Genomic DNA, 53,859 nt, shown 5'->3' on the forward strand with positions numbered 1-53,859 from the left:
CAGGCAATGCTCTTAACCACTGAGCCATCTCTCCAGCCCTCTCAATGACTTTTTAAAACTGAAATTAGAATATTAGCCAGGAACAACAGACTCCATTTCCTCCTCCTCCTCCTCTTTTCATTACAGTGGTAGGCTTTATTTATTTATTTTTTATATATATTTTTTCTGTTTTTTTCAAGACAAAGTTTCTCTGTATAGCCCTGGCTGTCCTGGAATTCACTCTTCGACCAGGCTGGCTTCAAACTCAAAGCTGTGCCTGCCTCTGCCTCCTGAGTGCTGGAATTAAAGGCATGCACCATCACCGTCTAGCTTATAACTTTTTTAAATTCTGGATTTAATTTCTTTTCCTTTTTTTAAAAAAAATTTCTTTTTTATTTATCCACAGGAATACCAGTAAAAGTATTTATTTTTATTTTATGTGCATTGGTGTTTTGTCTGCATGCATATCTGTGTGAGGCCATTGGACCACCTACCACTGGAGTTACAGACAGTTGTGAGCTGCCATATGGGTGCTGGCAATTGAACCTATGCCCTCTGGAAGAGCAATCAGTGCTCTTAACCTCTGAGCCATTTCTCCAGCCCTAATTTTTATATTTTTAAGTTTTAAAATTTAATTATATCTGTTGTACGATTAATAAAAACCTGATGGATTCAACCTGAAGGCCAAAAATGCAAAACAGCCAGCCACTGGCTCTTACCTCTACCTCAGTCCAAAATGGTGATCCTGCCTCCAGGAATATCAGAATGAGACTGTGTGTGAGAACTGTCCCCTCATGTTTTATATTCCTCTCTAGGGCTAGATTGAAGGTATGCACCCCTACCTCCCAGTTTCTATGGGAAACTACAGTGGCTACTGGGATTAAATGTGTGAGTCACCACTGCCTGGGCTGCCCAACTGATCAGTGCAGCTGTTTTACTCTCTGATCTTCAGGCAAGCTTTATTTATTAGAATACAAATGAGATATCACCACATACATCATTTTCTCTATTTCTCCCCTCCAGCCCCTCCTGTGTACTCTGCTTGCTTCCTCTCAAATTCATGGTCTCTTTTTTTAAATTTCTGTTCTATCTATCTATCTATCTATCTATCTATCTATCTATCTATCTATCTATCTACCCTTCTATTCTAAATACATAAATACAACCTGATTGGTCCATATAATGCTACTTGCATATTTTCAGAGCTGACCATCTGGTATTAGGAGCTCTTCCCTGGGGGAAGACTATTTCTCCTGTTCTTAGCATTCCTTGGTTGCCCGTAGTTCTTGTCTAGGGTTGGGGCTTTGTGATCTTTCCCCTTTCATTCCTGCATGTCTGTTGGTGCTGTCTTTGTTCAGGTCTTGTTTAGGCATGACTGTTTGTGAGACTTCATGGTGTAGTTTCTCTGAAATCCTTGGTCTCTTGCGATCTTCCACCCTCTTTTCTGCTGTGATCTCTAGCCCTAGGTGCAGGAGTGGGCTGTAGGTGGATCACCTGGCATACACAGTACTTGTTCTCTGCATTGGATGGGTGGCTTTCTCTCTGATGGTTCCCATCTGTTGCTGAGAGGCATTTTTTGGATGAGGGGTTCTCTGTGCTTGAAGGTTTTTTTTCCTTATAGGAAAAAACCCCATAGGAATGTTACAAAGATTAAATGAGAATATATACATAGAACTTCTGTATTATGCCTAGTATATAGAAAAAGACTAAGAAATGCTGAAAAAGCTGTTATCTAGGAGTCTAAAACTGAATGGAGGGAAAAGACCTATAGATAAAAGGACACTTGATTTGGAAACATAAAGGCAATTTATTATAGATGTGGTATAAATTAAAAATTGTGTGTATGTGTGTGTGTGCCTGAGTATATTAACGTATTCCTCATGTGTGCAGGAGCCTGCAGAGGTCAGAAGAGAGGATCAGCTGTCCTGGAACTGGAATTATAAGTAGTTGTGAGCCATCCAATGAGGATTCTGGGAACTGAACCTGGGTCTTCTGTAAGAGCCATCAGTGTTTTTAATCCTGGAGTCATCTCTCCAGCCTGCATCTTACAGTCTCGTGTTTCTGTTTGTGGGATGAAGTAGATTTTCTCGTTAGTATTCTGGGTTACTAACTATGTGTTGGCTGTGTTTGTTGGTTTGTTTGCTCATCTCCACAGTTACACACGGACTGCTGTGTACCAGACCCTATGGCTTTTACAGGACAGAGATGAAATGAAAGGCCTGAGACTTCAAAAAGCTGTTATTGTCATTGAAAAGGGATCAGTAAACAGATTGCTTAATGTTCTAGCCAGGGAGCAGGAAATTGGGAGGCTCTCTGTGTGCTTTGGACTGTTGGCCCCTCTCTGACAATTCCTGTAAGAAATACTGTTTTTGAACCTGAATCCCTGGGCATAGTTTGAGAAATCGTGCTTCAGGGTCTAGTTCTTTGGAAGGAGCGGATAGTGCTGCCGTTTTATCCACAGACATTCTAGGTGGCTAGTCTCCTTCTGCTGGCTTTGTTTTTAAGATGTTGGGACAGCTGGAGGGATGGGAGGGAGATGAGCAGAGGCTGTGAAATAAACAGGTTCCCGTGTCACTGCCTCCAGCCAGAGAGTGTCATGTTGTACAGGGACAAATCCACTTTCATGAGCCTTTCTCCCAGTTGCTGAGCAGAGCAAGAAGTGGCTTTGTCTAATGAAAGGTCTTTGCCTGGACGCGGGGGTCTGTCCAACTGGTGTATTATTCTGATCAGTGGCCGTGAGATCCTTCCTCAGGCCCTGTAGCAGGAAGGTGTATTCTCATCCAGTGGATTGTGCTTTCTGATTCTGCCCCTTCACTGCCAGCAAAACGTGCTCTAGGCCCAGACTTAAATGAGCACTCATGAACTGAGTGAGCTGCTTGAACCCCCCAGACCTCCCATGGACTCCCTAGACCTCCCATGGCCCCCCAGACCTCCAGACCTCCCATGGACCCCCCAGACCTCCCACGACCCCCCAGACCTCCCATGGTCCCCCAGACCTCCCATGGACCCCCCAGACCTCCCATGGCCCTGGCCTGTAAAGGGGCTTTGTCTTCATTCTTGATGCTGCTCCCTTCTGCAGGTACAAAGTATCAGACACCCTGATTGTGCATACTGTACTGGGCTCTTGTGCCAATGTTATCTGTTCTAAGTTTAACAGTTTGTAAGGTAAAGAAACTGCAGACTAACGATTATGTATTTTCCTCTGTTGAGACAGATTGAGGGACAGCTCAGGCTGTCCTTGAACTATATAGCTAAGGATGACCTTGAACCTCTAATGTGCCTGTTTTTACCTTCTTGAGTGTTGGAGATCCCTGCTAGACAAGGTATTTAAAGGCTGTTAATGGAGACCAGGACAAAGGCAGGAGTGTGATGCGTGTAATAGCTTGGCCGTCCAGTGAGGTGACTGATGCTGTAGACTCTTAGAAAGACTGGATTCTGGGAAGGTATCTACTCAGACAGTGAGAACACAGTCTAGGGGTCAAAGAGAGATCTTTATCTAGGCATGCTTCAGCTTTGTGGTTGTGCAAAATACCCACAGACCACTCTGCCTCTTCCTTTCAGCACGTGCTCAGTGAGGTACACGAGACATGGGAAAGACTGTTAGTGTGAGGTGATGTGCCCAACCAGAGGCTGACAGAGTATCCCAAGCATGTCTGAGGTGGGCTGAGCAAAGCCCACCATGACGGTCAGTAGACTAAGAGAACAGGACGTATTTTCCGCTTATGATATGTTCCATTTACAGTGAGTTATTGGTCTGTAACGGGAAGAGCATCCATGATTTCTTTTAAGTCTCTCATTGGAGGGGTTGGAGAGATGGCTCAGTGGTTAAGAGCATTGCTTGCTCTTCCAAAGGTCCTGAGTTCAATTCCCAGCAACCACATGGTGGCTCACAACCATCTGTAATAAGGTCTGGTGCCCTCTTCTGGCCTGCAGGCATACACACAGATAGAATATTGTATACATAACAAATATTTAAAAAAAAAAAGTCTCTCATTGGAAATAGTCCAGGGTCAAACTGCACCTGGAAAGTTGTCTACTGAGTACTAAAACGATACTTTGAGTAAAATTAACGGGCTCTGCAGAAATATTGCCACAACTGACATTTACCAAGTGTGACTCTGTCTTCAAGATTCTGAAGGTTCTGTTTGGTTTAGTTTTCTCTCTAGGTCAGGGAGGGTAATTAACTGGATGTTTCCTCTCCCGTGTGAGTAAAAAGGACGTTACTTTTTCTCTTAAAAGAAACTAAGTAACTAAGTAACTTGTGACTGAGAGACTCTGTTTTTTACACTCAAGTTTTAGAATCCGCCTGTCTAGAATCTCCCTTTCGTGGTTTTCAGAACAGAAGACAACATCAAGGCGTAGGAAGAACCTGGTCTGGAATCCACATCTCTGAGGCTCGTCTGGACTCTAGCCTGATAGACTGAGCAGTCCCAGCTCCTCTCTGGCTTTCCAGGTTGAGCTTGATAAACTCTTAGAACACCGAATAACCACTGCAGATGGACCCACAGTTCCTGGGTACCAGGCTTTCTGGTTAAGGGGAGCAGCATATTCCTTGTATGCTGCTAATGCCGAAAGGGGGAGTAATCAATGTCCCTTGGTGGGCAGGCCTTGGGGGCTTTGGGAAGACTGAGAGAAAGGGAACTGATGCAAGATGCTACAACCTCAGAGTCAGAGAGGGAAATGACTGATATTAATGAGCAGCTCAGCTGGAGGGGCTCTAATGGCCTTGGTGAGAATCACAGACTGTGGAACTGGCTTCAGGAGTCTGGGAGGGAGATGACCCCTGTTTGCTTATTCAAGGCACTGAATAGCATGTCCAAACTGGTGGGGTCTAAGGCAGACAGTACCCCAGGTCTCCCAGGTGGAGGGTGGGCTGCTGACCTGAAAGGAGCCGGTGTGTGGCAGGTGCAGAAGCTGGAGCTCTGAAGCCCTGTCAACAGGGCGGCTTCTTAGTTCGAGAACAGTTTCCTCACCTTAATTGGCTCTCTAGGGCCCTGGGAGTAGCATTGGCACCTCTGAATATCCCCGTTACTGGGAGAGCAATTCCCCAGGTGGTTGGGAAGAGGTAGGCTGTGTTTGGTGGGGATGTGCTTGCTGCACCTGGAAAACTATGGCTAGAGAGATTTGCAGGGGAGGAAGTTGAAGGTAGCAGTGATTGACAGGCAGTTTTGGGGTGACTGCTCGTCACTGGATCTTTCATTGAGTGGGGAACTAGTCGTGCCAAGTGTCATGGAGGCCAGATAGCAGGAGAAGCCCTTGGAGCTCATCTCTACCTGTTTACTGCATGAACACAGCGTTGAGAGTGCAGGAAGGACCTAGAAGCCTGCAGAGGGTCACATGGTCCTATTTGCAGAGCCACTCCCTTGCCTGATAACGCTGGGCTTGTTTGGGCTTGCAGGCTGCAGAAGCTACAGATCTATAGTTGGTGCTGCCTTGGACTCCCTACGGAGCTCTGTCAGGCCCAGTCATAAGTGACTTTGCAGGTAGTGTTTCCGTATATCCTCCTTTGTATCACCTCCTGAGCATCTGTGTGAAAAGAGACCGGCACTACTGGGTCAGTGAGCCCAGGCTACATCGCATCTACGGTGGGTATTTCCCTGACACAGAAAGCTGGCATCACACCCAGGTGCTTCCTCAGGGAATGAGTCTGTGCAGGCCAAGGGCCAGACACTCCACACATTCGCTTCCAGCCTCAGCCGGCCCCTGGTTGTCAGACTCAGATTCCGGATCTTGCTTCAGATCAGCTGCTGGCCCTGCCTCCTAGTTCCTGGGTATCGTAGCTTACCTTATTTTTTTCTGTAATGATACTTATTCTGCTGTTAAGGGTTATGTTTCCGAATCCTCTACTCCAAACCTAATCACTCCTTCTAACTCTAGGCCTACATTATGGGCTACCTAAAGACTTGGCAGTGGTGGCACACACTTTTAATCCCAGCACTTGGAGGCAGAGGCAGGTGAATCTCTGTTAGTTCGAGGCCAGGCTGGTCTACAAAGCAAGTTCCAGGATAGTCAGAGCTATGCAAAGAACCCTGTCACCAAAAAACAAAAACAAAAAACAAAAAAAAAAAGGAAGTTGGGCCTAGTGGCACAGGCCTATACTCTCAGCTACTCTTGGTAGCGAGGGAATTCAAGGCAAGTGAAACCCCAATGCAAAATGAAAAGTAAAAAGAGAGCCAGGTATATAACCCAGGAAAAGGATTGTCTGGCATGAGGACCCTCGGTTCAATACCTAGTACCACAAAAAGAAATAAAAAGAGAAAGAAAAGGGGTGGGGTGGGAGGGTGTGTGGAAGGAATGGGAGGAGGTGAGAGAGTGGGAACTTGGATTGGTATTTTTTTTTTTAAGATTTATTTATTTTATGTATGAGTGCTCTATCGACTTTAGGCCAGAAGTGGGCATCAGATCCCTCTATAGATGGTTGTGAGCCATCATGTGGTTGCTGGGAATTGAACTCAGGACCTCTAGAAGAGGAGGCAATGCTCTTAATTGCTGAGCCATCTCTCCAGCCCCGATTGGTATTTTTTTTAAATCTAATAAGTTAAAGAGAGAGAGAGAGAGAGAGAGAGAGAGAGAGAGAAGAGAACTCGGGATTGGCTGGCATTCAGAGCAGAACTAGCTTGTCCCTCAGGGCTCTTCCTAGTTCCCCTAAATTAACCTTGTTGTCTCACGTCCTTCATACCCTACACGGCCTGGAGGCCCCCCACATTTTTACACTTATGATGCTCTTGTGTGTGACGCCCCCTCCCCTCGTCAGTGACAGCTCACTCACGTCTGAAGGCCCAGCACCTGTGTGAACCATTTGCACACCGAGAGCTCACAGGTGGAGGTGTGCTTAGCTCAAGCAGGGCTCCGTAGTCAGAATTTTATCCCAGTATGGAGATGGAACCGTGTAAGGAGCTGCTGTTTTGAGCTAAGGACAAGCTTTTTAAATCTAAAAAGTGCCAGATAGTAGTTTTGGTTTGCCAGTCATAAAGTTCCGGTCACAATTACTCAACTCTGCCACTGGAGGTCAAAATCAGCCATGATCAGTGTGGAAACCAATGACCCTGACTGTGTTCTAAGAAAGCCTGCCTTCCTTCCTTCCTTCCTTCCTTCCTTCCTTCCTTCCTTCCTTCCTTCCTTCCTTCCTTCCTTCTCCCCCACCCCTCTTTTTGAGACAGGGTTTCATGTAGCTCTGGCTGTCCTTAAACCTAGTAAGTAACTGAGGATGGCTGAACTTCTGATTTTCCGCCTCCACCTTCAGAGTGCTGGGGAACTGAACCCAGGGCCACTTGCATGCTAGGTAAGCACTGATCTACACGTCCCAGTCCAAGAAGCTGCTTTTTGACTGTATTCTTTATTGACAAAAACAGGCAGGCTGTAGTTCTGATCTCTGTTTTAAGCACTGGAAAAGTTGGTGGGTTTGAAACCTTTGGTGCCATCAAGTAGAAAAGACTATTTGGGAGTCACCCAGGATAGAAAAATATGGATGAGACGGGTGGTGGTGCACGCCATTAATCTCAGCACTTGGGAGGCAGAGGCAGGCAGATCTCTGTGGGTTCAAGGCCAGCCTGCTCTGCAGAGCGAGTTCCAGGACAACCAAGGCTGGTATGTGGATGAAACTCCAGGTAGGAAATAACATGAGAATGAGGCCCATGGAGGAGCAGGCAGGTAAGCAAGACAGAAGGGAGTTAACTTTGTCTAGAATGTAGAATGCTTAAAGGGGATTCCGAAAAAAAATTTTCTCAGGGGTCTTGACAAATATTCCTGCAGAGTGGGAGCCATTGTGCTCAGTGAGTATGATCAGATCTATATCTATCTATCTATCTATCTATCTATCTATCTATCTATCTATCTATCTATCTATCTGTCTATCTATATTTTGGTTTTTCAAGACAAGGTTTCTCTGTAGCTTTGGTGCCTGTCCCGGAACTAGCTCTTGAAGACCAGGCTGGCCTCGAACTCCCAGAGATCCACCTGCGTCTGCCTCCCGAGTGCTGGGATTAAAGGCTTGCACCACCACCGCCCGGCTGATCAGATCTATATTTTAAAGAGTCATTCTGAACTGGGTGTGGTGTGGATACAGTCCTTTAATTGCAACACTCATGAGGCAAAGGTAAGTGGGTCTCTGTGAGTCTGGGGCCAGCCTGGTCTATATTGCAAGCTCTAGGGCAACTAGGGCCACAGAGAGACCTTGTCTCAAAACAAACAGACAAACAAACAAACAGGCATTCTGGTAGGATGTGTTTGTTCTCACACCCTTTAATCTTGGCACTTGGGAAGTAGAAGCAGGAAGATCAGGAGTTCAAGGTCAACCTCAGGTACAATTGTGAACTTCAGTTTAGCCTGGGCCACGTGAGACCTTGTCTCAAAATACACACACACACACACACACACACACGCACACACGCACACGCACGCCAGTGAGAGCTGATTTGATAGCATGCAGGATGATTGCAGGAAGATTACCCGGAGGCCACTGTGGTTGTCTGAGCCATTGGTTCCAGACTGGATGTCTAGGAACAATTTGGAACCTTGCCGAAACTCCAGGCCCTGTGTCTGAACCTAGGAGATTTGGGTTTGACAGACTGAGGATTCTTAGAAAGCTCTTCAGATTTGGAACTCGCTAGTGCAGGAAGGGCAGGGTGCTGTCTGATTTAAGAGGTGTGGATGTCAGGAAACAGGATTTACAAAAGCGTTTGAAAGTGGCCCTCTCCCTCTTCCCATACCAGTATCTGTTCAGAACAGCCCAAAGACGACTCCTCCCCCACACCCATGTCGTGTTTTGGTGGTACACTAACACATTCTCTTCAGAACGACTCTTTTGACCCATTTTGACATGTCTGCCCCCTTTCAGGATCTTGTTAAAGTTCAACTGGATAAACTTGCTTTGTGTCTTCACTTGCTCAGCCAGGCTCCTAGAGCCTTTCTGGGTGGCCTTTCCTCAAGGTCAGGATCTTTTGTTTAGCAGTCAAGGCACCTGCTCCAGCTAGGCTCTCCTCACTGCCCACCTCTGATTGCTGTGCGGCTGTAATCATCCTGTAACTCGCAGTATTATCCTATCCTGAAGTCTTTCTCCCAATTCACCCGCTTTCCTCCCCTCTTCTGTTTGTGTGTGACTGTGTTTCCCTGGGGAATAGAGAGCTGCCGAGGGGCCCCTGCCCAGGACCTTTGTGCATCATAAAACAAGTGTCTGTTCCAGCTGAAGTCCTAATCCTCCGCTTGTGACGGACAGTTGGTCACTATGGCAACCGACTGTGACGTCACAGGATAAGGACTTCAGGTGAAGTAGCAGGAGCAGGTGAGTATCTAGGAGATAGATTTTAGTGTCTGTTGGGGAGTCCCCACCCCTTGCACTTTCCTGCGGTGCAGGGGGCTCGGAGGGATCTCTCCGGCTCCTGCTGTTTTTGAAAATGATGCGGTGAGAGTGTGTGCTTGGCATCTGCGTGCTGCAGCAGTGTGGGGCTGACAGAGTGTGTCAACTTGAGCTCTGGCTGTGCAGGCACCGCTGCTGCGGGAGCCTGTTATTCCATTCCGGATTGCTATTTTGATACCCAGATTGCATCATTCTTCCTACGTATAAACAGGGGGTCCCCAGGGCCCTGCAGCTACTCACTTCTCCACCAGCACTGTTATTGTGATGAGCTCTATTTAAATGAGCTGCCGGATCGGGGCAGGTTCCAGCCACACATGAGCACTGTCATTTTGGGGAACATGGAGGGCTGAAGGATTTCTGTGGATCGAGTCTTAAAAGCCTGAGAGTGATGGCCTCCCGAGCTGTGAGCTGTGCAGAGGGCGACAGAGCTAGTTCCTGAAAGTTGAAAATCTCGTTTTCTTCCTTCTGAGCTTCTATTCAGAGGCACCCAGAGGATTAGGAAGGAGATGCAGCTAGGAAGAGAGTCGCCTCTTTGAGGTCTCCCTCTTGCTGTTCAGTTTGGGAAAATTGCTGCAGAGACTTGGAGATAAACAGGAACAGGAGGAGTCAACCTTGCTCTTTCTTGCAGGAGCATCTCAGGTGAGCCAGAGAAACGCAGCCCTGGCTGAGGACGCATCACAACAGGGAGAGGCTCCAGGCTGCTCCCCAAACCCCACCCAGAACCCAGCTCTCCCAGGCTTAGGCCCTGTGGCCCAGCTGGCTTGCTGCATGCGGGGTGGGTGTTCCTGGGCTCCTGGGGAGCACCGTCCTCCAGGACTGGTGGTGGTCTCACCTGTCGCTCTTCCTCTGACTTCTCTCCTAGGTGTTGCTCTAATTACAAGGCAACAGGGTGACAGGTAAGCCTGCTGGCAGCCAGGGGCAAAATCGGCAGCCAATCTAGGTGTGTCTTGGATCAAAATCTGCCTTTCTAACTGGTACTGACATCTGAAGAGTGGGTGCAACCTGTTTCTTGAAGGCAGTGCTGCTCTGAGTTCAGGGCAGTGCAAGGCTTCAAGGGCTTCACTGGGGCCTTACTCAGTGCTCAGCATCCCGAGGTTGCTAAGGGTAGGAGGGTGCTATCGGCTAGTGAGCCTGGCCAGCTGGCCTGAGCACCGGTGCTGGGTTTCCTTGCTTAGTGTTTGGCAGAGGCAGAGCAAGGCAGCGTGTCTCGCTTGTGGCAACAGAGGCTGATCAAGGCGGCTCAGTGGTTTGAGGTTTTACAAGGACCATGTAGTTTTGAAGCATGTCTCTGTCTCTCACGAGGCCTTCCTCTCACCCTCCGTGGGATTGGGAATTGGGAACAGAGAAGGTCTATCCAGCTTTGGACCCTGGCAGAGGCGCTTGAGGCTGCCTCTGTGGATCCCACTGCTAGGACACAGAGATGTGGGCAGTTCCGTGGAGCCCTGGATGAAAGCTGAACAGCGAGACCTACCAACTGATGACAATTGCTTAGCACTAGGCCCAAGCTGGGCTCAGGGTTAGCCATGGTGGCTGGTGGACTGAGATGACCCACGCCTGATTTCTGGGACCTCCTTGGGATGTCTCTCCTGCTCTCATCATCAGAGGTCAAGGCTGCCTTGGCTGTGCTGTGCCTGCTGAGAGGTAGTTCCCCAGGCCAGGCCTCTTTCCCTTTCCTGGCTCAGAATGCACTCCAGCCTCGGTAGCAGGCCCCAGACCGCATCTTGGTCTTCCAGCTGAGTTGTGAGTCAGAGGAGGTAAAATGTAGCCTCCAAGCAGGACTGACTTCTCTGTGTTGGGATTTGTCTGTCAGAGGGGAACTCCACCACTGCTGCATCCAGAGATTTCTGGACTTTCTGCCTGGCTCAGCTTCAGGACTCAGGGGCCAGAGCTCTCAGAGGAAGGAGCACTGTCCAGGGTGCTTGCTGTCAAAACTGTGCTTTGGGGTCCCTTGAACCACGTCCCTGTCCCATGTCAGGATGGTTAAAAGTCCCCTTACAGTTCAGGTTTGTAGCAAAGAATGCACTGTCTCCGTATTTCTTTTCTTTAGGCACAAAAGCTTCTTTCCATTTGCTTTCCTCAAGCACTGTATTTCTTAAGAGAGCTCCAGGTTCCAGAGCTGGGTATGGGCTATTAGTACAGCTGGATAATGACTGTGGTCTGATCATTATAAAATATTTTTATATGGTGAAACTGTCTAGTTAATTGCAATAAAAATATATCATATATTTATTATTGAGTTAGGAAAGAATATAGCCTAATGAAAGGGACATGACATGTTTTACGTGTGTGCGTTGCACGTGAACACTGTGGCACATGTGTGGCTGTCAGAGAGAGGCCTTGCGTGTCAGCCCTCGCTTCCCAGCTTGTTTGATCCGGGTCTTATTCCTGTCTGTGTCTGTACTGCACAGTCCGGGTTGGCCTGTTGCCTTCTGGGGATGCTACCGGCCCCACCTTCCGTCAGCCTGCAGTTGTTCTGAGATCACACATGCATGCCAGCATAGTCAGCTTTCCATGAGTTCAGGGTGTTGAACCAGACCTCACACCTGCACAGCGAGTGCTTTACTCAGCCACCTCCCTGGCCCAAGGACACGGTTCTCGAGGCAAACAGTCTTGGGTTTCAGTTTGCTATAATAGAATGTAGATAAGACCTATTAAGAATGCTATAACACATGCAGGGTGCCGGTACAGGGAGTAGTGGTAAGTAGATGCCAATTTGTATCACACCTCCTAGGGACAAGAAATTTATTTAGTTTTTGAGGCAGGCTATCCTGGAACTCTCTGTGTAGCTTACTGTAGTCTTAAACTTGAGATTCCCCTGCCTCAAGTCTGTGTTGGAATTACAGACTTGCTTTATGGCCCGCCCGTCTCTTAACAGTTGGAAGGAATGTGGCTCTCAGAACTGTTCTCCCAGGCCACCAGGCTCCACAGGGAGACCTCCGGTGCCGTCCTCGTCCTGGAAACAGAAGACCCGCCTCCTTGGTGGTCTTTGTGTAATGGTCTTCTCAGTCTCAAGAACGATGTTGCTGGTTGTGAAATGCAGTAAAATAGGTGGGCTTGCTGACGCACCCCTGTAATCCTACACTTGGGAGGCAGGAGAATCGCTGTCACATTCAAGATGAGCCTGGTCTACATAGGTTAGGAGGCCAAGACTTCATCCACATCCTTCATGCAGTCCAGCTGGTGGAGTGTTTCCCTAGCATGCGTGAGGCACTGGATCTAACCGTCAACACTGTCTAAGGCAGGCAGGGTGTTGGCACACCCGCCACTCCACCTCCCTAGGAGTTCAGGGTCATTCTTGGCTCCTTTTTGAGTTTGAGGCCAGCTTGGGCTACTTGAGACCTTGTCTCAGAACAAGTCCCTCCCTCCAACATAAGCATTACCTGTAAATAGCGTTTTACTTACGATGCAACTGAAGTGTGTAGTAGTGAGTCTTACAGCGGGGCAGTTGTTCTCTGATTCTGCCCCTCAGCAGCCCCTCCCCAGGGCCGATCCTGCTCCAGCCTCCCCTCAGCCTCTGCCTGTCATTCTCTGGTGTTTGTTTTGTTTGTTTGATGCAGTTTCTCACCGTGTAGATGAGGCTGGAATCGCACTGGCAATCCTCTTGGTCTCTCATCTGCTGGGGTCACAGGTGTGTGCCGCCATGCCTGGCCCACCTGACTTCTGACAAGGAGGATAGATAGACAGTTGCCATTTGACTGACTGCCCCCTCTTGTCCTGTCTCTGTTAGCTGTATTGTGTAATCAGCACTCTCTTGCTAGGCCTAGACCCCTCATTTTAACAATGTAGTGACCTTCAAGGATAGAGGGTGCTCACTCAGGGTGATAATCAGATAATAGCAGCAGAGCTTTGTTTATAGACGGCGCGATTGTCATCTCAGGAACACTTTCTTCCACTGCCCAGAAACTTCCAGGTGACTTCTTCCAAGGGGCCATGAGTGCAAGGGTATGCATGGAGCGCGCCGCAAATGAAGTAGATGTCCCATCTACTGAAAGCATCCTCTGATGCTAAGTGTGGATAATTTCTTATGCAGACCTATGAACAGGTAGTAAGATGCCGTGTGTCGGTTCTTAAACTGAAGGTACTGGTTGACCGATCCCAGGGGAAATGAGCCCTGTTTCTCAAAAGTGAAACGTCTGGACAGGTTTGAAAGGATGCGTAGGAGCTTATCTGAAAAGGACAGAGGCAAGGAAAAGTATTTCAAGGAGGAACAGCGCTTTGTCAGACAGAGCCATGCAAAAGTATGGCTGATCCAGAGGCAGCAGGAATACTCGGCATGCCAAAGACCTGCGGCATCTGGCAGATGAAGCTAGAGATGAGGCTGGGGGTGGGAGGTAAGGCCAAGCTGCAAATGAATGCCGAGCAAGGGTGTTGCCTTAAAGGCCAAGATCGGCGGATGATGCGCCAAGAGGCCTTCTTTGAACCATCCACTTCGTCCTGGTTTTAAGGTTTGATCACTTGGTACCAGGAGCTGGGAGTCCTGTGGAGGTAACCTTCAACACTCAGATCGCTGTTCTGAAGGTGGAGACAGTCACCTGACAGCCAAGAGTGTAGACCAGCAGGAAAAATACTCAGGGGATTCGGATGCAGTTCTGTCATTCAAATCCATGGCTCTGCAAGGGCTGTTGTTTTATATGATTTTATGGGTTTTGCAGGTGGTCAATAGGCCATCCCAAAACTTAGTGATCAAACCAACTTTCTTTCTTCAGGCTCTTCAGGTTGGTGATCTGGACTGGAATTCTCCAGGTAGTCTGGGCTGAATTTGCCTAATCCTGGCTGTACTTCAGTGCCTGCAGTAGATTGGTGGCTCACCTGGTCTGGTTGGTTTAGGGTAGTCTTACGAGGAATGTTTGAGACAACTATGGTCTCTTTCCTCGAGGTCTGATGTCTTCCAGTAATCTGAGTCCCAGGTTCAACTTTTCAGAGTATCTCGCTGGAGAATTCTAGGTACAAGAGCAGAATCGCACAGGTTCCTGAGGTCTGGTAATCCATTCAGTGATTCGGTGGGTGGAGTTAGAGAGTCATGGCCCCCGTGTGTGTGTGTGTGTGTGTGTGTGTGTGTGTGTGTGAACCCTATTATAGCACACATGTAGAGGTCAGAGGACAACTGGAAAGAACTGGTTCTTTCCTTCCACCTGTAGATTCAAGTGATAGAGCTCAGGATCTCAGACATGATGGCAAGCACCTTTACCTGCTGAGTTACCTCACCAGCCTGTCTTTTTGTGACAGGCTTTTGCTGTGTAGCCCCACTGCCTTTGAATTTGTGATGCCTTCTGCCCCAGATTCCTGAGTACTGGTGATTGTAGATGTGTCCCACCATGCCTACCTATCAAAGCAACTCTCATTTTCCCTTCCTATTTTACATCTAATGAAATAGGCACAAGTGAGTCAGTTAAGACAAAGTCCAAGCTCACCGGGTGGCAAAACTGGTATTTGGGCTTGCGTTCTTCTGAGTGCATTGCAGAGCAATTGACTCTGCAGCATTCATTACTGCATTGATGAAGCGAGGCAGAGAAGACTGTGACAGCATTGCGACAGGCCCTGTTACTACCAGTTCCTTTTCACACCAGCCTCATCCGTGCACGCAGGTACCTTGCCCTCCCCAAGAGACTTGTTCCCAGAGGTTCGACTGTTTTTAGAGTGGGTCTGAAGAGTCACTGTGGTCTCCAGGTGACAATCTCCTGCTGCTTGTGTAATTCAGATGCCCACTATGCTAAAGAATGTTTGGAAACTGTTGCATTCTTCTGGGAAAGGGAGTGAACCAGGCTGCTCACAGGGGATGCTTACAGTGCACCTTACATGGTCTGTGACTCTGGGTAGAAACAGCCCAGCCACAGGCTCCTGAGCCCCAGAAACAGACTTGTTGGTATTGGTTAAACCAATGAAAAGCACCTTTACTTGAGTAGGCAGGGGATGGGGCTGTTCTTTCTCTGGCTAGAGAACTGGAAGCTCCAGCTTTGGGGTCTGGGTAAGATGGGGACATTAATGACTGTGCTGTCCTCTGGACTACACTAACCCTCCAAAGCCATGGAACGGGGACCTCAGGGCTACAGAATGAAGAGCTGGGGCAGCAGGAGGCAGAGGCTTGAGTCTGTAGTAACCCGGCTCCTAGGGAAGAGAGGAAGATTAGGCAAAGACAGGGATGGGAGGAGACCAAATGGATGGTCTGGAGGGCTGGCCTCTGGTGGGATGGTCATGTTCATGCTAACTGTGGGCTGTGTTATTGAATAGAGATCACGTCGGCACAGAGGAAATATTGCCCATATTTGGTTGGTGCTGGGTATGAGAAAGCCCCCTTCTAGATCATATGAATAATCACTCTGTTGCTTGGCTCCACTGTCTGTCTTTTCCCTCCAGAGCTCATCTCCTGTCCTGAATGCCAACGAGTGTATCTTACCAGAGATGTAACTGAACATATTTTCCTTCAATACTTTCCTCCTGGGCAACCCACAATGGCCAGGGTAAGTCAGGACAACGGAATAGGCAGGTGGTGATTGACAGAAACTGACAAGACCTCCATCTGTAGGTCTAGCCACCTATCACTGACTTGTGGTTCCATCAGTTTCCCGTCCATCCACCCATCCATCCATACACCCATTTTTTCACCCATCCTTCCACTTACCCATCCATGCATCCATCTACCCATTTACCCACTTATCCAGCTATCCATCCACCCATCCATCCACCCATCCATCCACCCATCCATCCATCCATCCATCCATCCATCCATCCATCCATCCACCCATCCATCCACGCATCCATCCACCCCTCCATCCATCCACCCCTCCATCCACCCATCCATCCATCCATCCATCCATCCATCCATCCATCCATCCATTCATCCATCCATCCATCCATCCACGCATCCATCCACGCATCCATCCATGCATCCACCCACCCATCCATCCACCCACCCATCCATCCACCCACCCATCCACCCATCCATCCACCCATCCATCCACGCATCCACCCACCCATCCACCCATCCATCCACCCATCCACCCACCCATCTATCCATCCATCCATCCATCCATCCATCCATCCATCCATCCATCCACCCACCCATCCATCCATCCACTCATCCACCCACCCATCCACCCATCCATCCATCCATCCATCCACTCATCCATCCACTCATCCATCCACCCATCCATGCAGGAGGGAAATAAAACATGTTTGAATTAGGAGAAGTAACATAGTTTTCTATTAGGTGAAATTTATATGCTTTGAGTGGAAAGTGAAGGTATCTTAAGATATATTAAACATTACTTAATTTATTTCAGTGTTTTTTTTTCTCGTGGCTCTTACAGATAATATCAGTAGTAGGTTTTTCTTTCCCTTTAGCTTCCCCCTGAGTTGAGATTTCTCAACATCAGCTTAGACTGAACAGGCATTTTCATCCTGTGTAACAGCTCTGTGCTGTTTCCAGTCCCTCACTGACTGGAACACCTCCTGTTTCTCTACAGACACGGCCTTATCACTGCTTTTCATTCTCCTACTGGTTTATTTATTTTTCCCATATCAATTCTTACTGAATGTTTGTTGCTCTCTGGGAGTTAACATGTATTCTGCTTCTAAGGCAGCCATAGGGAAGTTCGTGAAGCCTTCTCAACCCACAGCAGTTTAGTGGATTGCGTGAGTTAAGGATGGACTAGGTAATGTTTTCCCACATCTCCTCACTTCATGATGGCTCCCATCAGACCTAGCACTGTATCTGCTGATGAAATGACTGTAGCATGAATTCTAATTGGTCTTAATTAGTAAAAAGCTGGAGTCAGATGTTAGGGGGTGAAAACTGAAAGATCAGAGAAGCAGAGCCACTAGTTCTTACCTCTACGAAATCCTCAGACCAAATGGGGTATCCTGTCTCCCCAAGTCCCCAGACTAAATCCTGAGCTCTTATCTCCTCCTGCTTATATTTCTCTCTCTGCCCAGCCATATCCCTTTCCATCTCTACGTCCCTAGTACTGGGTTTAAAGGTGTGAACCACCATCGCTTGGCTCTGTTTCTCTTTTAGACTGGCTCAATCTAATCAAGCCCAAGGTGGCCTTGAACTCACAGAGATCTGTGTGCCTCTGTCTCCCGAGTGCTGGGATTAAAGGTGTGTGAGTGTTGGGATTAAAGGTGTGCGCCACCACTGCCTGGCCTCTGTGGCTGACTAGTGTGGCTAGCTCCTCCTTCTGATCTCCAGGCAGCTTTATTTGTTTCAGCACAAACAAAGCATCACCACAAATGAGCAAACTTTTGGAGGTGAGGAGGGGATCTTAGGCCGGGCAGACTGCAGGTGGAGCACAGCTCTGAAGCCGGCCTTCATGTGCTCTCGCAGCTGGGTGGACTCATCTCCCTGGGTACCCTGACATCTTAGACTTTCTCTCCTTTGAAGACATTGGACGCTCAGCTTTTGCATGAGATTTTCCTCTGTTGTAACTTCCCCTTCATCTACCTACCTGCCATTCAGCATTCAATTTAGATGTGTCCTACTGATGTAAAGGTTCCCTGCCACCCTTAGGCCTAGTTCTTAGGAACCTCCTTTTGCATGTGTCCTTAGCACTTGTCATGTATTTTTTATCGCAGCATTATCGATTTAAAGGGTGTCACCCTGCCCGAGCTGTGTATGCCTTGATGGGGGGGGGCAGCCTCGGCTTACTGGGTTTCCTTAACTTTAGTGCAAGATAGCCACCGTTCCTTCTGTCACAGAGGGTGCTTTCCTGCGCACGCCCTGCCAGGCAGCCCTCCACTCGACAGGACTCCTCGGTTCTGGGAAACATTCCACCAGGACCCCAGTCCGGAGGGCATTTACTAATTGCAGCTGTAAACCCCAGCAACTACAGGGTCACCGATGTTGGGCTCTCTGCTTCCAGAACTGCTCTGAATGCAAGGAGAAGAGGGCGGCGCATATCCTCTGCACCTACTGCAACCGCTGGCTGTGCAGCTCCTGCACAGAGGAACACCGGCATGTCCCAGCCCCAGGGGGCCCACTCTTTGCACGGGCACACAAGGGATCTTCAGGTACAGCCCGCCCCCCCCCCCTCGTGTTTCTTCTGTGCTGAACCCACAAGTGCCTGGAGAATAGTATTCTGACCTTGTTTCTCAGCCAAGGGAGGCAGTAGGGATGGTTTCCGAGTCTTTTGCAAAGGAAGGATATCTCCCTTAGAGTCAGAGGGGTGACTCACTCTAGCCCTTTACTGTTGGGCTGGGGGCGGGAGAGTGTGGGTGAGCTGGCGCTGGGAGCATGATCTTGAGTCATGGAAGCAAGCTGAGCTCCCACCTTCCACTCCTATTTAGAGCCATATGCCTCGCATCGGAGATTTAACAGTCGGGTCCACTCTTGCCCTTTTGTCTGTCCTGCACCATCTGTTTTAGTCAACAGTCTTTTGGAAAGTCTTCTGGGGCCCTTGACTTGTGTGTGTGTGTGTATGTGTGTGTGATGTGTGTCCGGCCCACTGGAAGCAGACAGAGTTCACCACATGAACTAGTCTGAAGCCCAGCAAAGCTGAGTAGCTGGTGTTAGCCACACCGACACAGAATCCTGGTTAGTGAAGAGGCTTAGGTTCATTTAGGAGGGTGTCCCACTGTGCCAGAGATGTACTTGGAGCAGGAGCAAATGTCTTCTCCACCCCTGGCAGGGAGTGGGACACTAGGGCGTGAGAGTGTGAAGTTTCTGGTCAGCTGAGCAACTCAGGCTAAGCTTGACTTCTTCCCTTTGCCTGAGTCTCAGTGTTCCCAAGAGAGACCTCTCCTGCTCACATCTCCTTCCCCATGCTCCATGTCTGTGCTGCGTCTCTGGAGGGCTGAGGACTGCTCAGCAAAGCTCAGCAGAAAGGCCTGTGTGAGCAGAAGCCCACGTCTTCTGTCTTCTCTGGCAGGGGTGAATGGTGGCTCTGGGGACTTCGCCTTGTACTGCCCTCTGCACACACAGGAAGTGCTGAAGCTCTTCTGTGAGACATGTGATGTGCTCACATGCCACAGCTGCCTGATGGTGGAGCACAAGGAGCACAGGTAGGACCCGTGGACTATTGGGGGGAGGGGCTGGGAGGCTCGCCCTGGCCTGCTAATGCTGAGGTGTCACCCTCTCTCCGAGGCAGGGTATGGTGACATTCATTTGTAATCCCAACACTTGGGAGGCTGAGGGAGGATGGTGGTGAGTTTAGGTGACATCCAAGGCTACATAGTGATGCGGAGGACACCTTGCTTACATAGTGAAACTGTCTCAAAACAGCAACAACAACAACACCTCTCCTTGCCCATGTCAACCTGCAGCAGCTGGGCCAAGGTGTTCCTCTTCTCTTGAGACGACTCTACAAACCTCCTGATGGACTAAGAGACTTGGGTGCTTTTGTCCCTGGCAGTGTGTAATCCTGGCCTCTAAGGCTGAGACAATGCACCATGGAATTTCCTGGGTGCTGGCTGCTCAGGAGAGGAGCCATCACTCCTCAGCTCCTGTTTTGTCTCCTCCCTTAGGTGCAGGCATGTTGAAGAAGTTCTACAAAACCAGAGGATGCTTCTGGAAAGCGTGACCACGCAGGTGGCACATAAGAAATCCAGCCTGCAGACATCTGCGAAGCAGATCGAGGACAGGTAGCCTAGGCCAGATCTGGCTAGTGCCGAAAATGCTCCATTCTCTCACCTCCTGGGCTCGGGTACCAGCGTCCAGACGGTCCACGGAGGCGGATGTGGTTAGGCAGATTAGCGTACATGTCCATTCCTTAGAGGTCTCAGTGCCAGTGAGCTGTCTTTGGGATATCAGTTGATGACTAGGGCCAGGCTAGTTCAGGGCGATCAGAGAGAGTCTGGACCTAGGTTCTGTGCTTTATAAATCATCCAGAAATGGGTACCCAAGAACAAGGGTACATAGTAAGTAGCTTTTGGAGAAGGAAACGCTGTTTATTGTGGGACAGCAACAGTTAGTCATAATCTGTCCCTTCTCGTTACCCATATAAATAAGTTAAATGGCATGGCATCACTGGTGTTTTGTATAACAAGAGTTAGGAATTGGGTAGGGAAACATGCATTATTTTGTTCAGTTATTATAATTCTTTCAGCAAGGCTTGTCTTCATTTTACTGATGAGGAGGCAGAGGTTCATAGAGGTTGTCTGAGCTAACATGGCTAATCAGTTTGGAAGCTAGGACTGCAATAACTTCAAAGACCATAACCTTTCTCTTAAATATTTTTAATGAGATATAATAAACTAAGGCCTTTAAAATGTGTAATGCATCGGTTTTTGGCATTTCACAGAACTGTGCAATTGAACATTTCCATCACCCTAACAGAAACCCTTATGTTACTGATCACATCCCTCCACTTCCCACTCTGCCCAGTCCTCAGAAGCCGCTAGTCCCTGCACCCACGCGTCTTCCTTTCGGACAATATAAAATCATATTTATATATCCCACAGTACTGTGCCACCTGGTGAGCTACTGGGTGAACCTGAGGTTTCCTAGAGGAAGCCCAGTTAGACCAAGGGGTCTGGGAGGGATAGTGAATGGGACTGAGAAAGGTCCTTTTTCTTTGATGCCCGCTTGGCTCTGATCTCAAGGCAGCTCTCAAGTTGCCAGCTTTTCTGTTTTCTATCTCTCAGCAAACAGAAAAGGATCATTGTTTGTCCCATCACGTTTCCAGGATTTTTGAAGTGAAGCATCAGCATAGGAAGGTGGAAAACCAGATCAAAATGGCCAAGATGGTCCTGATGAATGAGCTGAACAAACAGGCCAATGGACTCATAGAGGAGCTTGAGGTATGTATACGCAGACGGGCCCGGTGGGCGCATCCTGTGTTCTCCTGGGTCAGAAGCCAGGGCTAGGATTCAGATACATAGTCATCGTGGCATCTTGTTGCATGCTGTATTTAAAATTTCTAGTCTAATTTTGTGAGAGTGACTTGATAAGGGCTGGGAAACAGTTCAGCCTCTCCCTGATGCCATCCATGCCTCTCAGGTAGCTGCCACCCTTAACTACGCCAGGGAGGTCTTAAGACAGAGTCTAATTGTGCCTTCCCGGAAGGCTGAGTGCAAGAGGTGTAGACATTCACTTGTTCATGTTTTCCCATTTGCCACCATTCCACCTTTGTGCTGTGGAATCTCTCACTATCTCTTCTCCCTTTTTCCACCCACCAGCAAACAGCTCAGGCTATTTTCAGTTCTCTTATCAGATGCCATCGGTGGCCACTAGACTTCCCAAACATGGACTTCAGAAGGGACTCTCTTTTCTCTGTGCACCAGGGCATCACTAACGACAGGAAACGGAAGCTGGAGCAGCAGCTACAGAGCATCATGGTCCTCAACCGGCAGTTTGAGCATGTGCAGAATTTCATCAACTGGGCTGTCTGCAGCAAGACCAGCGACCCTTTCCTTTTCAGCAAAGAGCTGGTAAGAGGAAGCCTGTCCCTTCAGCTCGTCTGAAAACGACCCCAACAGAGCCTGTATCACAAGGGGAGGGGCTATCCTTGGAAGGGCACGGTTTTAGAGGGAAAGAGGAGAAGGACAGCAGGTTCTGAGTTCTTCAGACCCAGCCATGGCTTTTGGTTAGTAAGCGAATGTCATTTTCTACCAGGTCCTATAGCACAAGAGACCCAGCTGCAGAAACGAATTTGCTAACCCAGCCAGGAAGGCCTGTGGTTCTCATGGACTCGCACACTGTCCTGGGCACAGGCACTGTTCAGAGATCTCACAGAAAGCTAGTTACTAGACTCCAAGTAGGAGAGCAAGAAAAGCAGGGATTGGAGAAGATTTTGAAGTCTTGAGCTTGTGATGATGCCTAGGAGAAGGAAGTGTTGGTTTTGGTTTTTGATAGGGTCTTGCTAGGTAGCTCCTGCAAGCCTCAAACTTGAGATCCTCCTGTCTCTTTCCCCTGAGTGCAACACTCCCGGCTGGAGGAGAATGGGCTTTAAGAGATAGTTGTATTGACTCTAAGGTGCCTGGAGGGCATCTGAAAAGAGGTGGCCAAAAAGCTGGTTTAATAGATGGGTCTGGACTTCGGAAGAGTCGGGAGATTAAGAGGCATCATTACTGGAACGGTCACCATGGCAGCATCGTGGAGAAGAAGAGAACAAATCTGAAAACGGGGAATGCTGTTATTTCTGCAGAGGGGCAGACAGTGAGGACCGAGAAGCACAGCTAGAGTGTAGAGGAGAGGCAGGGACACAGAGTGTACAGATGTCGATGGAGCTCAAATTGAGGACTGTGCTGACCATCCGACAGAGGCGGGACAGGATGGACACGCCCAGTCGCCTTGAAAGCTGGCAGTGCTGAGGTCTCTGGTGACCGTGTAAGGAAGTTCCAGCAAAGCAGGGAGGTAGAAGTCAGAGGAGCCTGAGCGCGGAGGTGAGGCTAGAGATAGATGTGAGAAGGGACCAGGAATTGGGAAGGAGGCAGAGCTGGGGGAGACTTTTTAAGTCTGGCAAACATTTGCACTTCTCTATGGGAGGGAGGACGGCAGTAAAATAGAGAGGGGTGGTGGAGTGAGCACCCTGGGGAAGAGTGAGGGCCAGAGTGCCTGCCTGTTGGTCTCGGAGAAGGGCGAAGGGAATCTGTGTTGGAAGAGTTTGGACTTTTGTCATTTCTGTGATACGATCCAGGCTGGCTTCACTCACTATGTGGCCCAGGATGACTTGTGTCCCCTGAACGCTGATATTACAGGCACGCACTACTATGCTGGGCTTATGCAGTGCTGGGTGTTGGACCTAGGGCTTCCCGTATACTAGGCAGACACTACTAACTGAGCTACATCCTCAGCTCCTGGAGAATCTGCCTTTTGTGGTCTCTTTTATCTTCTGTGAGCTGCAAAGCAATAAATAAGAAGAGGGTTAGAGATTGGGTGCAATGGCAGGGTGAATGACCTAGCAGTGGAAGAGGACCGTGATGAAGGAAGTAAGGAGGCTGAGGGAACTTCCAAGTGTGCCCTTGAAAATAGCGGTCACTTTCAGGGCCTTAGATAACACAGCTGAGTAACAAGGTTTTAGCATAGCTGGATCGACCTGAAGTTAGGAATTGGTGGTCGGTAGAAACTTAAGTCCTTAGTGACATGGGACCTGAAGATGATGGGAAGCTAGGGAGACTGTGAATGGCTAGAATGGCACTCAGAGTGCAGCGAGATAGAAGAGCATGTCCCAGGGGGTAGGAGCGCCTTATAATCAGGAAGTATGGCCTCACAGGTAGATGATGAATGAGGTGTAGGTGTAGTGACTGAGCTGAAAACAGGTGGAAGCTGATTGACATTAAAGAAATAAGAATGATATAAGTAACATTATATGGACTCAACAGAATATGTATGTATATACAAATACTACATATATGCACGTAATAACAGTGAAAAGGAAGACATGAATTTGAAGCAGAGCAGGGATGGGTATGTGGGCGGACTTGGAGGGAGGAAAGGGAAGGGAGAAATTTTATAATTAAAATATAATATGAGAAGAAGTTCAGGTCATCCTTGAATATGCAATAGATTTGAAGAAGGCCTGGAATAGGTGAGAACCTGTCTCCAAAACAAAACAAACTAAAAAACGAAACAAAACAAAGACTTAAGAGGCCAAGGTGTCAATTGGGCCACGAGTTATGTAGGGCCAGATGATGGCAGGGTGTGATCGGATACTTGGCAAAGCCCCAGACAATGGGAGAGCGGTGAGGGCCGCAGATGAGAGCCGTGGCAGAGGAGGATGGCAAGCGGGTGGCATGGAAGGGGCAGAGCAATGGCCAGCTCTGAGAAGGTTGTCCCAGATTTTGAAGGAGGTGCTGGTGGGCTGACTGGGCTGCAAGGCAGTTAGAAGTCATCTGAGGTCTGGAAGAGACAGATGCAGGGTTCCAGAGCCCTGGGAAGAGGAAGATCATTGGCTGGGAAGATTAAAGGGGGACAGGGAACTGAGACTATGGAGGATGACCAGAGGTCAGAGGAACACAACTTGGGCCCTTTAACCTGTCCAAAGCCCTAGAAAGTGGGACTTGCCACACAGGTGGATGCCCAAATAAATGGTACTGTTGTCAGATTGTGTTCCAGATGCAGCGGCTGCTGGAGTCGAGCTGTAACACAGATCCCGGCTCTCCTTGGAGTATCAGATTCACCTGGGAGCCCAACTTCTGGACCAAGCAGCTGGCTTCCCTTGGTGAGCTGTGACCTTTAGCCTGTCAGCTAAGAATAAGTGCAGGCAATCTGCTGTGTTTCCTAGGTGGCTCACCATGTGCCCAGGAGGAAGTGCTCTCGAGACTGCCAGGGATCATGGAGTCAGTCATCAAACTTTTCCTTGAGTAGAAGTGGGGAGGATGGGTTAATAACGGCAGTGTGGGACTCTATCGCTACCTGAAACACTAGCTTTCTGCTCTGCACGAATGTTACTCCTTTTACCTCAGCTTCATTGCTGGAGAGGTGACAAGACAGTGACCCTCCTCTCCTGAATGCTGTACATGTGAACATGTCCGTGAGGTGACACAGGGCATACGTGTGAGGGTACAAGCTACACACTCCTCCTTTGGGCTGAGTGCAAACAGGAGATTAATGGCCTTGTGTATTTTTTCTTCCTCTGCTGTAATTTCTGTCAGTCAGTCTTCACATAAGTGTAGACAACATGAAGATATGTTTGTGCTGACAATATAATAGTTATTGAAACTAACTACTGCTGCTCTGATTCTAAGCTGTTGACTTCATTGAAAATGTTTTGAACTTGGCAAATCACTGATACTAGATATGCTTTTGTTCATTTGTTTGGACAGGTCTCGTGTAGCTTAGGTTGGCTTCCAATTCACTAAATAGCAGAGGGTGGCTTTGAACTTCTAGCTCTCTCGATTCTACCTCCCCTTTGAGTGCTGGGGTTTCAGGTGTGCAGCACTATATCCAGTTTATGGTTTGGGGGAACCTAGGCCAGCAGGCTACCAAGTGGCTGTATCCCCAGTTCCAGATTTAGTTTTCCCTGCCCCTCCTGTTTTATTTAACTCAGCAGTTGCCCCGGATGAGGCCCGGTGCTGAGCACAACAGGACCACAGGTGGATCAGACACATCCTCTGTCTTCGAGGAGCTCAGTCTCCTAAGCCAGCTTCGTAGAACACTAGGTGAAGGGGCAGTAGACAGAGAGCACTCGGTATGATGCCACCACAGCAACCCAATGGCAGTGCTGGTGACTGGCGCCAACCTGGCATGGAATCTTCCATCGTAGTGCCCAACAGTTTCCCAGATCTGCACCTAGACGCTCACTGTGCACCCTTTGTTGTTTTCCAAGACACTCCCTTCCCAATCCCGAGTGCATTCTTTCAGCAAGTCCATTGGGCTGTTAGACTGAAAGGAGTGTGAAGAGCTTGTAGGTTTCCCAGTCAGGTAGAAAGGCTGGTCATTTAGTAAACGCTGACCCAGTTCATCAAATACCCACGGTCCCCTGGAGTGAGCTTCTGCAGGCCTTGTTTCTGGTAGCACTCTAGGCAGAGTCTTGGAGGTCTGGAGTGGAAGTTCATCTCCATGGCTGACTGGGCTTGCTGAATCCTGGTCTTTGGTCCTAGGAGCAGAGAGTAGCAAAGGGGGTAGCTGTGTCTTACCTTTGGGATCTCTCTGTTCTCCATCTCCAGGATGCATAACCACTGAGGGCGGGCAGCTGTCCCGGGCAGATGCTGCAGCCGCTTATGGGAGCTTACAGGGGTCATCATCCTTGTATGAGGGCCACCAGGCCCCCATGGCTCAGCAGGGGTCTCTCAGCCACCCCTCACACAAGTTCCAGCCTCCAGCACTGTGCTCCTCGTCTGTCTGCTGCTCCCACTGCTCCCCAGTCTCACCTTCCCTCAAAGGCCAGGTCGCCCCACCCAGTATCCACCCAGCTCACAGTTTCCGGCAGCCCTCTGAAATGGTGCCCCACCAGCTGGGGTCGCTGCAGTGCTCCACCCTGCTGCCCAGGGAGAAGGAGCTGGCCTGCAGTCCCCATCCACCAAAGCTGCTGCAGCCCTGGTTAGATCCACCGCCTCCCGCAGACCAGGAGAGTACCTCCCAGCGGCCAGGACAGCAGTTGATTTCCCAGCCCGTGTGTATCGTCCCTCCGCAAGACGTTCAGTCGGGAGCTCACGGCCAGCCCGCCATACAGACACCCTCCATCCAAGTTCAGCTGGGCCACCACCAGAAGCTGAAGCTCGGCCACTTTCAGCAGCAGCCACAGCAGCAGCCACCGCTCCCACCTCCACCTCCTCCACCCACCCAGCATGCACCGCCACCCTTGCCTCCATCCCAGCACCTGGCTTCCAGTCAACACGAGAGCCCTCCTGGGCCTGCCTGTTCTCAGAACGTGGACATCATGCATCACAAGTTTGAGCTGGAGGAGATGCAGAAGGACTTGGAACTCCTCCTGCAGGCTCAACAGCCCAGCCTGCAGCTGAGTCAGACCAAGTCTCCTCAGCATCTGCAGCAAACCATCGTGGGGCAGATCAACTACATTGTCAGGCAGCCAGCACCTGTCCAGTCCCAGAGCCAAGAGGATTCCCTGCAGGTGAGCCGTTATCCCAGGACTTCTCAGGGCATGCAGCATCTGGTTCCTTCATCTTCGCGTGGTCTTCAGCTAAGCCCTTCCATTAGCCCTGAGCTCAGCAGCTGTGGAGGATATAGTACGTGGTCTATAGAGATCTGGGCTCAGGGTTCTTTCTAAAGTGGCCTGGCTTAGCCCTATCCCCTGGGGTGACATTGGGGATTTTGTCAATAGATTGTACCTTTGAAAACATAAAGGTACTGGGGGAAGAGAGGACAGGACAGGAGAGAGAGAGAGAGAGAGAGAGAGAGAGAGAGAGAGAGAGAGAGAGAGAGAGAGAGAGAGATACAGTCTATGGAGAAGCTACGGGTTGATTGATGTTGGGCATCTTCCTCTGTTGCTGTCCACATTTTTTTTTTTTTTTTTTTTGAAACAGAGTCTCTAACTGAACTTGAAGCTTGCCAGCTTGGCTTAGCTGGCCGTTCAGCAAGCCCCAGGGATCCACCCATCTCCAAATTCCAAGCAGTGGGGTTATAGGCACGCACTGATATTGTTGGCTTTTTTATGTGGATTCTGGAGGATTGAGCTCAGGTCCTAATGTATTCATGGACAGCAGCATATACTAAAGCCCAGGAGATGGTGCCATCAGAGTGTTGCGAGACCCCTCCCAGGGTCATGATAAGAGGGCAGTTGCTCCTATCTGTGAACCCTTTCAAGCTGGGAGCTTAGGCATACCTAGTAGGGAAATAGGAGAGAGAGCTCAAGGAGAAGAATGAGGGTGGCGTTAGACCTCGGTTGCTGGCACTTTTACAACACTCCAAGGAATATTTTGACTTTATGTCTGCAAAGCAAGATATGTTTTATGCACACATATGGAATACCATACCAACAGATGGTACCATCTGTAGCTTGTAGGTGTGGTAGGGTTGGTGAGGGCAAGCAGTTTGCTTCGAGACTATACAGAGTGTTGAGAGGAGGAGCTAAGACTGGGGCCCAGGTCTGCTGATTTGTCTATAATGCCACAGAAGAGGCTCTGATCTCTGTTTAGGGAATGTTGGAGAATTGAATGCTGATCCTCTATTTTCTCAAGATGATTGAGTGAGTGGATTTGTGTCTTTGGGATCTTTGCTGTTTCACATCTTAATTCATACTTCCTATTTTTTTCTAGATCTTTTTTTCTAGATCTCTTGTTCCAGCCTATGTCCCCATCCCCTCTCACATTTTCCATGATAGTGTCTCCTTTAAATCTATGGTTACACATCTCCAGAGAGGCAAACATAAGGCTTCACATTAATGCTTCATCAGGAATGACTTTAGATAATGCTTCAGGTGTCATCTCCTGAGGCTCAGTTCCTTTGAAGAGATGTAAAATATTCCCTGTGCTGGCAGGGCAGAATCCAGGGTTCATAGAGGACCACAGCTAAATATTAGAAACTGTTGCAGATTTGAGGGTGTGTCTCAGTGATAGGTTAAGTGCTTGCTACCAGACACAAGACCCTGGGTTTGATTCCTAGCACCACAACCATGATAGTAATGAAATAAATCCAGATGAAAGCCAAACTAACCAGTCAGCTACCCAACTAGCCAGCCAACCAGCCAAACAAACAAAAACCACGTGTTAAAATTGTTAAAGTGAACATCACAGAGTTAGCTCAGAATTCCTGGTTTGGGTTCTATACTAAGACTATGTATTAGGATACAGTTTCAGAAAGAGATTATATAAGGTGTGTGTGTGTGTGCATTGTATGCACATATGTGGATGTCTGGGGTTATGTATGTGAGGGTGCACAGGTATTTGTGTGCCTGCATTCATAGGGGCCAGAGGTTGACATTGGCTATCTTCTTTGATAACTCTGCTTTAATTTTTTTTTTTTTTTTTTTGGTTTTTCGAGACAGGGTTTCTCTGTGGTTTTGGAGCCTGTCCTGGAACTAGCTCTTGTAGACCAGGCTGGTCTCGAACTCACAGAGATCCGCCTGCCTCTGCCTCCCAAGTGCTGGGATTAAAGGCGTGCGCCACCACCGCCCGGCCTCTGGTTTAATTTTTAAGGCAGGATTTCTCATTAGACTAAGAACTCACAGATTGGCTAGGCTGGCTGGCCAATGAGCCTTTCTCTGCCCACTACCCCAGCTCTGGGGTTTAGACAGTGGTTCATCCCCACGTTCTATGTGGGTGCCGGGACTCTGAATTCAGGTCTCTGCCGGGCACTTCACTGACTGTGCCATTTCCCCAACCCAGATTATTTTTCTTTTTGAGAAAATTTAATTCATTCATGGTATGTAAACAGTGACAGGGCAGAGCTCAGTGGGCCTTAGCCCTGCTGTTATTCTCTGCAGGAACCTATCCAAGGTCATATTCCTTTTCTAGGTTACAGAGGAGCCTCCAGCACCTGAAGGCCCAAAGCCAGCTCTACCCCTCGACAAGAACACTGCTGCGGCCTTGCCTCAGACATCCGGGGAAGAAACCCCTCACAGTGTTCCCCCAGTGGACAGCGCCTCCCAGCACTCCTCTCCAAATGTGGTGAGAAAGGTACTAACACGACCTAGTGCGGGGCAGCAGGCACCTGGAGGGGGGTGATGGGGTGCGGGAGGTGTGTCCCCGCTCAGTCCCTGGATACTAGCCAACCCACTACTGAGTGAGTGAGGCAATCTTCCATTTGCACTCCCGCATGGGCCTGCTGGGCTTCATTTGGAGGGGAAGGAGGGGTCAGTTTGTTCTGTGCTCAGAACGGTGTGTGCTACCTGATGACCGTGATCTAACGTCACCTTCCAAATGGCTGTCTGAGGTGGGCATCACCACCAAATAGTGAAGGAAAATGAAGATTAGGGCCTTACGGCTGCAGGAAGAGCTGAGCTTTACTTAAGAACCCAGTATAGAGCCTTTATCCTTTCTCAGTGGAAATGGGGAAAGACATTGGACGTGACTCTCCACTACCCAAAGCTATTGGATTTAGAATTAGATCAGTAGAATTGGCTGGGTACGTGGTCTGCAGCAGGGATGTCCTTGTAGAGGCGGTTGAACACCTACAGATATGGAGATCCTTGGAAGATGAGCTATCAGGGGCCTCTCATAGCATCCATTCGTCTTGGCAGTAACTCAGCCCCACACTCCTGAGCGGTCTGTCTCCCGTGTTCTTTTCCTCTCCACTCTGTCTTCCTTCTAGCTGACTGTCAGCACTGGGCCATGTCCTCCAGCCTAGCCGGTGTCCAGGGCCCTTTTCTTTAATTGCCTGCCTGGGTCCAGTGTCTCAATCTTCCTGGTCCTCTAAAGCCCTGGCTCTAAAGCCCTAGTCTTGAAGTCTACAACTCCAAGCTTGCACACGGGCGCCTTGGTATCCCTGTGGCTTGCAGCCTAGTTCTGCTCGCTGCTCCCTCGTTTCCCCAGCAGTGCCGTCTTAGATCAGGCAGCCTCACTGTACTGAAGACAAGTTCAGGAAAGCAAGCAGTGGCAGAAACGAAACGCTGGCTGAAAGCTTCTGACTTTAAGAGACTTGGAAGGCCTCTGATGCTCGTAGCCTTTTGTCTGTGCCTGTCCTGTTCTGTCTATCTACCCTGTTGAAAATGGTTTGGTCTACAGGTGCCATAAATAGGCCCTTTGTAGATATTAGTTGTTTAACTGCTTATATATGGCCCATCTAACCCACCCATTTATTTATTCATTCGAAGTTAACAAACCTTATACACATTCATACAAATGCACACGTGTCCTAGAATTTCAGTTATTGTAGGTGCTCAACACATACTGGCGTGTGAGGTGGTGTCTGGTGAGAGAGAAACAGACACCGTAGTAAGTTTTGCTGGAACACTACAGTCATCATGGAGGTGCCTCCTCCTGGAGCACTTCCTTCTGGGAGAGGAGGCTGCTCACAGGACACCTCCTGGAAGTCTGTTTTACACTGAGGTGTAAAGAAGCTGGGGGGAAAGGAGATAGTGGACAGGAATGGCAATCTTGGAAGGTCAAAGTGGAGAGAAAGCCTGGGCCTTTCTTAGGGGGTTCAGCTGACTTGGCTTGACAGGAGCAGGGGTGCACTGGGAATGGAGTGATGGCAAGGCCTTGTCTATTATACTTGAATTGGGATTCACTACTGGGGCTGGGGTGGTTGGCCGAAGGATTTTCAGCTAGGAGGGATATGACTTGTATTAAATGTGAAAGGTCAGTAGTAAGAGAGACCAGAATAACACCAAGGAGAGAAGTTGAATGAATTAAGTAGCCATGGAAGGAAGAGGAAGCCAGGATTTCGAGGGCCATCAGAGGACAGGAGCTTTGAATTCAATGTATGGTTGATGACAGGAAATGAGGCAGAGAAAGTCCTTTGCCTCAAAATCGGGTCTGTCTTGGTCTGGCAATGGGAACATATGTATCTAAAGAACGTGCTGGAAGGGAGGAGGGGTGTTATTTTGAATTACTGTTGCTCTCTCACGGAAACCATATTAGAAGATGACCCAAGGCAGCCATTTTTAATATCCCCGGCTCAACAGGAAGCCTGGGACTTGCTGGTGCTTAAGTGTTGGGAAAGCCATGCAGAAAACACTGCTTCTCATTTGGTGGGGTGCATTCGTGTTCCTACACACAGTATGGAGGAAGGGCGGGAACTGTGTTCAAGCACAGAGACTGTTGCCTGTGTGAGTGTCTCTAGGGCTCTCTGAGTGACAAGGGGACATGGGTCATTCTGGGTGAATGCAGGTTGGCATGGGGTTAGTGAAGACTCTGGCAGCTAACTTTTTGTTCTGAGTTGTTCTTAGTCGTTGTGACTTGGGGCCCATGTTGAGGTCTGGGGCAAGAGTCAAGAGAGTAGTCTGTTTGTAAGGCCTCATGTCTGAGGCTCCCAGAAAAGGGCCTGTTATTGTGGGTCAGAGGGAGCTTTGGGTTGCAGTTGATATCATAAAGAAAGCTGCTTTAATTTTGAAGGATTTTATTTGCTTTTAAGCTGGGATTGAGCAAAATAAAAGGTATGAGGATATCAAATACTTTTAGCACCTTGTTGATGAATAATATCTTGTATGAATTTTAAAAAGCCAAATTTGCACAGGTTTTCACATGATGACTCCACCTTGTGTCTTTACCCTAGCAATACTATGAGGAGGCTGCTTTCTTATTCCCCTTTGAACGATATGGAAACTGAGACACAGAGGGATTAAGTGACCCACCTAAGAGTTATACAGCTGCCTATAGGCAATGTTAGCAGTAGAACACAGGCTCCTGACTCAGCCTGTGCTCGGTGACTGGGCCCAGGGGCCTCTCTGTACTGAGTGGGAGAAAGAGGACTCCATTTTGGCCTCTCACCTGCTGGATTTTGTCTTTGAAGTAGCCCTGGGCTTTGCTGGGGGAGAGTGCTCAGGATCCAACCCCCTTTGACCCTTGTTGTCTTTGTTAGAAATGTTTGGGTCTGCAGCCACTCCTCAGCTGCGCTGGTCTGTGGGTGCCAGGGAAGTGGGATGTCCATCTGAAGGTCATAGACCAGGGAATCTATGGCACCAGGCTCTTTTGTGGGCATTCCATGCCGACTCTATTGCCACTAGGAGGACTTTGACTGGAACAGAGGGCCTGTTGCTGCTAAGTGACCTTACGGTGAAGATGAGATGCAGAAGTTCTAGACTGAGTTTTCTAGAAGGAGCCCTGGCTCTCTCAGTTGTCCCGCCACCTTCCATGCAGCACTGCCTGTTGACCAAACTCCCTAACCTTGGTTCAGCTCCTCTGAAAAGCCTCATGGTCACCACTCCACCACACATGCTCCTACATCCCTGGTGAATCTGAAAGACATTTTTAATGGCTTCTTTTCATACTTGGGAACTGATCACCTGATGAAGAACACCCATGACCGCGTCCTTAGAGCACCCTCTAAGACCACAGGCACCACAGAGAACCCAGCTGAGTCCCTCATCACCTGCAAGAGAGCTCTGTGCCGAACAGGGTGTAGCCCCAGTTCTTCCGAAAGGACTTGGAGGTCCACGTGGGGAGTCTGGGATGTATTTCCACCAAATGATGCAGAAGCACTAGGCACTTCCTGTGGCCCAGATTCTTAAGGAAGATGCAGATAAACAAAGAATAATCACTGAGGTGGAATGCAGCTGTACCATCGCCAAAGCACTTCAACACCTGCATTCTTAATTTAACCCTTTAACTGCTGCATGGCATTTATATCAGCCTGAGGAGGAAATTCCAGCCCAGAGATGAGAAACGACTCACTTAAATACTTACCCTGGCATATGTGAGAAAGTACATCTTGCCTTCAACAGTCCCTGAATACAGGGTTGCAGGCCAGATCCTGGATACTCAACCTCTTACAGTCACATAACATGCCCTGAAAGTAGCCAGAACGTTCTCAAGGTGATGAAGCCTTCTTAGGGCACATCCTGCATCCCCATCAGCACCCGCAGGACTGTGCGAGGATCTGGTCACTTGTGTAGGAGGCAAATCAAATACCCCTCAGTTGCTTCTGAATCTCTCCCCTTTAAAGCTCTCTCTTTAGTTCTCTCACGATTTCCTTCTCAGACCAAAACTAAGACTCTCGCCCACATTTCCTGGTCCATGAGGAAACGGGCACTTACTCATAGATGAGGGTTTCCCCCAGTGTCCTGGGTAAATACCTCTGGCCATCTCTCCCAAGTCTCCTTTCACTCCAGACTCACTGAAGTCCGCTTATGCCTTTCCTCGTCATCCCACCTCAGCCTCTAGGATCCTCTTCGCCTCTTTGTTTTTCTCAGATCACCAGGGCACTGGGTGCTTTTCAGTTCTTGTCTCTTTGTCGCCTATGATCCTATCTGACTCTTGCCAGTGGGATGTCTACGCATCAGAGTAGCCTTAGTTAATGTAGGAGCCCCTGAGCTGGATGAGCACTCACTGGCAGTCAGAGCAACAACACCGCTATGAAAACCAACAGCCATTACGTGCTGGGCGGTGGTGGTGCACGTCTTTAATCCCAGGATTCAGGAGGCAGAGGCAGGCGGATTCCTGAGTGGGGGCCAGCCTAGTCTACAGAGTAAGTTCCAGGACAGCCAGGGCTACACAGAGAAACCCTGTCTCAAAAAATCAAAAAACCAAACCAATCCAAATCATACCAAATCAAAACTCCCCAAAACCAACAAAACAAAACCCCACCATACGACACCAGTTACTAGACAGGTTAGTTGCTTCCTCCCCTGCCTTGTTCGACTGTTTTGCGAACTTCTGCTAAACTAGCCTGACTCTCTGAAGCTACTGGAACACTCAGATATTTTGAGCCTTTAATTCGTAAGACAATTTACCGCTGTAAGGTAAATTACCTATTCGTACCTGCGTCCTCGGCTAGAAAGCTTTCTGTGACTGTCTAAAAGACACAGCTCCCAAGGTGTTGTTCCCCTTTCCTACTGTCCATCAGCCCCCTGCTCTTTGGTGATTTTAACCACCGTGAACAACCTGAAACCAGAGGAGAGCAGGCATAGCTTTGGAGCAACAGAAACAGATGCCACAAACCCAGGGCATTATGTCATGTATGAGATCATAAGCCCCCACACAGGATATGATTAGCATGCTTGACCAAGCAAGTTTAGAGACACGGTTTTCTTTAGAAGTTACCCATTTTCTCATTTTTCTTTCTTTCTTTCTTTCTTTCTTTCTTTCTTTCTTTCTTTCTTTCTTTCTTCCTTCCTTCCTTCCTTCCTTTCTTTTATTTTCATTTTTTAAAAAAATATTTATTTATTTATTATGTATACAATATTCTGTCTGTGTGTATGCCTGCAGGCCAGAAGATTGCACCAGACCCCATTACAGATGGTTGTGAGCCACCATGTGTTTGCTGGGAATTGAACTCAGGACCTTTGGAAGAGTAGGCAGTGCTTTTAACCTCTGAGTCATCTCTCCAGCCCCCCAATTTTTTTTTTTTGAGATGGGATTTCTCTGTGTATCCCTGGCTGTGCTGGAAATCTCTGTAGACCAGGCTAGCCTTGAACTCAGGACTCAGGGATTCTCTTGCCTCTGCTTCTTGAGTGTTATAATTAAGGTGTGTGCCACCATACCCAGCTTAAGAAATTGCTCATTTTCAACATTTAAGCAATAAACATATTAGAAATAGGAAGTTAGAACTTCTATAAAGGAAGCTCTCAAGAAAGAGGACAGTGACTTCACCTGGAGAAAGGCCACCGTACGGGATTGTGAAGGACAAGTTAAGTCCTGCACTCTTAAGAGCCTCTGAAACAATCCCGGACTCTAGCAGTTCCAGCCATTCCTTTACACGCTATTCCCATTTGTTCTGCTAGATGAGACCATGTACTAGTTAAAATTGTAGAAGTCATCCCTTCCAAAAGAATGTTCTTAAACCAATTCACTTTGTTGTTGACCAAAGTATGTTTCAGATATCTGGGAATGAGTTGATGAGGAACACCACGCCATCTTCCCTGCTTATCCCCAGAAATGTTACCTTCCTGGAAGAGCCAGACTCATAATAAACCTGGACATGTGCACTATGTGTCTCTTTATTATTTCACAGTTTCTTCCTTGGGTACCAGGTTTCTAGCCGACGCCACAAAATTAAGACCAGCCAGCATATGTCCCAGGCTAGACCAGAGTCCCTAGTCTTGGGCCTAGAGGGACTTGGGAAGTCTGGGTGATCACTCTGTGTCTCAGTTTACCTTCCTGTTAAAGTGAAAGAACAATGCTCTCTCTGGGCTTTGAGAATTCCGTGTGGCAAGCGCTACAACAGGAACTGAACTCCAGAGGAGATGGAAGTGGCTAAGTGGGGATGGACAGGCAGCAGGGTACAGTCAAAACAGGAGACAGGCTAGCAGGGTGAAGGGCAAACAGAAGAGGTAGCAGTTAGGGAGGTCTCAGGCAAGCGGCAACTCAAGGGTAAGGACAGTTAGAAAGATGAGCGGCTCCCACAAGCAGACAGGCAGCAGACAGAAAGGAGAGAGAGCCGAGACGGAACCCAGGTGCCTGCTTAGGTGCACAGCGCCCTGAGTTCTAGCCTTAGTGCCTCTAGAACTGGTGACGTGTACAACACTTGAGAGGTGGGGTAGGAAGATCAGAAGTTCAAGGTCATCCTCAGCAAGACCCAGTCCCAATAAACAGATTGAAGTAAGAAGACAGGCAAAGAGGAAGAAAGGGACAGAGGAGGTGGAAACATACAAATGTGGAGGGGAGGGCAATTAGAGCAAGCCAGGCGACCGTAACTAAGGGAGGGAAGAATGGGTTCTTTTTTTTTTTTTTTTTTTTTTTTAGGATTTTCGAGACAGGGTTTCTCCGTAGCTTTTTGGTTCCTGTCCTGGTACTAGCTCTTGTAGACCAGGCTGGCCTCAAACTCACAGAGATCCGCCTGCCTCTGCCTCCCGAGTGCTGGGATTAAAGGCGTGCGCCACCACCGCCCAGCCAAGAATGGGTTCTTAGGTTCAGGGTGGTCTCCCCTCATCCTCAAAGCCTGAGTTCTAAAACATTCAGTAAATGCTGACTCTTCCTTCCTGAACTAGAAATTAGCTTACTTCTGCTCACGAACTTCAGAATACAGACTTCATGAAGTCTGAAGGTGTTAGGTGTGATAAAGAGATGTTGGTACCCTGTTAGCCGTTCAGATAGTAAGTAAGTCAGGATTTTGTGAGGCTTTATGGCAGGAAATGCACGTTTGCGCTCTCTTGTTTGATCTCTGAACCACACTGGGTGTTGCAGAGGGCAGGTACTCTCTTCTCCCCTGGTAGAAGCTCCATCTTTGAGCGAAGTCCTGGCCAGCAGACAATGTACCTCATTCCCAAGCCCTTCCCCAGCCCTAACATGCGCTTTAGACGCCCCTCCCTCCTCCCTGGCTCTACCTGCTCTCCCTCACTTGTGGCACGGGTGGCAGAGGACTATGAAAGCCCCTTGGTTCTCCACTCTCTTCCTGCACAAGAAACAAACACTTTTCAGTTAAGTGGTTGGTGGCTTTTCGTCCCACAGAGCCAGGAAAGCACCAAAAGTATTGACATGGTGCATATAGGTTTCAGAAATGCCATGTTTGTGAACCTGCACGTGTGTGTGTGTGTGTGTGTGTGTGTGTGCGTGCATGCACACTCGGCCATGTTTTAAGAGTTATTTTATGTGTATAGGTGTTTTGCTTGTATGTATGTCTGTGTACCTTGTGCATGCCTGGTGCCCATTGAGGCCAGAAGAGGGCATTGCATCTCCTGGGACTGGAGTTACAGATAGTTGTGAGCTGCCATGTGGGTACTAGAATTCAAACCCAGGTCCCTGGAAGAGTAGCCAGTCGTGTTGTTAGCCACTGAAGCATCTATCTGACTCTGTCTTTGTGTTTTATAGGCTATAGGATAGGGGGTGGGGGGTCAGTGCTAGGTTGCTTTTGATGCTGCTTTTGAGTTCCTTCTCCCATGGATGTTTCCCAGGTTTGGTGACTGCTGACAGCACTTTACTCTGCTAGCACTGGTCTCCTCGTGACTGGCTACGGGTGTGGGGAAGAAAGAGACAAGTTACAGGAGCAGTTCACCTGCAGACTTGCTTCAGAATAAGCTGTGGCTCAGTCTGCCTGCTCCCTTCCTCTTCTGTCATTGTATGAACTCAAGTGTCACTGCATGAAGTGAGAAGTTGGGAGAAGGGACTTGAAGTCCTCAGATAAAGTATGTTCTTTGAGATTTGGCTTTATGCGGAACTCAACTGATTAGTTGGATGGTCTAAACAGATTCTGGATTAGTATCAAGGATCTCACCAAGAGCTTGCTGGAACATACACAGAACCCTGAGTTCAATCCTTAACTACCTTATAAAATTGGGCCTAATGGCATATGTCTTTAATCCCAATACTTGAGAGGAGGAGACAGAAGGATCAGAAGTTCAAGGTCACCCTCAGCTACGTATGTATATATAATTCTCAATATCTGTCACGGGTAGACAAAATGAACATCAGAACTACATTAAATATGCCATGTGGGGAAAGGAGGAATAATACAGTTGAAAGGATTCATTTGTTCTATATTATAAAGTCACGCGTTAATCACCAGATATTGTCTGTAGATAAGGAAATACAGGTTATTAGTGAGCTCTGGTAGTGTACAGCCAGGACAACTAAGGGACAGCTCTCCCCTTCAGGATCTCATGGCTCCCTCCCAGGAGAGGACAAGGCTGGCTGCAGTCTCACTGAGGCTCATGAAAGACCCTCAAGTGGTTATTCTGGCAGTAGCAGATAAAAGGAGAGAGGGCCAAGGCTGAGCTGAGCAGACACACGGGAGGACTCAGTCACACCCAGTCACCGGCCAGAAGGCCACTGGATTCTGGCCTTGATCCCTTCTGCTGGGCTCCATGCCTAAAACACTTTGCCGGGAGCATTCGTTCATCCTTGCTCTATAGACTACTTAGAAAGTTAGAAAGTTTTTTACCAAAGATTACCAAGCAACACACAAAAAAGCATACTTTTCCACGGAAAGATTAATAAAAGGTGCTTAACCTGTCTATTTTTGAAAACTGAGAAGAAACATGGACCAAGGAAACATAAACTTCAAAAGCTGATAACTAATAAAGGAACAGGGTGGCGAGAGAGGAGAAAAAAACTGATAACACCAAAGAGAAGAAGAAGGTGAAGGTGACAAGAGACAGAAGGGGGTGGAAGGGGAGGGAGAGCAGCTGGGGGAAAGATGAAGACATTAATGTGCAGAGGACCAGACAGGGAGGACTGATGGAGTCGGTGGAGTCAGGCCCGGGCTGAGTGTGTCTGAAGGGCAGGCTGGAGAGAGAGCCCTCAGGTGGTTTGGGGTAAGACTCTGACAAGGTCCTCAGCAGCACAATGGCTGTGCAAACTCATCCAGAGAAACACAAGAGAAGAGAAAGAAATGGCACTATTTACATCACCTTATGTGTGCACAGAAAATCCAAAGCGAGTCTGCCAAGAAATCTGAGTGCAAGGTCAATCAACACAATCAATTGTATTTCTACGTACAATTAACAAAAAAAGAAAAAGTGTTAAAGATCATACTTTATGGAAACATTAAAAACTTAAAGATGACTTTCTGGGCCTCATTTGTTTCTAACAAAGGCCTCTGCAGCAAAACACTACAGTGGGTAGTCGGGGCTTACAGGGGCTGTAGTAGCAGACCAGATATTCTAAGTGTTGTCAGAGATCGCATCTTTTAACCTTCACAATAGCCTCTGAATGGTTACCGTGAGGGTTAACTGAGGCGGTATGTGTAAAGCCCCAGCAAATTGCTTTGCAAGTAATAAATTGTTACTAAACTTCAGCTCTCCAAAGTCAGTCATGATTTCAGGGTGAACTTGGAGTCAGTCGTGAGTGGAACCAAGCTGCTCTTTCTTCAGCCTGCATTTGTAGAATCACCAGTCCCACAGTATTGCTTCAGAATTTCAGTCAGCTCATTATGTCCTGTGCTCACCCAGACACTGCCTCTGGGCTTAGGAATAAAGTGGGTGAACAAATCAGACCAAAGTCTATGCTTTGATGGAGCTTAGTTTCATAGGGCAATAGCGTCTGATCGCTGTACCCTGGATGTGCATGAGGCTGAAAGCACTGGTGTTATGGGAGCATCAAGGGGGTGGTGTATGGCCTGCACTAGAGGATGAGAGAGCCTTTGTTGTGCGCGCACACACACGCAGACACACGCACACACACAAACACAAACACACAAGCATACAGACATACACACACATACACATACAAACACACATGTGTGCGCACACAAAAACATGCGCACACATACATTCACACAAATATGCGCACACAACCAAACACACATATAAACACACAAAACTTGCACACATATACATACACACTTAAGCTCCCACATGCACACATAGAAGCTCACAAACATGCATATACCCATATGCACACAAACACACATCCACACACAAGCACACAGATATGCACACGCATACACAAACACACATAGAAGCACACAGACATGCACACACATACACAAGCATACACACATACAAGCACACAGACACACACACACACACAAGCATACACACACATCCCCTACACACACACCCTGGCAGTGGGGAGCTGAGCTCTGAAGGGCAGGTGGAACAGGGCTGGATAAAGGAGAGTGTTGCACAGAGAAGGCGGACTCCCTGGACAGGGTGAGTGCTGCCAGCGGCATCTGACTTGTTGCAGCAGCTAAAGGCAGTGTCTGAAGGCCTGGGTCCTGGAGAATGGGGGTCTATTTTCTGACTTGTGACTGCTAAGGATGAGGGCAGGGCTCACCTGGGTCTTGGGAGTCTCTTCGGGATCTTTGCACTCACCCTGAAGAAAGTGAGCGCGCTGCAGGGTTTAAGGACAAGGCATGATGTGCTCTGATGTGTGTTTCCAGGTGTCTCTGGAGGAGACTGAGGAGGCCACTCTTCTTGTCTGAGGAGACAGGAGCACAGGTTACACTGTGGCAATGCCTGTAGAGAGGGATACAATGAGTGTATCTGAATTACAGGGCCTGCTGTTAGTTTGGGAGCAAGTTGGAGTGCCCCTATGATGCTCCCTCTAGCATCTGACTTACGAAGCAGAGTAACCAGGAATGTCATTTACAGGGAAGAAGGCCATTCTTTCTTTACTAGGGAATAGCTTTATTACCTCTATATTGAAACCCGAGAATGTACTGAAGTGTTTACTGCCCTCTGGAAATTTGAACACACGTGGGGGAAAGAGTGACAGATTTGGGACACTGATCTTGAAAGTTTAGAGCTTCATGCTATAGTGATTTCCCTTTGAATTTCAAAAGTGGACAAATTGGTATATATTCAATCTTTTTTTTTTCAAAAAGAAGGCTTATTAAAGTTCCAAATTCATGAAAATTAGACTTAAAATTAGTCTCCTGCCTTCTCTTCTCCATCATTCTGGAAAACTGTACAATCAGTGACCGAAATCACCCATGTCCTCATCTCCTTAAGCTCCATCTTCTCAGGAGCCCGGGTAGAAGGATTTCTGCTTGGAAGAGTCTCACCCCATCTGATGACCGCACCTGCTGGGGCCATGCTAGGATTGCTCTGGAGATCCCTTCCTGTGGTCTGGAGTGACTTTGTCATGTATACCAGGGCTAGAAAAGACTTTCTACTACCTTGATGATATCCATTAGTCAATGCTAGTACAAGCTGCAAGCTTGCTGCAGGGTCTGGGATTGAGCTGGGTTCTCCTGGACAGAATGGAGATCCCCTGGAACCTCGGCAAGCTTTCAAGGGAACAGCTCTGGAGTAGGTCACAGTTTGAGGTATTCATAACTTCTGGCCAGTTTTATATAGGAAAGTATCCCGTAATATCTCCTAAAGGGAAGGAAGGGAAGCCACAGACAGTATTAGGCAAGGCTGGAAATGTGAGATTAGAAAGTCTGACTCATGCTTTGCTTAAGTACAGGACTAGGGCATGTGTGGACCTCAGGTCAGGTGGTAGGTTCTTTCCTTCTCTCGTTCTGTCTCTCTTGCATATATATGAAAAAATATATATGCAAATATATATGTCTATATATTTATATATATAAGCAAGACACACACACATATACACATACACACACAGACCTACAGACACACACACACACCATACCTTAGCTTGCACTTCTGTATTGTAACCTAGTAGCTTCCTTGGTGTGGGAATTGAGACAGGGCTTCATAAGCTGCCTTAGCTCTCGGTGGCAGCCCCCAAATACAGGCAAATGGAATCTCAGAGCTCTTGTGGAACGGGTCTCGCCTCCCTTCCTACACTCCCAGTTGACAGTCCAACTCTCTCCATGCCCCTTTCTGCAGCACTCCTCGGTGAGCATCATGGGCTTTTCCAACACTCTGGAGATGGAGTTGTCATCTGCCAGGCTGGCGAGGACCATAGAGCCACAGATCCATAGGGTGAGCAGCCTGACAGCCGGCCCCACCCACACAATCCCGAACCTGCTGAGTGGCCCACCACAGACCGTGTCCAGCCTGATGAGCGTCTCAAGCCACGCCGTGCCGAGCCCAGCCAGTCACCTGCAACCCGTGCCAAACCTTGTGCGCGGCTCATTCCAGTCCTTGCCCAACCTGAGGGGCGATTGTTCCCAGGCCATTACAAGCCTGGCAAGCAACCACTCACAGGCTGGGCCCAGCCTAATGTCCGGACACACCCAGGCTGCGCCGAGTCTGGCCACATGTCCTCTGCAGGGCATGCCTCCGGTTTCTGACACACATCTGGAGACGAGATCAGCTTCCAGTCCTGGCTCTGGCCAAACTGCCGAGAGCCTGGGCCCCAAGGATGGGGCTGAGTCCTTTATGGGGAATGCCCAGTGTAAGGTAGGTCTTGAGAAAGTGACATTCAGCTTTTGCTTATGGTGAAGCAAAAGGTTGGCCACTGGCAGCCTCAGCTTAGCCTCAGCTCAGCAGTTTTGCTGTTGGCTAGAATGTCTGACTTGGTTCTCGTTGACCTTTCACCTTTGACAGATGGAAAGTGAGGATAGCTCTCGCTTCACAGACTCAGCAGGAAAAGGCCCCACAGCCTCCAGTCTGGATGTTCCCAAGGATTTGGCTATTCCCTCAGAACTGGAGGAGCCAATTAACCTTTCTGTGAAAAAACCTTTCCTGGCACCAGTGACCAACACATCTACTGCTCTACAACAGTACCAGCGGCCAAAAGGTGAGTCTTGTTTGCTGTTGGCCACAGATGCAAGCAGGTGAGGTGGAGGCAGGCGGGTGGGCTCAGCTTGGGGGATGCTGCTTATGAGGCTGGATTTGCTTCTGTCCCTTGGAAGTGATATACACGCTTCTGCTTCCCTAACCATGGGCAGCACTGATCTTCCCCATAGAAGGCATCCTGGTGAGTCTGACTTTATATTGTAGGCACACTTGAAGAAATCACTCCAAAAGACCTAGCCTTGGTAAAAAAAAATGTGTGGTATGTCTGTTGGAGATAGTTAGGACATCAACTCTGTCCTTTGTGAAATGGCTGTCTGTCACTGCCCCAGTAAATGGTACTCACCAAACTACTGCACAGAGTAGGGGACAAACACTACAGAGAAATCACTTAGCCCCTTACTCTGTAACCGCACGATTTTCCATGTGCTTAGCCATCATGTAGAGTTGTGCAATGCCTCGTAACAAAGGGGATTTGGACCACTGGAGATAGGCTCCCAGTTTCTTCTTAAGGAGTGGGCTTTTTTCCTTCTACCACATGGGTTCTGTGGGTTGAATTCAGGATGTCAGACTTGGCGGCAAGAACCTCTACCCACGGCCGGGTGGTGGCAGCGCATGCCTTTAATCCCAGCACTCGGGAGGTAGAGGCAGGCGGATCTCCGTGAGTTCGAGGCCAGTCTGGTCTACAAGAGCTAGTTCCAGGACAGGAACCAAAAAGCTATGGAGAAACCCTGTCTCGAAAAATCCAAAAAAAAAAAAAAAAAAAAGAACCTCTACCCACTGAGCTATCTTGCCAGTCCACCAATATTCTGTCTTTTTTTTATTAAAAATTTCCACCTCCTCCCGTTTCCCTCCCCCTCCCCCCCAGTTTCCCTCACCCTCCCTCTCCAGTCCAAAGAGCAGTCAGGGCTCCCTGCCCTGTGGGAAGTCCAAGGTCCTCCCCGCTCCATCTAGGTCTAGGAAGGTGAGCATCCAAACAGACTAGACTCCCACAAAGCCAGTACATGGAGTAGAATCAAAACCCAGTGCCATTGTCCTTGGCTTCTCAGTCAGCCCTCATTGTCAGCCACGTTCAGAGAGTTCAGTTTGATCACATGCTCCATCAGTCCCTGTCCAGCTGGCCTTGGTGAGCTCCCATTAGATCAGCCCTGCCGTCTCATTGGGTGGATGCACCCCTCGAGGTCCTGACTTCCTTGCTCATGTTCTCCCTCCTTCTGCTCTTCATTTGGATCTTGGGAACTCAGTCCCAATATTCTGTCTTAAGGTGCTTTGTTTCAGTGCTGATCAGCGGTTTGTTCCATCTGATAAAGGATGGTCAAGAAGTTAGAGTCAAACACTGACCACCTAGGATTTTTTCAGGTGTGGTGTTATTGAGTATTTTGAAACGGATCAGCCTATTCTGTAGGCACTTACTACATACAGGAACAATGATACCACAAAATGGACTGTTTTCTCAGTTTTTTCTTTATACCGACAGTCCTTATTACATAAGTAAATTACCTTCTATCTTATGCAATTGAATCAAAATTTTAGGCCTAGGTTTCCCAAGGAAAGTGTATAGTCCAGTGCTAATAAGTGGGCGTTCCTGTCTGTGCCTTGCCCCTCTCCCTGCCGTCTGGGTTGACTGTGCTGTGCAGAGGTTCTGGCCCCAGGGGTGACTGCAGAAAACGCCAGGAGGTGGCACGAGTGTGTTGGAAACTGGTTATTTCTGAGCCCTGAGAAGAGGGCTCTCAGTGCCTCACCCAGCTCTTAATTCTCGGCAGGCTGTGCTATCTTTGCCAAAAAGATGGCGGCTTTCAGCATCTCTCTGGAAGGAGATCTGTAGTAGGATTGTCACCACCAGGAATGGGCACACTTGGTGACAACTGTGTGGCTGATGTACGACCAAAAGTCCAAGTAACAGAAATAAGCAGATGGTCTAAGTGTATGTCACAGCTGTTTATCTTTTGTCTTTTGTCTTAGAATATGAGAATTTTGAACAAGGAACCCTAGAGCCGGATACAAAAGAGAATCCAAGCATCAGGTAATGACTCTGGGCCAACCTTCTTACCCTCACCTTCCTGGCCTGAGAGGCTGGCACAGGAAGTAATCCTGTAGAACCAGAAGCAGAAATTTGTCTATACCTGCCGTTACCACCTGCTTGAGCCTCAAGTTGGATCCATGTGGTTTAAGGGAGCGTTCCAGGCACCGTTAGACAAGCACTCTGTGTGTGGCAGTCCTTGCTCTTCAGGGAGCCCTCCTTTGACTACCGGTGGTGGCAAGGGTCTTTGCAGGGTTTGACAGGGTTGAATGGGTTGATCTTGGCAAGAGCAGAAATGTGGACCTATACAGAGTTAACTGGGGAGGCCGCTCATTTGTGGGATCATGAAGGAGCCTAACTTAGAGATGGAGCCATTTAGGGCTCCTGACGAGACCCAGGGTGTGTCTCTTGCCACAGAGCCATCAGTAGTGAGCCCAAGATCCCTTACGTGCGACTGGAGCGGCTCAAGATCTGCGCGGCCTCATCAGGAGAGATGCCCGTGTTTAAGCTGAAGCCGCAGAAGAACAGGCAGGACGGGAGTTTCCTTCTGGTGATTGAGTGTGGCGCCGAGTCCTCCAGCATGTCCATTAAGGTACCACTTGGCTCTGCTTGGTCCAGGCTATGAGTTTCTTGTTTTTCTTTGCTGCTGCTGGAATATTCTTATTGCTTCTCGGCCTTTTGGCTAAGACCAAGTGTAGAATATCCATGAGGGCCTTTTGTGAACGTCGTTGGGACGTAGCTTGTCCTCTGCTGCATGGGATCAGGGAGATATGGCAGAGTGGTTGAGCTGGGACTTGGCTGGCTTGTGGTCCCGGGGTGAGAGGCCTTCACAGTGAGTGCTCAGTCTCTGTGGCTCTCCCCCCACCCACCCCATCCCTGTCAAGCATTTGTCAGTACTGTGCCCCGACCGCTCAGACTCCCTTCTTTCCCAAGGTCAGCCAGAACAGCCTGCCTGATGCCACCCAGGGCCCAGGGCTGGGGGGAAGAAAGGTCACTGTCACATCTCTGGCTGGGCAGCGGCCACTGGAGGTGGACAGTGCATCTTCTGAAGAGCAGAGACTCGTTCCCCGAACTCTTGGAGCCAAGAAGTGCACCCCAGCCCCCATCGAGAATGAGGACTTCTGTGCTGTGTGCCTCAACGGTGGGGAGCTGCTGTGCTGTGACCGCTGCCCCAAAGTGTATCACCTTTCCTGCCATGTGCCAGCCTTGCTCAGCTTCCCGGGGTGAGTCGTGATCCTGGCCAGGCCCCAGCTCCCCCTTTTCCTTACCTGTCTTGGGCAGAGGGCCAGGGGAGGCTGCTGGGTTCTGATACGACCTCATCTGCTGCGCAGGGGAGAGTGGGTGTGCACCCTGTGCCGCAGCCTGCTGCAGCCTGAGATGGAGTATGACTGCGAGAATGCCCGCTATAGCCAGCCCGGAGTGCGGCCACCTCCCGGCCTGAGCGTGTATGACCAGAAGGTAGGGAAGGGTTCTGGGAAGAGAGTTTCTTGTGTGAGGCAGATCCTTGTGCCTACAGAAGCTGAGGTTTTTCCAGGGGGATGACAAGCCTTTTTGGGGGGTGGCTTTTGTTAGTCAGCTGTGACATTGTTGTAACAAAATACCTGAGAAAATCCACTAAAGCGGAAGGGGGTTATTTAGACTCGTGGTTTCGTCCCATGGTCACTTGGCGTCCTTGTCCCCAGGTCTGTGGCAAGGCAGAAACAGTACAGTAGGGAGCATGGGGAGAGTAGAGCTTCCCTTATGGTCTCCAGGGACAGTATATACCCTGTGAGGGAGTGGCCCAGATGACCTACTTCCTCCCTCTCTCCTCTACTCCTTAAAAGTCTCACCCACTACCCCCACTCCAGAAGAGAACTGATCCCCCTGTGAGGCCAGAGCTTTCATGGTTAAGTCACCCTGCAAGGGCCCCACCTCTGAGCTTCTGCCCTGGGACCAAGTCTTCAATGCAGGAACTTCAGGCTCTGAGCGGCGGCGAGGGAGGCATTTAAGGCTGCGCCATGGCCATGCCTGATGACTTGGCCTGTGGGAATCTATGTGATTGTCCCCAGGAGTTTCCCTTTGGCCTGAGAGCCCAAGCTGCCTTCTTAGGGTGGCTGACACCCTTGAGGTCAGAGCCACTTACCAGGGTGACCATCTTTAGTTCTCACTGAGGTGGGCAGAACAGTGTGCCGTTTGCCATTTGTGCTTTCTGCAGAAGTGTGAGAAGCTGGTCCTGTCTCTGTGCTGCAACAGCCTCAGCCTGCCCTTCCACGAACCAGTCAGCCCTCTGGTAAGGAGGCCCCATGCTTCTGTCTGCTGCGCTCCTTTCTGCTTAGGGGACCCCTAGGGGTCACGGCCACTCCAGCTTCCTGCCCTCCCTCGCACCTGCTGACACCAGACTTGACTTAGCAAGCCTCTTCTCCATCCCTACTTTTATTCCTCCTCCTCCTTCATCTCCTCCTCCCCTTCTCTCCCTCCCCAAGGCCAGGCATTATTACCAGATTATCAAGAGGCCCATGGACCTATCGATTATCCGGAGGAGGCTGCAAAAGAAGGACCCAGCTCACTATACCACTCCAGAGGAAGTAGTATCCGACGTGCGCCTCATGTTCTGGAACTGTGCTAAGTTCAATTATGTATGTTAGTCTTGTTTTCTGTTTTGCAGTGACCCTGAGATGGTCATGGCTGGGGATGGATGTGGGCAAGGGCATCTGGGAGCAGAGAGAGTTCTGGGATTGGCTATGGTTTAAAAGCCCTCTCCCAAATGTGGGCCCTAAGCTTGAACTCGGAAGGATGGGAGGAGGCCAACTGTGGGTATCTACTGAGAATTCTTCTACTTTATGAACTGCCACCAAACGGGTTACCTTGGGCCCCAGGAGAATATGCCAAGCTCCAGGTATCTCAAGATGAGAGTCCAAGATGGGCCAATCAGGCTTGTGTTCCCTGTGTCCCTTTTGACGGAGGAGCGTAGAGGAGATGGCCTGGAAGAAACAGGCTGAACCATTACTGTCTCCCCTCATCAGCCCGACTCGGAGGTTGCGGAGGCTGGTCGCTGTCTGGAAGTGTTCTTTGAGGGCTGGCTAAAGGAGATCTATCCAGACAAATGCTTTGCCCAGTCCCAGCAAGAGGATTCAGACTCTGAGGACGTATCCGGCGAGAGTGGCTGTTCCACCCCTCAGGGCTTCCCGTGGCCTCCCTACATGCAGGAAGGCATCCAGCCCAAGAGGCGGCGGCGGCACATGGTAAAGAGCGGCTGCCAGCCAGTGGGCAAGGTGGGTGGGTGGGTGGTGGCACTGGCAAGGGGCACCTGAGCAGCCAGCGCCGAGTGCTAGATGGAGTCATGTTGATGAAACTTTACTCTCAACCCCTTAGTGTATGAGAAAAGTAGGGTGGTGTGGAGAGCACCAGCCCCAGGTATTAGTGAAGCCTGACATTCGGAGGGGCTGTGTGCCTGCCAGGGGTCCTCTAGCAAGTTCAAGGCTGTAGGGTGAAGAAGGTGTCCTGACCCCTCAGCTCAGAACTGTTATGCTATGCCTGCAATGCCCATAGAAAGAGAGCCACCTGATACCAGTGCCTGAGTCCTGCCTGGGCCAGAGGGAGGAAAGAAGGGACCCTTTAAACTCCTGGATAGGAAGGAAGCAGCAGGCTGGCTTGCAGCAGACACTTCTAGGACCTTCTGGCTCTCTCGTCTGTGTAGATCTGAGAGATCAGTCTCCCTCCTTCCTTCCCTCCCTTGTGTCCCTCCCTCCTTGTCCCCCTCTTCCTTCCCTCTCTCCTTCCTTCAATCCCTCTTTCCATCTTTCCTTTTTAAAATAGTGTCTTACTCTGTAGCCAAGGCTGGGTCGGAACTAACTCTAGAAACCAGTCTGGTCCTAAGCTTGTGACAGTCCCCCTACCTCTTCCTCCCAAGTGCTAGGATTACCTGTGCGTGACACTGCTTGCAGCCATTCTGTTAAACTCCCTGAAATGTGCTGCTGGCCTCCTGTGCCAAGGTCTGCCAGAAACCCCTGGTTATCTACAACACTTGGTACATGGTACGTAGGGCCCTTGGTGAGCTCTGCTGTTGTTTTTCCAGGGAGGACTACATCGGCTCTGGGGAACCCCAATCCTGACCCTGGTCACCTTCAGTTTAATAAATCCAAATTTGAGTATTCCAATTTTTCTTTTCTCTCAGGAGAATGAAAAGACAAAGAAAATGTCGTTTCGTCTGGCCAATAGCATCTCGCAGGTGTGAGAGCCGGAAGGAGGCGGGCACGCTGGTGGCCGAAGTCCCACCTTCTCGCCCATCCCTCCCCACCCTTCAGCTTTTCCTCTCCAGAGTGTGGCTGAGAGATGAGCCTTGTTGAGCGGGTCGCGCTCCCTTCACCATTTGCATCTCTAGCATTTATCTGGGAGCCATAGTGCATCCCCCATAAAGAAATTCCAGGAGAACAGGGAAGAGGGAGGTGTTCCTCATTCCATGCCTCTTGCGGCTCAGAAGGACCTGGCCAACTCCGCTCACCTCTCAGGAGCCAGGGCTCGGGAGCACCGCACTGTGTGTGTCTGAACTCCTGGTTTAGAAGCGGGTACACGAAAGGAGGCGAGGTTTGGATGTATGGCAGGTGTGTGACCCCTGTCCCAGCACAGCCAAAGACTGTCACTGTTTGCCTTTGCGTCCTGTTGGGACAGAGGCATCTGCCACTGGCAGAATAGTGGAGGCTTCTCGAGGCCTCAATTGGTGCCTATTTGGGTTCTAACGGTTTTCAGGGTATTTGCTTCCCACGCCCCCTTTCCCGAGTAGGAGTTAGGTGGTCACTGTGAAGTGCTATGTGTGGCTGGCACTCTCGCCTGAGTTAGGTGGCTGTGCAGAGACCGGATTTCACTCACACTCAGACGGTGCCAGCTTCAGAGTCTCTCCCTCTGTGTCCTGACTCTTGGCCAGTAGCACTTGAGAAGCTACCTTCTCAGAAGTGGCTACTATGTATGTCAGCGGTTCTTCCTTGATCGCCTCTGTCCTACATCTGCATCTTGGGTTTTACTTGGGAGAAGTGAGGTGGCGTCGGCTGCTGGTACAGGTTCCCTAGCCAGAACAGCCCGCAGCCAGTGTGGTGTGCGGGGCCTCGTCTCCTGCCCAAGTTCTACTTCTCTACTTTCTCTCACAACCAAAGATCAGAACTGTGACCTCGCTGCTCGCAGCCCAGAAGCAGGCAACATACGGTCACCCTTTTTTGTTGGAGCCTGGAGAAGACGGTGGTGACGGATGGGACTCATTCCTGGGCTAAGGGCAGAAAAGGGGGATATTGAGAGATGAGGAACCAGCATCCTTTAGTGACCCCAAGGTAACTCTAGAGTTGCAGTTTTCACAGAATGCAGGAAGGTGTTCCGGAAGCCCTGGGAATAGAGCTGTGTACTGTAGATCCTCTGTAGATGGATCTCCACGGTGTTGGCAGGGCGTCTGAGAAGAAGCACCTGAGAAATCTACAGGCCCAGGCTCCTGCCTAGACAGGGCTTGGTTGAGGAAGGACCTGTTGATTATATTGCTGGTGGAGATGGCATCTTAGTAGCCTGGTGTCCGAGGCGCAGCATGGCTGATTTCAGGGGACTTTTAGACCGTGGCTTTGGTTTTGCGAAAGTTTAAGGAAGTGATTATTCATAAGGCTTTTTTATTTTTTTTATTTTATTTTTTAAGGCTTTTTTATTTTTATTTTTTCATTTATTTATTTATTTTTGCTGGGAAGCAAGGTTCTTTTCACCAGAAAGCTTTTCTTCTCTCCCTGTCAGTCAACAAAAGCACTCAGTCCCTTCTGCACTTGACTGCGGAAAGCGTCACTTCCAAGCCCCGCCCACTGCCTTGTCTTTCAGCTGTGCGGCCAAGCTCTCTTCAGTAGATGGGCTTCCATTCCTGCTGTCTGGCTCCAGGCAGCTGAATCTTCTTCAGTTCGTTTCTAGCCAGGTAACCTTTGAACACAGGCTTTTCTCCTTATGTTCACAAGATCTTTGTTGGGCTCTTCTATTTCTCTTTGGATTTTGCATCTTTTTCTCTGATTGGCCTGGTGAGTTTCCTTCTTTTCGTACGTCTCTAATTTCTGCTTTGGGGATCTTTCCTTTTGTGGCCTATATTCCATACTTCACGGTGTTTGGCCCTGGAAAGCCACTGAACACTGTGATAGCCTGAAACCTAACAGCCTTTCCTGGATCAGCTGTAGACTGTGCCCGTGACATGGAAACGCATGGTTCAAAGCCTCGCTTTCCCTCTCCTGGCGCAGCTTGTCGCTTGTGTCCTGTCAGAACAAGGATCAGCTTCTGGGCCCAGGGATCTTGCGAATGTGGTCGGCAGTCCTCCGTTCTCTTCCCACTACAGAGCCCCTCTGTGCTGAGAGGCTCCCTCTGGGCCTGGGAGCAGGGCAGTTAGGAAAGAGGGATGACTTTTCCTTCAAGGAGGTGAGGCCCTGGTCCACCATTCCTTCCCCACACTGTCTAGCCCATGAAATTTCCCCTGGAACCAAGTTTTTAAAGTCATCTTAAATTTTTTTTGCATGAAAAAAAAAAAAACCCAAACCCAAACCGGAAGTTTAAGGAAATTAAAACAAAACCAAACACTTGTTCACTAAGCGAGTTTTGCTCTTTGGCTCGTCAACATTTTCACTGGATCCTGCAGTGACTCATTCCCATGTGGTCCCATGGTCAGCTAAGCGCTTTGGTCCTGGGCAAAGTCATGCCATGGAATTGCAGCGAGTTCTGGCTGTTACACTGCAGTGTGCGGCCCTAGAAGACGAGAGACTTCTTCCTGGCTGTGCTGAGAGACGCAGCAGTAAGATGGCTTCAGGGGGCGCACGGGGATTTTAGTGCAAACGTTGGTGCGGGAGGGACTTGAAAAGCATCCTATCTCAGAGTATGGCAGGTTGATCTTCCTGGATTCAGTAACGGGTACCTGTCTGCTGTAGGGACCTTGCTGAACGGCGGCCACCAGGCCCTCTTTGGATATCGCTCCATGGGTGACATTGTTGAAATGCAGTGAGCGTTGGCTTCCTGTCCTAGTTTTGGCACAGGTCTTTGTATGCCTCTTAATATGCCGGCCCCTCTTTGTAGCTGTCTCTGCTCCGTTCCCACTCTTAACACCCTGGTCACTATTAAACTGAGCTGAGTCTTCGCTTCTGGGCCTCCTCTTCTCCAGCCCCACTCCCTGCTGTGCATGGTCCCTTCTCCATGACTGTGTCCCTCTCCCTTCTCCCAGACTTTCCTTCTTCTCCGGGATTTCCTCCTCTTCCCAGCGTGAACCCAGGGCCCATCACATAGGTTCCTATCAGCATCTTAGACTTTCCTAACTCCCCAGCTTCTACGGTCTCCATTTTTCACGTCAGCCTGCTTTCTCTTCCTTTTTGACTTCTAAGCATGGTGGACTCAGAACCACATCCTCAGTATTGATTGGGAATCCTTGAACTTGTATTACTCTTCTTTCTGATGTACACCCTTCATCTTTGCTGTCAGCCAATGACTGAACTTACCATCTGCTTCATTGAAGAGAGCTCCCGAGGCGAGGGCTTCTTGCCTGCCGCTTCTCTTCCTGTTGATTAGTGTGTGTGTGTCCTGTCTCACTTCCTTCCCTGGACTTCTAGTTCTGTGTTCTCTGAGCCCCGATACGTCCTCCAAGGCTCTGTTTTTTCCCTCTGGGCTCTGCAGGCTCTCTCCTTTGTTTCCCTCTACACAGCCTACCAAAGTTATTTCAAGATTAAAACAAGAATGTCACATCTGTGTCATAGACCACTTTCCCTATCTATCATTTTTATTTTTAAAATAAACTGTTTGGCTGGACGTGGTGACATACATCTTTAATCCCAGCACTTGGGAGGCAGAGCCTGGAGGATCTCTGGGAGTTCAGCCTGGTCTATAGAGTGAGTGCCAGGCCAGCCAGGGCTACACAGTGAGACCCTGTCTCAAAACACAAACAACAAAAAGAATATTTTTCTTTGATTCTTCTTCATCTCCGGTCCTCTGTTGATTTTCACAAGAGGCACCAGTGACCACGCAGTTGCCAAATGCAATAAATGCTTCTCATTTCCCAGCTGTCTGGAGCCCTGCACAGCCCCTCCCTTGGCCCACCCTTCCCTTCGCACACCATGCCCTTCACTCCTCTTTCAGGACAGTCCAGGTTGCTGCACCATCTTTATCTCAGCCACAACGGCTAAGCTTGTTTGAGACCTAGATGGAGGGATGTGCCTGGCTGTCGCCATTTTCTCCTCTCCAGGGTCTGGGTAAGCAAGCAGAATCATAGCTGCCCCCAATTCCTCCTCTCTGGCTTTCAACCCATTCTTCCTGGGTTTGCTTCTCCTCTGGTGAGTTCAGGAGCGTCATGAGCATCTGCAGAGAGTTCTGCATCTGTGAGTCCTCCCCTCTTGCTCCCAGGAGCGCATAGAGAGATGGCCAATTTGCTAAGAGCCCCATTGTGTCAGCCTAAGTGAGGGCTCAATTTTGCAGCATGCGATCTGCCATCTGGCTCAACTAAATTCCCACACTGATGGACAGCTCACCAGTGTGATACTTACCAGTTGGAACCTGCCTCAGTCAGCAGGGAGCCGAGGATCATGGGAAGGCAAGCTTTCAGGCTTGATTCAGGGCTGCAGCCAGGAAGAGTCCTGGCAGGGTGGGGGTGTGTCGTGATGACCTTCCGAGGGAGGGGAGACTGGGAAGTGCCGTGGTTCCTCTAGCTCAGCTAGACCCCTCGGGTAGGTCTTTCTTGATCATCCCCCCATCTGCTTACTTCAGATGCTACCGGGGCTTCCGATGGTAGCTGCTTTCTTGGAGGTACTGTAGAAGGACATCTGACTTGAGAGTCTGAGAACCTCCATTTTGGCATTGTAAATGAGGGGCCGTGTGACCTGGGGTACAGTTCCCTCATCTATAAAGTTAGGGACTGCTCAGATTCCACAGCTCGACAACTATGGTTCTGACTCTGGAGCCCAGTCCACAGAGGAGCTCGGGTGTGGGGAGCCAGCTAGAGAAGTTCCGACCAACAGGGTGACAAACTCTACTGATCGAACCGCACTGCGTTGAAGGAAGTCTTCACTGGTGGTGCTGCTTCTTGTGCCGTATGCCCACACCTCAGGCTGTACATTTCGCCGGTGTCTGGACATGTTTCTCCTGTATCTTTCCGAGACATGGCCAGTTGATCCAAAGGGGCTAGGGGCAGGGTAGGGGCAGAAGGAAGGAACTTAAGGGGAAGCATAATTGATTTTAAATGGACCCACACATTCAGAATCAAATAAAACATAGCACTTTCCTTTCCCAGCAATTCTGTCCTAGAGTGGTTTTTAGTGGAAATCGTTGAACCTGCTGCATATCCTTTTGGATCCTGGATTCCAACATCAGTAAGGGCATGAGCTAAGGAAGGCCTTCTCACTGCATGAGTGCAGCCTCCTCCTCAAAATGCAGGCAGCAGGCCCGATGTAGTTAGGGAAACACATTCATGAGAACCCACTTCTCATTGACAGGCAAAAACACTTCAGGAAAGTACACCTATAATTCCAGCACCAGAGAAGCTGAGGCAGGAGGATTGCCCTTGTAGGTTGGGTTGGGCAACATAGTGAGAC

General features: G+C 49.2%; 1 protein-coding gene across 2 annotated transcripts; it reads left to right on the forward strand.

Moving 5' to 3' along the window:
* The first annotated feature begins 9,395 nt into the window (after positions 1 to 9,395).
* Trim66 (tripartite motif containing 66) lies at positions 9,396 to 53,507 on the forward strand. Of its 2 annotated transcripts, XM_057779412.1 has the most exons (21): positions 9,396 to 9,973; positions 10,197 to 10,230; positions 15,689 to 15,792; positions 18,193 to 18,340; positions 19,198 to 19,330; positions 19,793 to 19,909; positions 20,953 to 21,067; positions 21,551 to 21,697; positions 24,312 to 24,429; positions 25,877 to 26,781; positions 29,123 to 29,284; positions 41,443 to 41,958; positions 42,106 to 42,298; positions 44,257 to 44,317; positions 44,732 to 44,906; positions 45,248 to 45,537; positions 45,646 to 45,772; positions 46,509 to 46,583; positions 46,777 to 46,929; positions 47,317 to 47,535; positions 48,468 to 53,507. In XM_057779412.1, the coding sequence occupies exons 3-21, from the start codon at positions 15,784 to 15,786 to the stop codon at positions 48,525 to 48,527; spliced, it is 3,723 nt and encodes a 1,240-aa protein (XP_057635395.1). In that variant the 5' UTR covers positions 9,396 to 9,973; positions 10,197 to 10,230; positions 15,689 to 15,783; the 3' UTR covers positions 48,528 to 53,507. The 2 variants fall into 2 exon arrangements, with proteins under 2 accessions (XP_057635395.1, XP_057635393.1); XM_057779410.1 differs by lacking the exon at positions 10,197 to 10,230.
* Positions 53,508 to 53,859: the final 352 nt, after the last annotated feature.

Source organism: Chionomys nivalis, chromosome 8, assembly GCF_950005125.1.
Source record: "Chionomys nivalis chromosome 8, mChiNiv1.1, whole genome shotgun sequence".
Classification (NCBI taxonomy): Eukaryota; Metazoa; Chordata; class Mammalia; order Rodentia; family Cricetidae; genus Chionomys; species Chionomys nivalis.

What these genes read in the sequence shown, in the direction of transcription:
- Trim66 (XM_057779412.1), top strand. An exon ending in GCGAAGCAGATCGAGGACAG is followed by an intron (nt 19,910 to 20,952) that starts GTAGCCTAGGCC and finishes TCACGTTTCCAG; the next exon opens with GATTTTTGAAGTGAAGCATC. An exon ending in AAAGAGAATCCAAGCATCAG is followed by an intron (nt 44,318 to 44,731) that starts GTAATGACTCTG and finishes CTCTTGCCACAG; the next exon opens with AGCCATCAGTAGTGAGCCCA.